The 70968-nt window shown below is 46.9% G+C and overlaps 3 protein-coding genes across 3 annotated transcripts; 1 reads left to right on the forward strand and 2 right to left on the reverse strand.

Annotated features, from left to right (window-relative positions):
- The first annotated feature begins 24240 nt into the window (after positions 1-24240).
- On the forward strand, positions 24241-29709 carry ADIPOQ (adiponectin, C1Q and collagen domain containing). Its single transcript, XM_075716976.1, has 3 exons — positions 24241-24356; positions 27543-27762; positions 29183-29709. The coding sequence occupies exons 2-3, from the start codon at positions 27552-27554 to the stop codon at positions 29707-29709; spliced, it is 738 nt and encodes a 245-aa protein (XP_075573091.1). The 5' UTR covers positions 24241-24356; positions 27543-27551.
- Positions 29710-39713: 10004 nt separating this feature from the next.
- On the reverse strand, positions 39714-42093 carry COPS9 (COP9 signalosome subunit 9). Its single transcript, XM_075716563.1, has 3 exons — positions 42001-42093; positions 41803-41875; positions 39714-40117 (listed from the first exon to the last, which is right to left on the reverse strand). Exons 1-3 carry the CDS (start codon positions 42061-42063, stop codon positions 40080-40082), a joined length of 174 nt encoding a protein of 57 aa, XP_075572678.1. The 5' UTR covers positions 42064-42093; the 3' UTR covers positions 39714-40079.
- Positions 42094-42659: 566 nt separating this feature from the next.
- On the reverse strand, positions 42660-45498 carry OTOS (otospiralin). Its single transcript, XM_009487468.1, has 3 exons — positions 45447-45498; positions 45081-45107; positions 42660-42844 (listed from the first exon to the last, which is right to left on the reverse strand). The coding sequence occupies exons 1-3, from the start codon at positions 45496-45498 to the stop codon at positions 42660-42662; spliced, it is 264 nt and encodes an 87-aa protein (XP_009485743.1).
- Positions 45499-70968: the final 25470 nt, after the last annotated feature.

The raw sequence follows: 70968 nt of genomic DNA on the forward strand, positions 1-70968 counted from the left end.
GGAATATTCTTCCTCCTGGGGAACATTCAGCATCACTCATGTCTATACAAACTCCTCAGTTAGTCAAAGCTTCACTTAAACCTTCCCTGACACTGTGACCCAGGCAAAACGGCACGGTTATGAAGTGTGAGGGATGTGTGCTCATTACCTTACCTTGTCCTGGACCCTAGCCGATGAGGACGACTTTCCAAGACACACGCAACCAAGGCCAATAACCAGGTTTTGCAGCAAAAGCTGAGGCCAGAAAGCCACCCCCTTCCCCCTTGGCAACACATTTTAGGTAAGCCTGCCCCACACTGCTGGCATCTCCTTCCACGGACTCCCCTCTGAGAGCGGGAGGATGGCACAGGCGTGCATCCCAGTGCTCCCACGTATTTAAGGTTATTCCAGCTCAGGAGAACTATTCCACAATCCCTCATGTAAGGAGGGTTATAAAATCCCGTTCGATTAGCTACCAACCTTTTAGGCAAGCACAGTCCGGTGAGCGTGCCGCTAAGGAAGGAGTCACACATTACAAGTTATCTTCATTCCTCGCACACTAATAGGCAGCTCTGACTTCTCACTCCCTCACAGCCAAAAAAAAATCTCATGCTACATCCAGCTGCCCTGCGATGGCACCTTTTCCCTCTCAGGTATTTTTGTTTTGACACTGTTAGTGATTAGATACAGTCGCAGCAAGCAGTTACGGAAACAGCATTGAGCAGCAGCAATTTCTATTCCTTTACCTCCCCAGGTCCCCTTCCACCTCCCCGATTCGCAGCGGGGCTTGTAAATACAGCAAATGAGATTTGCCCCAAAAGAAAACACTGATGTGTGGCAACACAGAAAACACGTTAAATATTATTTTTCCTCTCCGCAATCTGACCTGCTGTGAACTGTTAAAACCGACTCTAGCTACTTCTAAGATTACTTACAGCGTATATCCCTTGCTACAACCCGCAGGTCTGCGCGGACTGACTCACGCCCGCACGGATCAGTCAAGTGCAGATGAGAATAAGCGCAAATCTGAGGAGAGGAAGGGGCCGGAGGCACAGGGTACGTTTTTCGTCGGTGTTACCTGCCTCAGCCCCCGCCCGACCTCCCTCGGCGCCGGCACTGGCACAGGCCCCGCGGCCAGGATCGACCGGGCTTGGCTGCCGGCAAAGCCCCGCCGAGCGGGGCCGGGGCCGGGGCCGGGGCCGGGCCCCGCCGCTTCCCTCCCCTGCCCGGGGCCAGGAGCCCGGGCAGCGGCCGGGGTGTCCGGCCGAGGCAGGGGGGGACGAGCAGCCTGGGCAGCTACGGCCACGAACAACGACCGCTTCAAAGTTTGTATTTATGGGGTTATAATAATAATAAAAAAATAACAGTTGTAAGGGGAATTAATGAAGTTACGCCGCGGCGGAGCCGTCACTTGTCAAGGGCGGGAGCGCGCCGCTCGCTCCAGACCGCCCGCGGGTCGCCCCCTGCGCCGGAGCCGCCCCCGGCCCGGCCACGCCGGGACCCCCGAGGCCGCGGGGCTGGGCCGGGGGCGGCGCGGCCCCTCCCGCCCCCCCGCGGCACCTGCGCCCCCGCGCCGCCCGTCCGCTCACTCACGCGCCGCCGCCCGCCCGCTCACTCACGCGCCGCCGCCCGCCTTTGTTGCCGCCGCGGCCGAGGCATTTAAGTTAACGGCGCTGCCGCGCGCGGCGCCGCGCCGAGGCGGGGAGGCGGGGGCCGGGGCCGCCGCGCTGGGGGAGGCGCCGCCGCCAGCCCGGCTGCCTCCGGCGGGGACCGGGCCGGCGGCCCCCGCCCCGCCGCCCACCGGCGGGCACTGCCCGCAGCCGCCCCGGGCGAGGGCGAGCCTCAGCTCGCGTGTTAGGAGGTGGACGGTACCGGGGGGTGCTGGCACCGGCAAAGCCTGGTCAAACGCTCAAGGCGGCTGCTTTCCGGGCCGTGCGGAGCAGGGCAGCGGCGCCACAGCATCCTCATCCTCCTCCTCCCGCCATGGCCGAGCTGCGGAGGAGAGAAGCGGCCGCCCGCGACCCGCAGACCCCGAGCCTTCCCCCGGGGTGCCCCCCCCCCCCCCCCGCACCCACCTGCCCATACCCCGCGGTGACGGAGGTGTCCGCGCCCCGGGACGCCGTTCGCCAGGCCGAAGCGAGCCCGGTGACACAGAGGAGTGCGCCCGGGGCGAGGGTCTTGCTCGGTCTTGGACTCGCCTGGGAGAAAGTTTCCCCATCCCCCTGCAGAAACCCTCCAGTGGTAGCGCACAGCGCCCTTCCCTGCCCGCCTGCCTGCGGGGAGCTTTCTCTGGAAATAAAAAGTGATCTTACCCCTATTACAGCTGCACACAGAGACCAGCCACGGGTAAAGCTGCCTGCAGGGAGCTTTCTCTGGAAATAAAAAGTGATCTTACCCCTATTACAGCTGCAGACAGAGACCAGCCCCGGGTAAAGCTGCCTGCAGGGAGCTTTCTCTGGAAATAAAAAGTGATCTTACCCCTATTACAGCTGCACACAGAGACCAGCCACGGGTAAAGCTGCCTGCAGGGAGCTTTCTCTGGAAATAAAAAGTGATCTTACCCCTATTACAGCTGCAGACAGAGACCAGCCCCGGGTAAAGCTGCCTGCAGGGAGCTTTCTCTGGAAATAAAAAGTGATCTTACCCCTATTACAGCTACAGAGAGCAGCCCCGGGTAAAGCTGCCCTTCTGTCTTACTGCAGCTGTATTCTGAACATACAACGCAGACGTACCGGTATTTCATTAGCAAGATGCAGGCAGCTTCTTCCCCCGGCACCTTATTTCGCTGCCAGCCCCGGAGAGCAGCTGCCCCAGCGGCACGGGGTGCGTGCCCAAGGGCTGCCTGCAGCCCAGAGCACAGAAAACAGGGCTGATGGCTTCTTTCTGGCTTAAGCTAAGTTCAGGCTTTAACTGCTTTCAGCCTCTTCTATTTCTACATCAAACATACAAGCACGAGCAAGGACCACTGTGAGCAAATACATTTTGCCAAGTTATGAACTAATTAGGCTCCGGGCAAGTAACATGATTAGTGTTATGCTAAAAGCTTGAATTCTGGAACAGGAGAGACCCTGGCCATGTGAGCCAAAACAGGGTCCTGCTGAAATCAGCACCATTCCCCTTTGGGGGGGCAACTGGAGCTGCAGGACATGGTATGCTGTACCTACCCTGGCAGCTGCGCATCCACTGCTCAACTGGGAGGAGCAAGCAAACTGTTTCTGGGGTGTATCCATGTTTTTCCACCTTGAAAGGAGTCAGCTTCTGGTCTGGGGCCACATCCTACAAGTCTGTGCCCAAGCTTGGCATCTCGCTGTGCCTCACACCACCTTGGCCGCCAGTGACGTTCCCCTGCACGTGGGACTCCACTGCCACCAGAGCGAGAGTTCCACAAGGGCTCTCCGATGTCAGAGGGGATGAAACATCTGCAAGGACATACAAAGTATTATGAAACAAATCCCCAGAAAAGAAATAACCCACAACACTATTCCAGAATGCAGGTTCACATCGCAACACTGTGCTCTCCCCAGGTGCTTCTGTTATGGCTGGTACCGGTCTGAGCCAGGCATCTGAGGGAGACATCGCTTTCGTGCACAGGGCAGCCGACTCCTGGTGCCTCTCCCCAGCTGCAGATAGGTTGAGCAGGGTGCTCCCGGCAAGCAGTTTGATGCGTTGCCTGGGAGAAGCGGGGAGGCAAACCCTGCTTGTCTGGGCAATGCTGGGATTGTGGGGCTGGGGTCCTGGCCGGGTTTTTGTACAGCACCCCATGTCCTTCAGGACCCTTGGCCAAGAGTGCTGTTCTTGGAGCACCAGCACCAGAGCTGGGGTTTCACAGCAGACAGATGCTTTCCTGCATAGGCAAAATGGTTTAGGGCACTTAGCAGCATTTAAAAGCTGGTTAAACCTTACACTGAACCTGAAGGTAGGATGAGTTTGCACAGCTCTTGAGTAGGGACATAAGTGAGACAGGCAGCTGGCCAGCCCACATTTACCACTAATTGTGGTACGTTTATGTGGTTGGTTGCTCAGAAAGGTCTTAGCCTGGGCTGAGATCCTTCACTGACCATCTTCCCAGTCCTTTTGCACTTAGACTGCAGAGAGGTAGGTACCTGCTGTCAGTGCAAGGAGCTGGCAAAAGCCTCCTGCCCTTCCCCTCAGGGGCTCTAGGTCGGTAATGCACAGGCTCGCTTCCTGCCTCTCCCTCCACCCGTCCCCTTCTCCCAGAAGTCCCCTTCTTGCTGGTTCTCGGCTCCATCTCAGATTCCCCTTGTGCTGCGCTGCTTGCAGGAAGGAGCATAACTTAAAAAGTTCACCTGCCTGGCCTGTACAGCAACCACCAAACCACTGTGAGCGCTCCCCGCTCACCTCCTAATGCCATTCATCCCTCCCCTCTTGGCGTACTGAGGTTTCAGACCATGACAGTGCCTAAAGAGGGACCACCCATGGTGGAGAGAAACCTTCCCTTACCTTTGGAAACTCTTACAAAATCTGCAGATTACCAAAAGCGATCTTTGCTGGAGCCCAGGAGCCTCTGTGGGGTGAACCTCACCCACTTGCCTTGCCATGCCCCCAGGCAGACAGCAGAGGAGACCACAGGGGAAGTGAGGGAGAGCATCCAAATTCCAGAGGGATGTGCTGAGCTGTGCTGGCTTTTTCAGGCACATGACTCCTACCTTCCGGCAGTGCTTCTTTCTGGGGAACAAAGCCAGCAGCAGCGTCTTTGTCCAAGTCATTTTTTCCTGCGCTGCAGAAGAACAAGCAGTTACAGGGTAAGGGCTGGGAGTCAGTCACTCCTCTCCATTTGTCACCCTAAAGAGATGGGCAGCCTTGAAAGAGGAACAGCATAAAAAGGCAGCTTTTGTCCTATCACACTTTTGTCCAGCCACATCCCAGGCCAGTTCAAGGATTCTTGCACCACCCCCAGCAGCATCAGCTGCTGCTGCATGTCCCAGCGTTACTGATTCTCCGCCAGGTTTGGTTTCCAGTGTCCTCGGTGGTTTAGTGGAGAGAAGCAGGCAGGTCTGTAGTTGCTGGCTGGCAGCTTTGCCCCCGTGGCTATATTCACACAACTTCTAGTTATGACTGTCTTGGCAGGGCGGGGGCACATTTACCTGTGCATTGCTGGAGACGTTACAGACACGCTCAGGTGCTCACTGAAGTGATTAATGTTCATGCTCTGTGCCTGCTAATATTAGAAGTTCAGGAGTAATAGATTCTTTTTAATAGCCCCATAAAAGCATCATCTTTCTCAGGCTCCTGTACCGAGAGGCCTATAAGGGTGGGTTTGAGTGGCTTTTACATGAAAAAAATATTTTGTCACATCTTCATTTCCTTAACTCTCTGATTAAAGCTTTAATAGCTTTACAACAATAAGTTGCCGCCTCCTCAGTTGCCTAACCTGACTCTCCTTGAGTCACAGCGAAACCACACGTGCTGGGGAGACCAGTTGCACGGAAGTCCCAGCACACTTGGGATGCGCATGAATGCCTTCACCCTATGCAATGGCAGACATTTTCTCCTGAAGAAATTTTCTCTTGTGAAGAGCTTTCACAGGCTCTGGTCTACCACTGAGTGGTGTTTCTTAGTGTTTGGTTTTGTGGGTTGGTTTTTTTTGGGGGGGGGCGGGGGGGAGACGACACACAGACAACAGTCTTCCCAGTGAAGGTGAATTTTACAGCCCTGAAGTAGTAACGCACCAAACCCCTTGCCTCTCCTCTCTGGACTGTAAACCATCACAGGTCAAAGATAAAAACACATCAGGGCACCATGACCATGTCAGAAGTTTTGCAGGGTCTTTTTTTCTTTTCCACAGGAATATTGCAAGCCAGAAACTGCTTTTACAGGTGAGTTTTAATTTTGTTCTCTTGTCCCCTGTGAAATGCAAATGACATGACTCAAAAATCAAATGAACTTGGTCTGGGGCTGGCTGAGTCATCCTGTTTCATTGTCAGTCTATAATGATTAGAGCGTGTGCACTAAACCGTTTCATTACAAGGCACTCCAGCATCAGACCCCTGAAAAAAATATAAGACACTTCAGCCAATCCTCTCAGCACCTGCCATTAGTGATAACGTTTTAATGAAAACCAAGAACTCCAACATGGAAACTGTTCAAGTTGAAATGTTTTTCTTGGTGGAATTTAATAAAAATATTTTTCATCAGTTTGTTGGGGGAAAAAAACCACAAAACATCCAGCAAAAAACTTAGTTAACTGAAAAATAAATTCAACAAAACATTTTCAAGTAGTTCTCATCAGGACATACAGCTCCCACCACTCCTCAGTCCCGGATAAATGCAAGGGGGCTCTACAAGCCTCTTCCTATAGAGGAGATGTTCCAGTTCAGAATTAAGAAACAGAGGATCCAGCATAGCTACTTTGTGCTCTACCTGGTGTATGTATGTGCAGAGTTGAAGAATTGGGAGCTCATCCTTGCTGAACTCAATGCAGTAAATGTAAGAAACCTTTAAAGATGCATCAAAATGCAGCACACACTAAACAGAGAAAGGCAGCCTCAGCAGAAACCACTGTTTCCAGGTTCATCTGGACTGTAGAGCATTTTCGTACCCAGCATGCAATCACAGTGTATAGGAGGAGTGCTTTGGGTTAGACCAGAGATTTTGGCTCTGCTTACCGGAAGGCACCAGCTTCTCCCAGTTCATCATCCATAGCAAAGAGAGGCAGCAATGAGGGGCATTGCACCAGCTTGCACACTTCTGCAGGGTGTTCTCATGCAGATTCAAGTTGTCTGACTCCCTACAGCAGGGCTGAAATGAAAGGGTATATTAGACAAGCTTTACGAAAGGAAATCATTGCTTACCTTCCTTTTTAGTGAACTCATGACAAGCCAACTGATCTTAAATGGTCCGTTCCTGCCTGTTTCTACAAACTCTGCTACTCTGTGACCCCTTCTTTCCTTTAAATCAAGAACGGTGCTTTGAATATACTTCAGAAAGAAAATTTACACTTTCATAATCAACTACACAATGTTGTGTAGTGCTGCTTTGGAAAGGGTACAGCTCTTCCACCATCCCTACCCGGGAGGCAGCAGGATGTTTTCGCCGTGTGTCGTTCGCATTAAAAGTCAACAATTTCCCCTTGGTATAGTTTAATTATCGTATGCATACCTGCATCCTTAATACACTTTACACCTTCAGATACTGAACTGATCTGAAAAGTAATTAACTGCATTTTCAAGTTGCAGATGTGGAAGTTCAGGGACAGATTTTACAGCCCTTACATGTGTTGATCCACGCTTACACGTGCGTGAGAAATTCGGCTGCAGTCACACCAAAGTATTGCTCAACACAGTGACATGCCACAGATTCTGTATTTTTAAGGTTTCCAGAGAACTGGTGGGGTAGTGAGAGGTCTTCGGTCTCTCATTTTGTGATGGTTCATTGGAAAGTTTACTCCATTCTGATTCTGGAGACTGCTATTCAGGGGGTTTTAAGATCTACAAATAGAATTATTTAATGTTCAGTCTTGAAGTTGGTTTCCTGAAGAAGTGCAAGAAGAGACTGTTGTAAGTGCTGGAAGTGCTGATTATAGCATGTCCTGTGCCAATGCTACGCGTAAAATGACAGGTATTTTGAATCCTCGGTTGAGAAAGTACAGTAGGGAAGGCAAGGTATCCAACAGAACTCAACGATCCAGCATGCAGACTTGTTAATCTACATCCAAAGCAGGATTAAGAGCTCACTACTTCAGCAGTGCCTGGAAAGGCACTTCCCAGGAGTGTGGGTGCTTGTGGCACTTGGCTGCACTTATAGCATCACAGCAGAATTTACTCCTGATGAGCCCCAATGTGACAAACTGGGGACTGGGATTGAGACGATGCTCACCCTGAGCCCTGCAACCTCGTGATTTAATAAAATATCTAGATTTTTTTCTACCAGAAGCACTGCATGGAGGTTGTCAGGACAGCTTGCCAGTCCATTACTGTAATTCAACATCAAGATGCACTTTTTCGGGGCTGATTTCCAAAATACTCCAAGGGGAGAAGTCTGTTGTTGCTCCAGTGACTGGCAGCCATGCAACTCCTGCATCTCTGATAAGAAATGCCACACAGCTACAGACACGCTTGCTGCACTAGCCCAGTCACAAGAAACAAACCTGAGCACACAAACACCTTCCCAGCTACCAGGACCCACCTCTCCTGCGGGATTCGTTGTCTGTATCATGTCAATTAAGAGCGCAAAACAAATGGCACTGGATTTACACAAGGCAGTAGCATCCCCCAAGCCAATGGCTGTTCCTTTTCAGCCTCTACCAGCAGCAGGAGGGAATACAGGGTTTTCCTCAATACCATTTCAGCACTGCAGCATCACCATCCAATTTGGGTCTGGCACCTCTCCGGGCGCTGCTGTGGGAGCAGCCAGCAACTCTTACACCAGCAACAAAAGGCTCCTCTCTGCTGCAAGGGGCTGCCCCTCCTGCCCACCACTCCCAGAAAATTCCCGGGCATTGCCCCTTATATGACAAGGATAATTAAAGTTTTCTCACTTTAAAAGTCACAGCATGCATGCTTTTTTAGAGAAATAGCAGTCCTTCACCATGCTTACGATGGACTCACCCAATAGCACTTGTTCGTACATGACTGCTGGGTTTCTCAGAAAATAATTGGGGAAGAGAAGGTGACAAAAACAGAGCGGCAGTGTGGGGGAGCAGACGGGAGAAGAGCAGCACGCCCAGACAGATTTTTAATGCCCCTGTCAGAAGCCTGGCTCCACTAATGCCATATGATTGGTGTGGCACAGACCCAGCAGATACCCAGTGCTTCCCTTTGAGACACCAGCAGGTTAGCTAATCAAAATAACTGAAATAAAATATTTGAAATCTAGGTTATACTGGTTACACCTGGGGGCCAGGATCCAGAGAAAACCTTCCCTTTTCCCATTGCCCTGCAAATCACAGGCTGATGGCGGGGCTGCCTGCGCCTCTATCCTCCCACATCCCTGCATGCTTCCCTTCTTCCAGAAGGAGGTGAGGGGATGCCACAGCGGGGGATGATGAGGGATCGGCTGCAGCCAGGTTGTCCTGGCACCGTGAGGGACCATTCCCCATGCCGGTACAGGAGGATTCGAGGTGCATTCAAGGTGCAGAGGACAGCTCTAGCAACGGGCTGCAGAGGAGCATTGCTGAATGCTGTTGATGGCAAACCCTGCTCTGCAGGATAAGCACTAGCACCAGAGCACTTACAGTAAAGCACAGTATCTCTGAAAGCACCAGAACCACTCCGGGCACCCTCAGCCCACTGAAAAGTGTGCAGCTGAGGAAAGAGGTAAGTGATGTTTATGCTGCTGAAGGAAAACAGCCCTCTGGCCTTGGGATCTCAGATAAATGACGAGTCTGGACAACCAAAGATGTCACTGGTTGATAATATATGCACAGGAATTTCCAGGCAATGATTTATACCAGCTCTGGTGTTTTTGCCAGTGTAAAAATACAGTCACAAGGAAAACATTTGGGATGCAGCCCTCCTTCCTCCTAAACGTGCCTGGCCTGAGCCATTTGCTCTAGCTTGTTTTAGAAGTGTTTAAGTGAGGGTCTGCAGATGCCTCCCAAGCATTCACACAGCATCTTCTTAGCTGGTGGCCCTTAACGCCTTGCTGTTTTGTGTGCAATGCACAAGAAACTCAAGTACAACTTTACAATTAGTATTGAGGTGCAGGAGAAACAAAGTCTCAGTTATTCTGCTAGCATGGTAGCAAAGGCAGGAGAGCAGAGCACTGGTGTGACCAGTTAGGGTGCAAAGCTGCCTTTGCTTACAGGGAGGCTTTTCTAAGCTATCTCATTTATGGCTGCTGGTGGTTATCTGTTCAAAATGCCTTGGTACAAAGAGGTCTCCAGCCCACAGCCTTGACTGTCCTTTGGCAATGGAGGGTTGCGTTCAAAGCACAACCTGGTTGCCACCCCGCTGACCTTAGCTATACAGCACGACTACCTCTTTGCAGACAGCCGTGCCTACAAAGCAGTTGCATGCCTTGGTTTGAAGCAACAACCCTTTGCTCTTCATCCCCTCACTTGCAGCTGCCAGCTCAGCCAGACCCGCAGCAAGGCAGGATGAGGATGTACCTTGCCTCCTCCTTGCCAGCTTTCATACAGAGAGGATGCACCTCTTCATACAGAGGAGGGACCACCTGATGCAGAAGGTTTAAACACATCATGTAAAAAAATCAAACAGAAGTACCAGCTCCTCTTGGCATTACTTAAAACTATCACCTCCTTTCCAACTTGCTGAGCACTGCAGGAGCCTCCCACCCTGCACATCTCTGGTTGTAATCACAGAATCATTTAGATTGGAAACCTTTAAGATCATCCAGTCCAATCATTAACCTAACACTAACAACTCCACCACTAAACCAATTAAGGGTAGAGTAATAATGAATTTCATATTTCCTGGTTTGGTGGCTGGATTATTTTTTAATGAAAGTAAAACTAGGAATCATTAAGGTTGGAAAGGACCTCTAAGATCATCAGTCTAACCATCAACCCAACACCACCATGCCTACTAAACCATGTCCCAAAGTGCCACGTCTACCTGTGTTTTGAACACTTCCAGGGATGGTGACTCCACCACCTCTCTGGGCAGCCTGTTCCAATGCTTGACTGCCCTTTCCATGAAGAAATTTTTCCTAATATCCAATCTAAACCTCCCCTGACACAACTTGAGCCCATTTCCTCTCGTCCTATCGCTAACTACTTGGGAGAAGAGACCAACCCCCACCTCACTACAACCTCCTTTCAGGTAGTTGTAGAGAGCGATAAAGTCTCCCCTCAGCCTCCTCTTCTCCAGGCTAAACAACCCCAGTTCCCTCAGCTGTTCCTCATAAGGCCTGTGCTCCAGACCCTTCACCAGCTTTGTTGCCCTTCTCTGAACATGCTCTAGCAACTTAATGTCTTTCTTGTACTGAAGTACTTCTTGTACTTGAAATAATTTCTTGTACTGAAATACTTCTAATTCTCACATTAGAAGCACCAGGTGATTGCTGCTGCTTTTACTGTAATATCCCTCTTTGGAAACCGAAAGAGGGATCTTCCTAAAATTGAGGAGAATGGCAAACATCTTCAATTCCCTGCTTGCTTCCTACCCTGCTTCACTCTTCAGCTGCTGCAGCATCAGAGGAACTTCAGCCTTAAGAGAAAAGCTCAGACCAAGCCTGGCTACTCCAGTCCACAAGGGTATCCTTAACCTGCTCCCTTGATGCCAGCACGCTGAGATGTGCTGGCCCCAGCCCAGGCTCTGCTGCTCAACATGTTAGTTGATGCAGAGGAGACTATTCATGGCAACTGTCCTCTCCACCTGTTCTGGAGCTTTATCCTTCCATCTGTTGCTGTACAGACACCAACAGCAAATTCACAAACACCACAGCTCTAAATGGGAGTTATCCCTGATCCCCCTCAGCCCACATCTCCTGCATCTTTTCTTTTGCAAGGCACGACTTCAAAATAGGATGTGACCCAAGAGCTGCTTCCATAAGGGTGTGAGAAGAGGAAGCTGTGAACTGAGAAAAGATCTCAAGGAAATGAAGCTCACAGGATGATTTTTGCATTACCTACAATAACACAGGAAGCAAAAGACTCACTATTAGATAAGAACAGCAGATAATGGTTCATTTTCTCAACAGTCAACTGAGCTGTAAAAAAAAGATGTAGCCTTCTATTGCTTCCTGTTTTCATGGTGGCAGGGTGCTTCCCCCACTGTCCTCCAGACAGAGACTGAGCCCCTGGTTTACTGGAGGGGGTAGCGAAGCCAAACATCACCAAGGGGAAGGTGTCCGGTCAGCAGCCTTTGCCATGCAGCAGCAGGACGAACACCAGAGGCCCTCCACGTGTCCATTTGGAAAGATGGAGCTGGCCTTCACAGCACCTGCCTTGAAAGAAGAGTCAAGGTTTTCTCAAGTCTTCTTTGAATGTATTGGCAAAAGGCCACCTGCAGTCATTGGTCTTATTCGTGCATGTGTATTTACTCACAGGAGCCCAGCGAAAGGGCTGGGGTTAGCAGAGATCGACATGTATGGATTTATAGAAGGGGGCTGCTGTTTGCAGCCCCATCTGTGAGGGGTTTGGATTGCAAATGCTGGAAGGCTCCAGCTGAAAGCTGGTTCAGGTTTAGAGCAGCTGTTGTTATTTTAGTGGCAGCAGCCCGAGAGAAACATGCAAATCTTTCCCTATATTATATTAACAACTCATCCTAATCCCATTGCAAAGTCCTTCCTGGTGACCATGATGCTGCATCGTACCGAATGTCCGGGTCTAAACCCAGAAGATGGAAACAGGTGGGAAAAGCAGGGGTGTCAGGTGCGGAATGTGGAAGAGAATAGCTATAAAATCTAATCTACCTCAGCCTCCCCAAAATAATTCTGACAGCTGGAAAAGATTCAAGCAAAAACTTCAGTTTTTCAAGGAGGCAGATGGAGTCTGAAAGGGAAGATGAATAAAAGCCACATTTTTTATTTAATACCTCTACATCAAAGGCAGTAGGTCTGTTCAGAAGTTAAACGGAGAACAGTAAGCAGGTTATTGTACTGTGCTACATGGATTTTAAAGATATTGCATTCCTAGATTAAAGTTTGAAAAATGTTGGACTTAAGAGAAACAAAAGGGACAGGAAACTTGTGCAGAAGCTTTTATACACAGCACAGAGAGGGCCAAATTAAACATGCTCTTCTGGAGGACAGCGGAATCCTTCACTCAAGTTGTAACAGGCTCAGAAATTTAAAAGGGAGGAAGAGATTACCAGAATATTCCTCCTTGAATACAGAAAACCACAGCTGGAACAGGGCAGCATCCGCAGCACGCGAATGAGAGGGGCTGCAAGGCTGGGTAGGAAAGCAGGGTGATATCACAGCAGCCCGGTACAGAAACCACAAGAACATGCTGAAAGAGGGCAGAAATAGGAGCTCTGAGGAAATGCTTCTTGCAAAATCCACACCAAACAAAAAGACAGGAAACAGTCAGGAGGAGCGTGCAGATGGTGGGAATAAAGACAGGCCGGGGCAGAGCCTACCTGTGGGCAGAGCTTCCGCATTTGCAAGAGGCAAGGCTGATTTGCAGAAATGTGAAACAAAATAAAGAATTTTGCTGTGGCGAAATAAATCACACGTACACAGTGCACAGAGAAGAGTCTGGTAGCACTCTGTACGGGGAGGGATGAATGGGTAGAGGGCTATCACCAACAGCAGAAGATATTTCATTATAAGATTTGCTCAAGGGATGGTTGCCTCTTTTGACTAGGTCTCCGCCCTGAGCAACGCACAAAACAAATATGTCAAGGGGAAGGGAGACAGTGCCAAGGTACGACAGACACCACTCAGCCATCCTTAGACTATGTGGAGGGGAGATAGCTCCTGCTGGTACCTACTGAGCTGGAGTCAAAGGGAACTTCTAACAGGGAGTCTGATGCTGAGGAGATGTCATAGCCCCGCTGACATCCCCCCAGCTCGGTGCGGGCTGTTCAAGGCAGTTAGTGCAGGTGCCGCTTCTCAGGTCTCCTTAGTGACAGGAGGAGGTTGTGAAACCCTAACCAGCCTGCCCGAAACACACCCCCCTGAGAAATGTCTCTCTGGTACCTAGACATAACCTGAGGTAATGGTTAAAGTACACATCTCGAAGAAAAGTCAGAGAGACAACAGAGTAGGTTCCTTTTCTATGGAAAATAAAAGAATGGCATCCTTTGCCTATGTTCAGAGCTGAACAAGTATGCAAAACAGACACATTTCCCCATGCTTAGAATAAGAGGTATCTCTGGTCATGGGGTAAGTGCCAAACCATTTTCCACACTGGAGGCTTCAGCTGACTTCCTCCAGGGGTGAAAACAACCAACCTCACCCCAGTTGAGCGCTCTGTGCTCTTAGGAAGGCAGTACTTTAGGAAACAGCCATTTGGACCATATCCTGTGCCCAAGCCAATTCACAGGTGTCTACAATGACACCAAAAGCCTTAAGGTTCCTATAAGTGATATACTGAAGTGGCAATAAGCAATAAAAGGACATAACCAAAACTTCATCAGGTTTATGAAACACTGCTTCTAGTTGATAACCCATCAGCAGCATTTTAACAACCTTCTTAGAGAATAGAGTAACTGAGCAGTGACTGTGGGTAAATTCCCATCTATTGCAAGGAGTTAGCAATAGGCCTCCACCTTCAAAACCAGATTCAGAAAGTTTTGCCATGAAATGAGACATCCCCAGTCTCTCTGCTGCTGTTGTCAACTCACTGGCTTCCCCATATAAAGAGGAGAGGATATTACAGGGGACAGTCTTGGGAAAGCAGGTTCCCAAAGTTCAGGAGCAAGAAAGGCTGCAGAGGAGCCAATGGGTCAAACAGCCCAAACGGAGAGGATGGAGCTGAGCAATACCAAAACCAAAATACTCCAAAGGCTTCCAAGTTCTGTAACTAACTCACCAGCTGACTGGGAAGGTCACTGAACCCCTGGGTTTCACAGCCTGCCTCTGTAAGGGGAAAAAGCAGGAGGTTTCCTGTACCCAAGGCTGGGCCACCATGCAGCAGCCTCAGGATGCACCAATGTAGAGGAGCTACAACTGAGACAGGTTCCTACCCACCCTCCTTTACCACCTCTTATCACCAGTGCTTCCTAACCCACCTACTATTAAAATCTCATCATACATAAAGTCTTGACCAGAGCCCTGTCATTAGCTATAAGGGTTAATTTGTGCTGCCCTCCAACACCAGCAGTGGAAAATATGATTCAGATGTTGCTGGGTTCATGTTCTGCTCAGGAACAACTGCAAATAACAAACTGAATATGCAGAAAGTGGGTGGGGAAATAAATACCAGGTGAACAGTGTAGGAGACAGCAAGAAGAGTAATGAACAAATTCAGAGAAGCTGTGTAAAATAAACAGGACAGACAAAGAACATTTCTTTAGGATAATGGAACATAGTAAGTGCTTCTCTTTGATAAGCATGTACAAAACCTCCCTGCAGGTGACAGAACTGCTTTGGGAAGCAGGAGAGCCAGGGCCCATGGACCTGCACAGCCAAAGGGACCCCTGTGTCCTGCATGAGGTGGTAGGGGTCTGCTGAGGGAGAAGGGGAGAGCCCCTATGGTTAATTTAGTTGTATTCATTCCAATTCAAAAAGCAGGTAATGTCAGTCTTAGAGAAATACTTGGCCAGAGCAATGGCTTTGGGGCTACTCTTTCTCTCCATTTCAGAGTGTCAGAAACACTTGGCATTTTGGAGTCATTGCAATGCAGCCTGAGCATGCTATCCCAAAGGGAAAAGCTGTTATAGTACTTTGCACTCGCCAACTGGAAAATGCTATCAAGGTAGTAAATGTTTTGCCAGGGTGGTGGCAGGGTCTGCTGGGGAAATATCATCGTATTTTTAATTGAATCATAAACACACACTCTGCATGAGCAGCAGTCACCGAGGAATACATACAGAGATGCTGCTTTCCTACGTTTCAGAAACAAATATAAAAAATGACCAAGACACAAAGTCAATTATTTTCAGAGGTATCGGAAAAGGTGCTGCACACCAAGGGGAAGGTGGGAGACAAACAAAGCATAGAAACAAAACTGAGAGAGTGAGAGATGACAAAGCTGCTGAGCACAAAAGTGCCCTGATTATCTCCGGCAAACACATGCTGGCATTTGCAGGCTCATCACAGCCTAAATGGCAAAGCTGTAAGCAATTATTTGTGGTTCAGCTGGATGAAAATATTTGCAGAGAGCAAGCCAAGAGACAACAAACAAACAAGCTGTGGGGCTCAGGGGCCGGATTCTGCCCCTTGCCACTCCACACACCAGCAGAAACCCAGCGGGGACAGTGATGGCACCAGCATCACTTGCCCATGCTGGTGCCTGCTTGGGCGAGTGAAACCTTCGTTTTTGGAAGGTGGGGTAACGCTGTGCAGCCACGCGGTGTGGGTGATATCTCAGTGCCCACGTGCTGCCAGCGGTCCCCTCTGAAGCCACTGACGGGAAGTCTGCTCAAGGGTTTCCCTGCTGAGAGAGTCGGCGGGCTGGGAAAGAGCCCGGGTTTGGCAGGCGCTGGTGCTCTGCCCTGCCTTGGGAAAATGAGGCAATGCCACAAGTACTCATTCCTACCTCAAGTCATCAGTCTTGATCAGGCACAGGAATAGGAATTAAATTACACTTTTTAGCTGGACCATTTGTAAGGTCAGTATAGGCCCACTGCAGTCCCAGATGGCAGGTACTGAGGTGTTTCCCATGATGAATACCTACATCATACCTCATTTTGATTCTTTGAATTTCCTTAATCTTCCCTCTTTGGCTGTTGGGAGGAAAAAGCCCCTTTCTTGCTCCTCTCCTCCTGTCAAAGAGACTCTCTCTGATGTCTCCATCTCCATCAGTGAGCCAGCAGTGTGCTTCACAGGCATATCCTCAAGGATGCAAGCAAACGAAAAGTAAAAAAATAAAGTATAGGGGGGAATTTCCTGTGTGGTGGATACGTGTAGCTGCCTGGGAAAAAAAAAAAAAAAAAGAAACAGCTTAGATCCTTTCTGTTTTCTCTCTTTGCTATTCAGAGAAACTCTGTCATCTGAGAAGAGACACAGCAGGGAGCTGGTTCTTGCTTTGCCAAAGCAATGAGAAGGAAAAATCTCTGTTAAAGACACCACCCTCATAGGGATTATAAATACAAAATGAGGTGAATTTATCCAGTTGAACCTAATCCACAGACAACACTGCAGCAAGGAGCAGGAGGAAGGGGAGCGCCTGGCTGTGGGCGATGGGCCAGGCAGGGACACACGAATCATGTTTAAAACCTATAAAGGAACACCAGAAAGTGTGGTTTAATATAGAATCACTTTCACTCCTGCCTGCCTGTCTAGCTCCTCGGCGTTTGCTGGAGGAGGCTCTCATGATGCCGAGGCAGCAGGATCTCAGCCCAGCACGCTGGGGCACCCCAAGGCTCACGGACAGGGCACCCATCCTGCCAGGGGAGGTAGCCGTGGGGGCACGGCAGGAGCAGGAGGTTGTGTGCGATAGCAGGAGGGTTCAGGACATCTGGTTTGCCTGTGGGTTTGGCGTCCAGCGGTCCAGTCCTGCAGGATTTCCAGGTGGGCCCAGGTGCTTGGCTGTCTCAAGCCCAGATGAGCAGCACTCAGGGTCTCATGGCTGTGTGCCCAGAGTGGAGGATCCCTGGAATGCAGCCGTGACCGAACACCAGCTCAGGGTTACTTACACAAACCACTGCACGTTTTGCACGTACATTTGTACAGGTTTTTTAAAACATCAGGTCCACAGCAGAAGGAAGCGTTTCCTCTGCTCAGGCTGATTAGCAAGCATGTGGGAGGAAGCTCTAAGCAGGGCTGCTGACCACAGCCCACCGCAGTGAATGCAATGCTTCGAATATGTCCTCCAAAGTTCCTCGGCATGTCTGCAGCGACAGTGTGTTGAAGCCCCCAGTCTGCTCTTGGCTGCCAGATCTGCTTCTCCAGCTTGCACATAAACCTCCTGGCAGACACGAGGCAAGGTGCTGCAGCCCAAACGCGAATGAAGGCTGCTGGGTCAGCTGGCCGCCTCCCAGGCTGCCAGACAGAAAGGTGCTTTCCAAAACAAGAAACATAGAAAATGTTGTGATAGCTGAGAGTGAACTGGCATTGTCTTTCCTATGGAAGAGAGGCAAAGTCTGTAGCAGAGGTGTGTGATTCCAGAAAAAAAAAAAAAAAAACCCCAATTTACAGCTAAAACCAGTCACAGTGTGGTTTTGGCTGTTCAGGTCAGGAGAACAAGCACTTATAAAAATGAATAATTGAAGCTATCATAAGTCTTTTATTAGCCCCACCGCAACCATAAACCCCTTCTGCTAAGCACAAAGAAATGCCCTATTGAAAGTGTCATGGATGTATCATTCTCTCAGCTTCCCAAAGAGTGCTTTGTGATGATTTGTACCATGAAATGCCCAAAGTAAAAACATAGAGTAATCATGTTTAATCAGATTTACAGTTTCTTGATGAAATACGCATCTCTCAGAATCCACAATAATATTTCATTTTATAGATAATGTAAGATTCATGATGCCTTTAATTAATCATGTCTTCCCTTCTAAGTGATTAGATTTTGTAAATGATGGGAGAAACAAGAAAACTGTTATCCCTTAGCACCTCACTGGTGTTTTGAAGCAAAGATTATCAAGTTTGAGCACAGACCCTCCGCAAGGCACGCAGGGACCAGTCGCTTGGCCCAAGAATACAGTGACTCAGTCTCATTCATTGGCAGTTGAATGACAATCCAGGAGGGTCCTGCACAGGGAAAACAGCTCCAAAATGCAGTGGGCCAGTGCCCAGCCTGCCTGCCCGACCGCCCTGCCATCACATCCATCACGCTGCAAAAAGCAGGGAGCCAGCTAATGCGTGGCAAAGGTTACTGAAGCCGATGGCTCTGGATCAATACCACAGTGAATGGAAAAACCATTATGGCCAAAAATGATTCTTGCACATTTACGTAACGCAAAGAAAAGTGTGATGGGAGGGCATTACCTCACTCACGGGCTCATGACTTTCACCCCGGTGGCAGGGTGGACGTGCATGTGGATGGGCAGTGCTTTCAAATGCAGCAGACGAGGGCTGTGGTTTACGGAGCCAAGAGGAGCCCTGCCTGCACCCTGCCTGCACGCTGCCTGCCAGGGGCCATGTTCAGAGGAGCCGGGTGCACGAGCACCCACACACCTGCCTGCAGTGAGAGCACCTGTCCTGTTTGCAATGGGGGACAAGAGGAGGGAAGGGACAGAGAGAGGGAAAGAAAACCCCCTTGCAAGGAGTCCTAAATCCCAGCCGGCTGCTGTGGGGAGAGCTGGGGGTCACCCTGACACCCAGCAGCAGAAGCCTTAGCATCCTGTGGCCCCTTGCTGCCCGCACCATGCCCCAGCACGGAGCCATTTGCCCCCACGCAGCTTTTGCCAAAGCGCTTGGGGTTACGGTGCTCTGCACACCCCTTCCCTTTCCCATCAGACACAGCACAAATACGCTCTTTGGGTCTGTGCGGCTTCTCCAGGCACCCCAGCAACACTGTTACCCCGAACTGAGAGCAGCGAGTACAGGGTCTGAAAGAAGAGACATATCCAGTGATGGGGAGTGGTGACGAGGGGGGATTATGCCATTTCTGCACCTCAGCAACCAAAACTGATAAAAAAATAGGGGACTGTGGAGGCAAACACCCCTTTAAAAAGGCTGGTACAGTGATGTGGACCAGGGAGCCCATGGTAGTTGTGCTGGCATTACCTCCACCTCATTGCACCAACACCACAAAGCCCCAAACACACCCCAAAGTTTTTCTCTTCCGTTCTGTTTTCAGCTGGCTGGGGCTCTGGTTCCCTTCCACCCCACAGCCCACACGCCGGCAGGGGAAGGGGCCTGGCTGGGCCCAGCAGATGGGAACTGCAGGAGCATCTCTGCTGGCAGTGCCACCAAGGGCAGGCGCTGCACTGCGCTGGCTGTCCAAGATGCCCAGAGGAAACCCCAGCGTGGCCTCCTGCTGCTCTCCATGGGGGCGGTGGCTCTTGGGGGGCATCACCGCAAACCAGCCCCCAGTCCCCCTGGCCTCTGCCGTGCTCAGCCAGGCTTGCAGTGCCAGGGCGGTTAGCACCATCTATTGTCCAAACCTCACAGCCGAGGGGCCTGGCTGACTTGGGTAACGAGGAAATTCATGTGTGCAAAGAAAACTGCTCTCCTCCATGCCTGAATTATTCAGAAATGCTCTCCTAATAAATAATTTATCTACTTTGTAAAAATGCGTTTTCAATGAATGCAAGTAGGCTTCAGGGGGCTGCGTGATTATCAGCTACAAGCTCTCCTTCCTTGCCTGCATTGAAGTGTTCATTTTCATGGGCAAGTAGAAATCTCATTAAACACCTCATTAATAGCTCAGCCTGTGGAGCAAAGCTGAAGAGAGCTGGGCAGAGGTACGCTCTCAGGTGCCTCGTCGGAAAGATGCGATCGCTGCTGGGAGTGAAATCTGGGGAGGACGTTTTGGCAGGGGATGTTGCAGGGAGGTGCTCTGCATACCAGATCAATAAGGTTGTTGTTCTGTTCCCTGCCCAGCCTCTTCCCGGCCCAGAACGAGCCCCAAAACAAGACCAGCCTGTGCTAAAAGAAGCCAGTACATGGCTCAGCTGCAAGCTAGCGTGAGAGCAGAGGGGAGCTGGATGGAGTCGTGCATAACCCCCTACACAGCCCCTTGGCTGCCTTTCCCTGGCACAGCCCGGCGAGGCCGAAGCAGCACCCCAAACTGCCAGTGCAGAAACGAGCGCCCTGGGAACAGCTATAATGTCAATAAAAGGAGCTTTTAGCAGTATTTACAGGGCCATGTTTCCTTAACAAATACGTCTCAATGTCCTTTTTGGCATGGGAAACCCTGCTGTGCCAAGATCCCTTGCCGGGAGCCAAGCGGGGATCCCCTGAGGCCAGGGAAGTTTATTTGCGATCACCAAGAAGAGAAACACGCCATTGCTCAAGCCTGGCAAGGAGCTGTTCTGCCCAAGCTGCCCATTGCAGGGAAGAAAAGAGCCTGTTTGTCTGTGTGAAACAGGCTGAAAAATTGGTAACCCTGCTGCCGAGAAGCAGTCGGGATTCATCCAGCAAAGGCGAAGGCGTCAGGCGGGTCCCATGGTCCTGCAGCCAGGGGAGGGCCAGGGCTCCCCCCGCCCAGCCGAGCAGGGCGCATCTCCTCCTTGCTGCTGGCTTCTGGTGGCCCCTAAATGCTGGCTCAGCATCCCCACCACGGCATGCACCCACGGGGCTCCCGTCCCCTCCACCTCCCGACCTGCGCTACCATTGCCTTGAGTGAGCAACCCACCATGCACAGTCCAGCTCGGCTTCCACATGGCCCCGTACAGCCCTTGTCCCCTCCTGCGGGCTGGCCTGACCTGCACCGCACCTGCACAGCCCTCCTTGGCCACCACGGCCGGCTCTGCCTGTCCCGGGACCGAAGCTGCCTCCCTACGCTCACGTAGGAAAATCCAGTGGCAATATCGGGGTCTGTGAGCTTGTAACAGGCATGGCTGCACCCTGTGCTGTGCCGATGGCCCTCGTGCCTCCCCAGTGGCACCGTGGGTGATAGGAATGGTTGCAGCAGCCCAATGCCACGCTGCACAAGGTGCACCCACCGGCCCGGCAGACCCCACAGGAGCCAGGCTGCCGGAGATGGGGCTCAGCGGCCCCCCAAGGGCACGCAGGACCAGGCTGACACCCTCCAGCCTGCCAGCAGGGAGAGAGTTCTTCCCCGTAATAATTAGCCACTAGAGGGAAGTACAATGCCATAGAGGGAAGGGTTTGGGCACACAATGATGCATAGGATCACAGAAAATTGCAATTTGTGGCAAGGGTCCTTGCTGACAGCGGCACCGGTGCTAAAGGCCATTTTACTGCTTTTTCTTTGGAGTTGGCTCCTCAGCACTCACCGCCATCTTGCACCAGATGCAGGTGCCCGTGGGGCAGTGGCGGGGATGGGCACGGAGTCTGTTTGGCCACGTGAGCGGACTCGGCCGAGCCGCCATGGAGGGGTGAGCTCGGCCGGGGGTGCCGGTGGTGCCCGGGGACAGAGCCAGCAGCACCCCTGGCATGGAGGCCGCGGTCCCTCTGCTGCGCACAGCCTTGGGCAGCACCAAAATAGCATGTAACAGCCTGTCAGCCGGCCTGCTAAATGGCGTAAACAGTTTTTGCCATTTTTAGCAAAGTGGGGAATGTGTGTTTTTTCTGGGACGTGTGGTATCCAGGGCCAGCGGAAAGACGAGGGAAGGGCCAGGAGTCCCGGAGGGACAGCGAGCCAAGGCAGGGCAGGGAACAGCTCCCGGCGGAGGGGCCCCAGCCCTGGGGCTGGGGGTGCACAGCAGCCTCGGGAAGGGGCGACCAGAAGGACAAGGGATCCCATGGGCTGGGCTGCACAGTGGGGCTGGCTCGACCCCGCTGGGGGAGGACAACGGTGGGCAGTTGGGGTCTCCTTCCCCAGCCCCCATGGCACGGATCCTGCCCACGGGGCCAGGCTGGCCTGGGCAGCCACCGACCTCCTCCTGAGGCGGCCATCCCAACCTCCCCGCGGACAAAGCGGCTTTTCACCCCTCAAATCACACCAGTGGGGATAGTGACTGTGCTGATGGAGCACAGCTGATAACAAGCCTCCTGCTCTATTTTATTCCTGTTTATAGATGGCTAAATATAACTTGCTGCTTATTTTTAATTCTTAGAGAACGCTGCGATCCACAATCCGTCAAGTAGGTTTTGTATTTTTCATATTTGCAGGCTTGCATCAGATCCGAGAGAGAAAACAATGTCAGGCTCAGCACAAGGTTTGTAGCTGAGTTAGGCACAGGCAGCGTGTCTCGCACCAGAGATACCAGAGATCTGGTGGCCGTGGTGCAAAGAAGAGAAGGTACCGCAGGACTTGCAGACAGCGGCTTTCCCTGTGCCAGAAAAGACCTCCCAGCCCCAACCAGAGCTGTTGCCTCTGAGCGCCGCAGCTGTGGGCACTGCCGGTCCAGTCCACATTTGGTGGCAGGTTTTGCTTGTCACCAGGCAGAGCAAAGGGCATTTTAAATATTTTCCTATCACACTGCCAGAAGTAGCTCATTGGATTGTACAATATCTCCCTCTGCAGTGGGAACAGGAGCCAACACCAACCTGCAAAGCAAGTGTGTAAGACAACACAACTGGAGTGCGTTGGGGGTCGTATCGGCTGGTTGTACCCCCAGAGATAAACTTCCACCCCTCTTCTGGGAGGCAGGGATAATGTTTGGGAGGCTGTTTGAGGGACCACTAAAAGATTTATCACCATGGTATTTTTCTAACGACTGAATTGAAAGGCCATGAGGTAATTACAACACTACCTATTAAGCACACCAGGTCCAATTTTCAAATCCTGGCAGCCTAATAAATACCCCAGTCATGCATTTCAGGGTTCAAGCCGAGAGCTGGCAGGGAAACCAGCCTTGTCTTGCTCACACCCCGGGCAGAGGCAGCTGAAACCCCCTCGTCTCCACTGTAAATAAAGTTCCTGTTTCAGTTCCAAGATCCTGCTCTTCCGTTCATTGCTCAGGAGACGAGACTTCAACAGAAACATTGGCATCACACGCACGCAAACACACACATGGCTCTAGCAAATCACATTTATAAGAAAACAACAGATCCTTCTAGATCTCTGTCACCTTTTACTGGGGTTGCATGAGGGATTGTTTTAAGACTCAACATTGCATGGAAAAACCATCACCCAAAAAAAAAAAAATCAAATTCTTCAAACGCTGGACTAAGGGCTTGACCAAAATAAGGCAGGCAGGGAGCAGCCGTCATGTGCCTCCTCCCTTCTGCACCCTTCTTCTCAGGACTTCAAAATTCACCCTTGCTGACTCCCAGCTCTACATGTAAGAAATTATTTATGTGTTCACTTATACATCCTTTTAGTCCTTCCAGATAGCCAGGTCTTTACAACAACTCAGTAATTCGGGATACTGTCCTGCTGACATTCACTTGGATGAGTTTCCCCTCTCCCAAGGACACCAGCTCCTGGACACCAGCTCCCCACGCCCAGTTGCAACAACACACATCACACTATTTTTTCCTGGTCCAATTTTGCAAGCCTAGGTTTGCCAAGGTCCCGCCTAGCTGGCCTTGAACTGCCCTGGAGCAGATGGAGAGTAAAGCCTCTGTTCTCTGAGGTTCAACCTCCCTTTTGGAAGGAGAGAGACACAGGGAATAAAAGACTTTTTTTTTTGACCTAACGCCAAAATGTGTGATAGGTTGAAAGCCATCCGCAGGACTGAAATTACTCTGATGATTTACAGTAGTGCTGGCACATGCTTGGCTGGCTTAAGATGAAACTCTTCCCCCAGCGCTGCCCTTCCCCTCAGGCAGCTTTGCCCTTCTTTGGTGAGGCAGCAGCCTCCAGGCAGGAACCATTGCCTCTTGCCATTAAAAGGAGAAGCCAAAACTTCTCACATAATGATTAATTTAGTAACACGTTGAAAACAACCTATTTGAGTGCGTTATTGCGAGGCTGTAGACACACTTTCTCCATCAGCTGCTAACAACATTTCCCAATTTACATGGAGCAGCAGCTTGTGCTGTACAAGCCCAGCCCTGGACGAGCAGGTTTTCACATGGGCTTCTCCAGAGAACCATTGCTCCTTCAGTTCGTATGAAATTCCTAAGCCCATCTTTTCCCCATTAAGGCTATCTTTGCAAGCAATCCCAGTGTGACCAGATTATATAAGTGGTCCAAAACTTAAGTGATGGCCAGGAAAAATTGATGGGAAAACCCAACTTTTAGGTCAGCATGCGCAATAGCAAATGGAAAATGCAGTGTCTGAGCTGACAGCTCCCCGTGCTCTTAGGGATAGCGATGTGGTAGCTGGACTTCATTTCTAAAGAGACTGCAGCAAGCCAACTAGGACTCAAAGCAGCTGGTAAGCATGATTTTTTTTTTTCCCTCCCTCTTACTAAGTCCAGGATTTTCCCTTCTTTTGGGCTGAATCAGACAGACAGACAGACTTTTCTGTTTGCAAGACGTTTCCTTTATTACAGTTATTCTCAGAATAGCCAGCGAGTATTTTAAACCAAGAACAGCCGATCTCCCTTACATTCATACTTCTGTTTTTGGAAACACTATTTAGAGATCAAAACTCCTAAATCAAAAGTAGTCAGGAACAACAGTGAAAACCCACATGCCCGTAACAGCGAGAACTGCACTGGCACCTTTCGATTCACCTCTTTCCTCAAAGACTCCTGGGAGGATTGAGTTTGCCCCAAATCTCCCTGAGTCGTATCAGCTCCTTGCCAGGAACCTGCACTACCCAGATTTAAGGTGTGAGCCCCTTGGAGCAAGTCACCGCTGTAATATCAGCAAAAACTATGCTACAAGTAATTACAAAAAGAAAGAAAGATCAACGTAAGCCAAACCCTGGTTAATAGACTTTGAAGAAAATACTGGAGTTGGAAAAGAGATGGATTTTTCGTTCTGTGTTTTGCACAGTGAGGTGTGGGTTGTTTTTTCTTTAAATAGATATATAATATTTATATCTCTATATAAAAATGTATATAAATATATATAAAAATATATAATTTTTATACAGTGTTATATGAAATTTAAATTCTGAATAATGGTCTGAATCACTATGTAGCACTTACGAATGGCATTGTTCTTATGGATGATATGCTGATTTCTGCTGATAAATGAATAAGTTTCATATAATGCATATGAGCTTTTAATATAGTAGCTGCAAAGGGAATAACTGAAAGCCACCGAGAGTACTTAGTTCATCTATTACTTGTCCGAAAGGTACAACTGACGTTCAAATCATTATTTCATGTTACACTGCTGAGCATCAGATGGAAAGACAAGAAGAAATGGGAAAGATATAGTAAAGGGATGTCATACCTAAACCAGAGTTTAAACTCAGGGCTATCAGACACGAAACTTTCCCTTTGTAAGACATACTTATGCCAGAGAACTGCTTCATTTCTCAAACAAGCGAACCACTTGTGGTTGAGTCAAACTGTAGCAATAGAAGTAGTTTTCGATTTGCATATCACAACACTTTTTTTACCAGAAAGGAGAAAACTAGGCTGTGTAACGTAACCGCTGTGAAGAGCTGCCCAGCAATGCTGTGGGATGGGCATTGCTTCAAGCCCTTCAGAGCAAGCTGGACTGGTGTCTGCCAGGAAAGCTCCCTGAAGCCCTGCTTTGGGCTGCCCCAAATTTGCACTGCTTTTGACCTTAAAGGAGGGTTTTATTTTGCACCAGGTCTCCAGCAGAAGACCTGGCTCCAGGGCTGTCTATTGAGCACACGTCACTAAAATTTTAATGGTATTTCAGCTCTAGCCAGCACATGAGAACGCGGAACTAGCCTCCAAAAAATCACCAAAATGCAGCTCAAGAAATGCAGTTTTGAGGCAGATTTTTGTTGAACACTAGTGTGTTTTCATGCAGTTAGATGTCCCCAGGCAGTCTGTGCTGATTTTGGAGGCATGCATGCATGTAGCCAAGACGAAGGGGACCCAGGCGGGGGGACAGGGGTCCCTCTGCTTAGTGCCATCCACTGAGGCATGGCAAAGCGGCTGTCTCACAATGTGCCCAAATGTGCACACCCTTGCTTGCCAAACCAAGCCACTTTTAAGATTTATTGACATGTTTCACTTGTCTACCCTGGTTCATGGATGATCTCTACATCCTTTGTTGCAAAGGAACATTTCACTTCCCAAAGTCCAGAGATGCAGGAACACTGCCTAAGGTTCAGGTTGTGGTTGCTGGACCCCATGCCACCCGCTGCCCCGAAACTGCCTTGGAGCCAGGGCCATGGCTCCATCACAGACTGCCATGTGGCTGCTGGACTGCTGCAGCCCGGCAGTGCAGGTACGGTTCTAGCATGTTCCCTGATTTTGTACATTAAAGTCATTAAGCAGAGCTTTGAAGTTTTCTTCAAAGCCCCCCCAATATCCTGCAAAAACTGAAATCATGGTAGCCTCTTTATTATTTAGCTTCCTTTGAAGCAATTATGTGAGAGCTAATGACCCATTATTTAAAATATGACATTTAAATAGCTTGCCTAGGAAAATCAACCCTGCAAAGGAATTGCTCTGAAATATTATTTTTCTTGGAAATTACAGAGCTAAGGGACTCTAATGGCCATGCTGTTATTCACTTTTTATTGCCTATTATGCCACTTACCACCCTCATACAGGATACCTTTATTGTTCCAGGGTATAATCTCCACCCAGGGAGCAGCATCACACAACAACAGTCATTTTAAAATATCTGTTTCCTAAAAGCCTGACCCAAAGCCCACCAAGGTCCCACTGATTTCTGGGACCATTGGAACAAAGTCCCAGGCTGGCCATACGGTGTCACCACCAACCTGGTTCTAGTGAGCCGCACTAATTGTTCTGACCAGCAAAGCAACCAGATTAAAGAACATGACCCTACAGTGCCTAAATGCTGTGCAACTTGTCTTCCCATAATCCAAAAACATAATTTGGATGGAAAAAACCCAGAATCATAATTTCATATGGTCACTCAGAGGAGATAGAAAAAACAACTGTAGTTTTTGTTCACACTAGATAGACTCAGGTTAGCAGGCTGTACGCACAGCGATAAGCTGAGCAGGTGCTTTAAAGGCTTCTGAGGTTTTGAGACAGGTTCTGCCAGCCCTGTTCTTCCAATCAGCTGCTGACTCAGCCGGGCAGAAGTTAGAGCATATCGTGGCTAATTGAGCAGAGCTTTGCGAAGAAATCAGCCACAAACACCCTGGCATCTGCCACGCTCAGTCCGGAGCTACATCTGTGTCCATGCAAAGAGCCTGTGAGCACTGGGGGAGTAACTCTGGCATTCGCTCCTCTGTGCTGGATGTGCTCCCGGGCTGAGGTCCACGCTGCTCCCGGGAGCCCCATTCCGGCTTAGCTCATGGAGCTCACGCCAGCACCATGCTGGGTGCGGAGGGGCCCTTGGGGGGAGCAATTGCTTTCCTTCGGACATGTTGATTCAAGCTTTAGTCTTCGGGGCCTCTCCATTATTCAAAGGTGGGGTTTTTCTTCACTTTTTTTTTTTTCCCCCCTCTATTAACCTTTAAAGCTAACAAAGCCATTGTCCACATCAGGAACCAACAATGAGGGGCCCAGCAGGCTTCTTCCTTTGCTCGCTGCTGCTGGTGGCCCCCCATTGCACAGAGGTGGCCGCCCTGGACGACCAGCCCGACCCCAAAACACCATGTGCCAACTGGATGGGAGGAGCACCCGGCTACCCAGGCCACAACGGGCTCCCTGGCCGGGATGGGAAAGATGGAAAAGATGGACAAAAGGGAGAGAAAGGAGAGGAAGGTTAGTGAGGAGCAGGGGTTATGTTGGTGCTGTAGCCTGTGGGCAGCCCCGGTCCTCAGGGCCAACTCTGGCAGGTCTCACGTCTGGTAGGTCCATGCCCAACCTTTGTCTAGATGGCTTTTGAATATCTCCAGGGATGGAGGTTCCACAACCCAAGTCAAAGAGTTTGGTCTGGTGGTTGTTTTTCCAATTAATGATGTTTTTTCAGACGTGCTGTTCTCAGCAGCTCTGCACACAGCCAAGGGGGGTGAGCAGGTTTTCAACTTGCTGGCTCAGCTTATAGAATCATAGAATCATAGAATCGTTTAGGTTGGAAAAGACCTTTAAGATCATCCAGTCCAACCATTAACCTACACTACCAAGTCCACTCTAAACCAATCAAGGGTAGACTAGACTAAACCATGTCCCAAAGTGCCACGTCTACATGTTTTTTGAACACTTCCAGGGATGGTGACTCCACCACCTCTCTGGGCAGCCTGTTTCAATTCTTGACCACCCTTTCTGTAAAGAAATTTTTCCTAATTTCCAACCTAAATCTCCCCTGGCACAGCTTAAGCCCATTTCCTCTTGTCCTATCGCTAACTACATGGGAGAAGAGACCAACACCCACCTCACTACAGCCTCCTTTCAGGTAGTTGTAGAGAGCGATGAGGTCTCCCCTCAGTCTCCTCTTCTCCAGGCTAAACAACCCCAGTTCCCTCAGCCGCTCCTCATAAGGCCTGTGCTCCAGACCCTTCACCAGCTTTGTTGCCCTTCTCTCAACACGCTCCAGGACCTCAATGTCTTTCTTGTACTGAGGGGCCCAAAACTGGACACAGTATTCCAGGTGCGGCCTCACCAGCACCAAGTGCAGGGGGACAATCACCTCCCTGCTCCTGCTGGCCACACTAGTCCTGATACAAGCCAGGATGCTGTTGGCCTTCTTGGCCACCTGGGCACACTGTTGGCTCATGTTCAGCCGGCTGTCAACCAACACCCCCAGGTCCTTTTTGGCCAGGCAGCTTTCCAGCCACTCCTCCCCAAGCCTGTAGCGTTGCATGGGGTTGTTGTGACCCAAGTGCAGGACCCGGCACTTGGCCTTTTTAAACCTCATACAGTTGGCCTCGGCCCATCGGTCCAGCCTGTCTAGGTCCCTCTGCAGGGCCATCCTACCCTCCAGCAGATCGACACTCCCACCCAGTTTGGTGTCGTCTGCAAACTTACTGAGGGTGCACTCAATCCCCTCATCCAGATCGTTGATAAAGATATTAAACAAGGCTTATGGGGGGTGTTGAGGTCATCCTGCCTTTCCTCAGGGGACACCTCTTGCTCCATGCTGCCAAGCAGATCATCAAGCCACAGCCCCCTCTGCATTTCGGGCCGGTGTGTAGCAGCTGCCAGCACAGCGCAAACAACTCCCCATCCCCACTCTGTCCCCCAGGTGTGCAAGGCCCCAAAGGTGACAAAGGCGAAATAGGAGTCCGAGGGCAGGAAGGGCCGAGAGGATTTCCCGGACACCCAGGGCAGAAGGGGGAGAAGGGCGAAGGCACCTTTGTCTACCGCTCTGCCTTCAGCGTGGGGCTGACAGAGCGAGCCCCCCACCCCAACGTCCCCATCCGCTTCAGCAAGATCTTCTACAACGAGCAGAGCCACTATGACGCCAGCACCGGCAAGTTCCTCTGCAGCGTCCCTGGCACGTACTACTTCGCCTACCACCTGACAGTCTACCTGGTGGATGTCAAGGTCAGCCTCTACAAGAAGGATAAGGCAGTGATCTTCACCTACGACCAGTTCCAGAACAACAACGTTGACCAAGCGAGCGGCTCTGTCTTGCTGCACCTCAGCACTGGGGATGAGGTCTGGCTTCAGGTGTACGGGGAGGGGGACAACAACGGCATCTATGCTGACAACATCAACGATTCCACTTTCATGGGCTTCCTCCTGTACCCAGACCTGGATGTCCATTAAAGCAAGGGGTGCTGCATGGGAGAGGATGAGGTGGCTTAACCCTGGATGGCATTCTGGGGCACTGGCGCTATAGCTATACTGTATTTACCAGAAAATTGCCTTTTGCAGAGGCAATGATTGCCAAGGGTGGACCCTATTACCTGAAAAATCAGTGAGGTTATACATGAGTGACTTCCATGGGACCAAGAGTTCATTCCTACCTCTGCTCTTGCTGTCCTTGTGGAAACCTGGGCTCAGAGTCAAACACCACTCCTGCCACATCATGAAACAGTAACTCTCAAGATGGGCTAAACATTTTTTACATTTAAAACCGATAAGAGAAAAATTGGTTACATTTAAATATCACATTCTAATTTTTCCCTTTTTAACTACCTAAATTAATTTAAATCAACGGTAAATGTTTTAGCCAGCATTTTAAAATTTGAGTAGAAGAGAGAGAAGACTATTCACAAAAGCCATCTCTGCTCTTGTTTTCAGCTGGCATAGATGGCTCTGTATTTTCCATCGTAACTCCCTGTCTCATTAGGGCCTTTGACTTCCACCCATGGTTTGTTGTCTCCCTTCTTTAGCCCAGATCTTTGAATATATTCAGATTATTAACTTTCATTGATTTTAATCCTTTGACTTTCTTTTTATGTTTATCCCTTATTGTTTTCTCTAATGTAGACAGCATGCTCCTTTAGGGCAGGGATCTTCTCTTTTGATTTATCTGAAAAGCCTTATGAATGCAGGTGAGGCTACACAACAAAGCAGCCTGTCGACTGCATGGCTCTGGGGGTCCTGAGGTGGTCACAGATGTGTTGACCACACAGTTGTGATGCTCGGAAATGCCAGCAGCTACCCTGCAAACACTGTGACTGACTGGGGAGCAGAACATCCCTCAAGGCTCCTGGGCAGAGGGGACCTCACGGTGGAGGTGTCCCTTTCCAAATCACTCACCTGGCGCTGGAGCTGATGGCACGAGTACTTGTTCAGCCCCGAGGCCACCAGCATGGGGCACATGAGCAGCACCTTATGGTTTCCATCTGCAAGCTGGCAGGATCCCGTCCCATCTCCCCTGGGAGTAGCTCCCAAATGCAATCAGAAGTTGAGATCTTGCAACCGTGTTTCTACTTTTCCACACCATAAGTGTGCCATAAGCAATGGTTTGCTCACCAGCGGGGCAGAGCTTCGGGTGGTGGTGCAACCTCCCACGTTGAGTGGGCTCCTGGGATGAACACCCTCAGGACCTGCCCCAGCTCACGGCAAGGTTACCTTAATGGGGGAAGAGTATTAAGACTGAGATTAGTAGCAATCCCATCAAACTGCTCTCCAAGGAGCTTGCTTGACTTCTAGCTGAAAAAGGATCTGATGGCTTTGCAGATATGTTCAAAGACGACTCCCGTTAAGCTTCAGAACAAGCTAACACAGATCAGAGCTAATGCATTATTACAAGCACAAAACCGCGTTAAGAGCTTCAACTGAAATTACCTCCAACAGCAGCAGCATTTTCTACACTCCAGTGCATTACCACAGTACCAATAATAACAACAATAAAAAACTATCTGAATGAGAATTCACCTGCATTTTTATATGTGTCATTGGGAAGGGTTTGAAGAAAGGGACGTTCTTCCAGCTTCACGAGGCATCCCATGAAAAAAATGCACCTTTTTTGCCAGCAAGCTGGGGGCACCCTGGGCGGGCACACACAGAGCCACCCTCCTTTTGCTTTCCCAAGAAACTCCCCACTCTCTAGCTTTCATCCAGGCTTCAGCATCTCACCACCTCACGCTGTATCGCCCCTTTTTTGGCCACGATGAGCTTTGGTTTCCAGGCCATTTCCCCAAAAGCACTGTGCCTGGATCCACACTGACTGGTCAGCCAGAGAGGGGCTCCGCTGTTTCAGGAGGCTTCAAGCATACTAGGTTTAGCAAGGGCCAAACTGATGCTCAATCTGATCATGCTGAATTCAGAGAGCTGGGAAAAACCCTGCTCCTATTGTGTGAATTAATGGGAAGGGAACAGGGAAAAGGAAAAAAACAAAAATCACAAACACAAAAAACTAATCCATAAACAAAAGAAGATTTAAAAATGCAGCAGTTGCTGGATCAAATGGCATAAGAGGCTTAAATTGAAAGGAGCAAGTCAGAGCTTTTGCAGTATTTTTTTCAAATATTTTCAGATGGATTTTCTGAAGGCAGGGAAAATTGAAACAACCAAAGTGCTAAGAGGCATTTGGGATAAACACTAGGAGGAAATACTAATTTAAAGACTAGTTCCCAAGAGACAGCCAAAACAAAGCAAGCCCTGCAGCAGAGACCCAGCCTGGAGGTCCCCGTTTCAAAGCCTGGCTCTGGTTTTGGTCCTGGGTCTTCCCCTGTGCCAGCTGTCAGTGTTGTCCCAAAAAGGGCTTGTTTACCCGGTGTGCCAGTCTTCGCACACTGAGATGAGATATTGTTTTATTCTCAAAGTTGCACAAGTTTAGCTGCTAGGTGGTAATTCCACAAAGCTAGCACACCTACCAAAGCTTTCTCTAACTTTTATACATTACAATTAACACACCACACTACCTACTACATAATCATTAAATTAGCTAAGCATACTTGTCTGTTACTGGTTCTTTTCTTCTTCGCTTAAATTTGAAGGTACAGTATGATTTTAACTTACTACACATGCTCAAGGAGAGTGTGGGGGGGTAGTCTCTGTAGTTTTTAATTGAGTCCGCAGTCGCAGTCTCCCCCTGCCGAAATTACCTTTCCCCTACTTTCCTTCTTGGCAGATCCTTAGTAACTCTTCATGGTTTAGTAGTCAAGACAATAATACATCACCTGTTCCTGGACAATTTGTCATTAGCAATCTATTAACCAAACAAAAGCATAGTTAGTGTAGGGCTTTACAATGGACATTCTATAGCAGCATCAGCTTTGTATAACATCAGGGTGGGGTTCTCGGGGCTGTGTATGCAGAAGTGTCACCTAATATTGTAGTCACTGCTATATTCATATATGAGAAGAATATATGTCTTAGAAGTACACACATGCATATTATCACAGACCACAAGATAACAAAGCTCCACAAGAATGATGTATATTAGTACATAAAGTCTTTTATCTTATTTAATCATTAAACAATACAGAAACGCAGCTTCACCAGGATACTCACCCTCTGGGATGTGAGCACAGAGACTGTCTTCCTCCCAGCTCCCCGCTCAGGACAGTGATGCTCCATGCAGGGTATCTGCATCGCTCATGCATGTCCCAGCCAGGCACCTCAAAAAATAGCAAACAACAGACCAGCCCCCACACTTAGTGCAGCCCAGGCAGCAGGCTGTGAACAAGGCGAGCCCCTGCTGCATGGCAAGAGGGGTCAAAGCCCTCCCTTTAGGATTTTGGACTATTTTATGAAGTCTTGCACCTCAAATCTTTGTAAGACTCTTGCTCTACAGAACTCAGCTGAAGAGACACACGCACACACCTCCCTAAGCAGGCACCAAATCTCACTTTAAGCCGCCAACCAGAAAGCCACTTTGCACCCCCAGGAGCAGCAACCAGCCAGCCCCCTCCCAGCTCTCCTCTAGGGCAAATGCTCCCAACGGAGGCTCACCCCATCAGCAAAGCGAGCACAGCCATAGGGCAGGGCAGGCAAAGATCCCCACCCCAACGCAGCAAACACACCTCTGCCCCACTGCAGCCAGGGTCGACCCCTGAAGCTGTCCTTAGCACCTCTGTTACTGCCTCCTGAGGCTGCCCAACCCCTGCAGCTGTCTGCATGTGGGGTCTCAACAGCCAAAAATGTGCTGACAAGCTTCAGGAGCAGCAGCTGAGCATGGCCAGCAATTACCCCACCAGGCTGCAAGCTCCCAGAGAGTCCTTATAGCCCAGGAATCCCAAATCCCTGCACGTGGTATGGGTATCACACCTCCACCTCCCTGGCTCTGCCGTGCCAGGGGCACATGGCCAGGCTGACCACGGCAGCCCAAGGGCAGGGAGCTGCAGGGCACCATACTGGCCCCGTGCTGCTTTTAGGGGAGAGCCGCAAATAGGGCTCAGGAGGGTAAATGAGGTCCGGGAGGACGAGCTCAGGGGAGCTCCTATTGAATCCAGCCTTTTCCCATTACTGAGTTGCTGTGGTTTTACTCTCCCTCCATGCTTCATAAACCTGTGGGATAGGAAAACCTGGCCAAAATAGGCACATACCCAAGGCCCGGGCTGGTTCCCGAGAATTGCACCATGCTTTGAATGTATGACTGTTTTGTAAAGAAGGAGCCAAGAATGACACTGGCATGCTGAAAGGGCACAGAATCACCTCCTCTCCAACAAATTTAAATGTTTTAAGGTTGGCTTTTTTTTTTTTTTTTTAAATCAGTTCTGGCAATAGATGGCTAGCACAAAGTTAGGTCTCGCTACTTACTGCCTCTCTAGCTGTAGCAGGTTTAAATGGCTGGTTTTCCCTTTAGAAACTAATATACTGCTGCAGGCACACAAGCGGGATGCCTCTGGGCATAAACATTGCCAGCAGCTCCTATTAGGTAGCAACCAATATGATGAAGACACCAAGAATGAGGTCTTATTTGCCACTTTGTAATTAGGGCAGGTTATAAAGAGAGCACCTGGCTTCTTTGATCTTGACAGCTGTGTTTGACTCTTCCCTCCCTGTATTGCTGCTCAGAGAAAGACAGCAGGAAGGCAGCACTCTGTCTTACAGGCAGAAAGCAAGAACGCCCCCCAATGAAAGATTTAAGTCACTGCACGAACAATTAAAGAGCAATAACACGGCTACAGCTGGAGAGACTGGCTAGTCTCATTCAGCGGGCAAACCAGCTGTGAAAGCAGCCGAGGCCCTTCTAAACACAATTACAGGCTGAGCCTAATTGTGCCTCAACCCCATGTAATCACTTGTGCCGGTAATTAATTGGAATACACATAGCAGCTGCACTAAACCATGAAGAGCTACAAGAAAGAGATAAATTGCTTGCAAGACTTGTATTTATTTGTGAAGTATAAACCCATGAGAAGCTTTTTGGCATGGGAAAAGGCAGAGGGATTAGGATAAAGCCCTACACTTAGCTAATCAACCATTGTACTTCCATGCAGGAAATGCCATCAGATTTAAAGTTTACCCTTTGAAATACTCCGGAGGAAACCAATCCTGAGCTTACCCAAGCTGGGAGCAAGGCTGTCACATGTTTTCATGATGTTTGTACTGGATGTTGGTACACGATGAAAAGACTCAGTCTGACATGGGATTGTAAATCAGCTAACCCACCCGCAGCTCATCCTTACACTTATCCCAGGAGACCAGCCCAGCATAACACCATTGCTCTTTGAGGACATTTGTGTGACCTCCTTACCTGTAGGTGCAGTTTGTTAGTCTCCAGCCACTCCAAGGGGAAGGAAAGGTTTATTCCCAATGAAATAGAAGCATTAAACTTCAACATCGATTTCTTCCTGTGTGACATACCAGAGGATTCCCACCCACAAGGCAATCTGTGGGATCTCTCCCAGAAAGCAGGACAGCTTTATGAAAAGGCATCAGGAAGAGAGGCAGAGCAGGCGATGGTACTTGAAGCCCCTCTCTAAATCCCTTACGGAGTCAGACAGGGAAGGACAGGGGGTATGAACCAACACACCCAGCTCCCTTCAATCCTCTGGGCATCTGTGCAAAAACACAAAGGAGTCAGGACAGGACAGCACAGCTTCTCTGCTGCCTTGACAGGCATTTCTGGAGAAGCCATTCTACTTCTGTAACATGTTTTGGCTAGTGTTTTAAGGCCAAGGTGGATGTGTCATCCTAGATGAGGTAAAACACAGAGAAGGGGGATTCCTACACCACAGTACCTGTATCCCAGTGATGCAGAGGCAACTTCAAAGCAGTAGGAGACCAAAAAGACCAAAGCAGCACATTGGTCAGCAGGCTTTATTGGGAGCCATGAATGGGGGCACACTTTGCCTAGGAAGCTCTCCGACAGGACAGAGTCACTGTCCGATGACAGGAGGCCTCTCTGCAAGCGTCCTTGCCGAAGCATCCTTAGCTGGGCCAGGGAGACTCCGAGACTCCCCTGGTAGGGGCAGCTCCTGTCTGTACCAGGAATGCTTTGTCACATTCCCTTGTTGATATGTATTCCCTTGCTCAGTCACCCAACTCACATGACATGTGAGACACACCCAACTTACATGACATTCTCAGCTGTACATCTGTTTATTCACAACAATATACAGAATAGGATCTTCTTCTTCAAGAGGCTGTAAGTTTATATAATCCTATGTGAACTGATGTAAAGTCTGTACATACATGTCACATCTGCAGATCAGGTGCTGCGAAGTTAGAGCCGAATGGAAACTTGCTACATGTAAACTGACCTTTACACAAATAAGAAAAAAGTATTCACCAAAAAGGCCCTATTTGCCAATGTTAAAAGCTTCAGAAGGCTCTGCTCCTCCCTCCCTCTGCTCTGAACTCCTTGTAGTAGCTTGAGAAAAAGGTTATAATTTGGACTAGCATTCTGATCCTGCTGCTTGGCAAAGACCAACTGGAGCAAACAAAAGGCAAACTGAAAAAAAAAAAAAACCCATCTGGAAGTAAAAACATGGAAGGAAAATCTTTGTCCTCAAAAGCCATCCCTGCTGCCAAGGACTGACTTGCACTGTTCTAGCACTTTTCCAAGAGCCCTGATGTGACACTTGCATTCCAGCCCCATGACTGACAGGGGGACTCGCAGAGAACAGGGCTGCACTGTCATCTGCCCAGCATGTTTTCATGCACAGAACAACTGCACATTGAGAGCAGGAAGAGGCCTGCCAGCTTCCAAACGCCCTGGGGAAGCAGGAAGAATTGATTTATTCATTTAAATCAATTCCTTCTTTATTGAGAAAAATACCTTCAATTATTGAACTAAAATATTGAAAGGAAAACCTTTTATTTTCATTCCCTGGAAGTTAACTAAGGAAAAAAAAACAACCCAACCCCAAAACATCAAAGGAAACCCCACTACTACCACACTAGGTCTGAGCTTGCCTGTTCTTGCTCACATGAAGAGCAGCAGAGTCCTGGATTCTCCTGATAACCTGGTAGCCAGCTCAGAAAAGGCACTGCAGAAATATTATGCACAGATGACAGCCAGCTTCCTTTAGCATGGTAACCTTCTCTCCCTCACAATGACTTGATTATTTTCAGCTCAAAAGAGATCGCACATTCTTAATTCCCAAGAATATACTGTGACAGCTAGCAGTTTCCTGCAAACGGAGAATTGGTCTTGTGAGAGTATCAAAGAGAAAGGACTGACATTTAAGTGTTTTGGAGTCATTCCTTTTCATCTGCACCGCACAACTGGCTGCATACCTTCTAAAGCATTTTAGCGCTTAGGACCTCATCCTGCCAAGACTGAGGCAGAAGGTCAGCTTTATACATTGCCAACTGTCCCACTGAGGTCAGGGGGACAATTCATGATACTAACCTCAGTACCTCCATAAACCTATTCAGACTAGAGCCTTTATTTGAATATTGAAATACTGAGCAGTACCCAACAGCTTATAAATTAATATATATCAGTCTAAATGTGTACAAAATGCTGCTAGAACAGGCTCATTCTTTCACTCAGAAACACCTATTATGTGCGGTGTCAATCTTCACAAAAGGTACAGGAATCAAAGCTCAGTAAATGAAATGGCCAAGGCAGGCAAATGCCCTTTAAATCACTTTTTATTACAGATTCTGACATCTTGTGATTACTTCCTGACAACAGGCTGATAGCCTGCAGACTAATTTGACTGAAAGTCTTGACAAATGGTAACACAGAAACCATTAGAAGCTGAAGGGAATTTTGTTCTTCAGATTAGCCTTTCCACATTAACATTGTCCCAAAAGGAACCCAAACAAATTAGTTTGTGATGAAAGTTCTTACACATTGACAGTCCTCTTTAGAAAGATGAAGCTATATACACGCTCCTCACCCAATCTCATTGTGAAGGAGAGAACTTCATACTCCAGACAGCTACAACATACGTAATTTTGGTATCATCCCATTCCAACTCTGAAGAACTTTCATTTCACTTCATCCTGAGAGAACAAACCCACACCAGGTTATCAGATTTAAGTGCAACCTTAGCCGCTGGGAAGTAATACCAAAGAACGACCTAGTACTCACAGTAGCTACAGCCAGAGTGGCATCAGCTGCACACCAAGGCATTCATGAAATTCAGCAGCTGTCTTCATAAGGAATTTTACTAACCCAAACATTTTTATACACTGCATAGAGTAAGTTCCTTCCATACAGACAGGCACATCACACTTTCCAGGTGCCAGCAGTACTATTTATGCTGCTTTTTAACATGAAACATTGAGCTTCTGGAAAGCTTCACAAAAAGGAGTTAGCTATACCTACCTTCAATGGGTAGCTATATCCTATCCAGGGTTAAAACTCTTGACTTTTAGGCTGTGCTGGACCCATGAGCATTATGTACCCTCTACCCAGTTTCACAAAGATAGGTTCCATGATTTGATCAAGCAAGATGACATTACAAAACTAGAACTAATCACCACTAGCACCTTCAAACCGATGCTTCACTGAGGTTTGGACGGTCTCTGAAAAGAAGGTGGAAGGGACGGGAACACCATTCATACTGAAGAGCAACTGTTCAAGATGGATTTGTGTCACAGAATATACTCCTGCTGCTGTGATCAAACTTCAGACTCAAGTTTCTTACAGCTTAGGGCAGGCAAACGAAAAACAAAGGAGAAATCTGTACAAAACAAGGACAAGGAAGTATTCCAAAACCAAGGTGCCCATCTTGAGAAATCTGGGCATCAGTAAAAGGAAGTAGCTAAAAAAGCAGAGGAAGCAAGGGTTGCTTCTGAAATCTATTTCATCTTTTGCACCTGCCCAGAATGCAGCCTCCATTTACTGGCAGCAGCTCATTTCTCAAAATCTAGTTTGGAGAAGGCACAGCACCGAAGCTAGAAACAGTCCAAACACAGTTGCTACCACCGAGTCAAAATGTTTACATTGGTTTCAATGAGGAAAGCTTGAAATCCATTCCTCTTTAAGCAAAGCAAGCACTAAAAATTAAAAGGAGACTGCCTCAGCAAGACTGTTCCTTCAGGGACACATCATAATGTCAGACACTAAGCAGAGTAAATGTCAGAATGCTGATTTAACATACACTGCATGATAAAACAGAGGATATCAAGAAATCCACAGGAACACAATAAAAAGACACCTAGTCCTACTGTTTTCATTGTGCTTACATTTTTAAGTTCAGGGGCCCAGCATACCTACCGTTACATTTAAGATCCCTTTTTTAAGACAAAACCAAACAAAAACATGGGAAGCAAGGATGGAGGAAATGGTTTCACTCCAGGCAAAATTTAAGTAGCATGAAGTCTTTAAAAAAAGGTCACAGTATTATTTTTGTGATCAATGTATGAAATACAGACTTAAGATTAGAAATACACTTAAGATTAGACAGGATTAAATTCTTGACTCCAAAATAATATTCTAAAAACTCACCTGTTCCTTTCATTCAGAGATTCACTTTGGTCACTGAAGGGTGCAAAACTAAACATTTTTAGAAATGTTCTGAAATCTTGTGTCAAAATCTGAATTCATATCTAAACGGCCTGATTCATATGCACTGTATGTGTAAGTATGAATAATTACATTACCTGCTGTAGGAGAAAAGAATCCTAAAGTTATTTTCTTTCTGCACAGTCCAATTTCAAGAATTAAACTAGATTTTTAAATCCAAGCATTCCCATGACCCAGGGCCAGAACGTTTCCCTGCTTAAAATATCAAGATAAAATTACTACTTTTTATTCCTGTGCTTCCTAGATTAAAAGCTAAGTATTGATGGTAGCTGAACATCTCTCTTGAAACAGGGGAAGATGCACACTCTTCTTAGTGCAACTGGCAAAAGAGAGTCAAACTATTCAGAAAAACCAACCGCCTTAGCCCTAGACTATCCTACATTGTGGGATGAACAAACTTTTCTAGGCAGCAATATGCCCTGCCATGTATCTTTGTATAATATCCAAAAGTAACAGTGAATGATTTAATAAAAAAAAAAAAAAAAATCATTCTCTAAGGAAGCTCAGAGCACAGCAATATCTACTTTCAAAGAATATCCCAGAGAGAGTTTTCGTTAGTATTTTATTGAACGAGCTCATCAACAAGTAAAATTTTAAGAAAAATCTACACACAGCTTCCTAGAAATAACAGTCCACAATTCCCTCCTTAGTTATCTTTAACCATCTGTTTTTCATATTCCCCAAGCAGCTTATACAGGTTTCCCCCGCCGCGATTTTCCTGTTTTGATTATTTTAATAAATAATGGACACCACAGGTGATCCTAGAGAAAAATCCGCATCTCAGCACTGCATAGCTGGACAACTAAGTTCACTGGATGTCATCATCATCAAAGAGATCTTCAAAATCTAGTCAGAAAAATAAGATAAGGTAAAATTAACCTTAAAAGTTTCAACTGTTATATATGCACATACTCCACAAGCACAGTTTTTAATTATTTGGATTAAATACAGAAATAAAGATTAATTAAGTGAATAAGAGTTAGTGCACCACCAGTTACTAGAAGTGTAATATCAGGGTGGGAAGAGACAGAGAGGAAAGAAAAGCAGACCAAGGATATGTGCTTTACCACACACAAACTGCTTCACTTGTACAATGCAAGCTTTGCAATTAAATTCATGAAAGCAAAGTAAAGCTTCAAAGGAGGGGTTTTTATAAACACAGTAAGTAGCCGTCACATTTGGAGTGGATCAACCATGATTCCCAGACTCTAGAACTAAACAAGTACTAGCTTTACGCATGCAGCAAGTCTCAGATGTAGACACTCCTGCAGAATTGTAGCCTTAGGTTATAATATCCAAGCACACACTTATAAATTTTGCAGATTGACACTCACATTTGTGATTTGCTGCTAAAAATGCCTTTCTTAAAAAAGGTTTCATTGCTGTGAAGGTGGTAATAACATTTCTCAGAAAACTCAGACTAGTGAAATGTGGCCAGCTAATCACAGCTGTTCTAGTCATCTTTGGGAAGTACTCTTAACTACTTGGCTTTGTATCTTCTTTGTATGTTGAGCATAAATTAACACCACAACTGAAGTCTTTATTCTTACAGCAGAAATGTACAAGTACCATACAATAAACTGAGGATTAATCCTCATTTAGAAGAGTCCTAAACTACCAATAGAATATACTACGACAACCTGATGGTAGAACTTTATGGAAATACTTACTCCTGAATAAGCTGGCTTCAACAAAGAGCTAGGTCCCTCACAACTGTTGAGAGGATATCAAAGCTGAAGTTCCTTTTTCTCCTGTATTCTAAGTCTTGAGCAACATGGAAAACCTACTTTATTTCAGAATTAATACCAGTTTGTGACATCAACACCAGCACAGTAACCATATTTAATAACGTATCTGAAATTCACTGTTGACATGTCTAAGTATACTTCTTAAGAAGCATTAAAACAACCATCTTAGTAACCAAGTGTAAGGTGGTGTATATTCTACCCCTAAGTGGCCAGATACATAGCTGTTCTCCAGCTATATATACTTGTATGCATACAGTTGACTTTCAAATGCAGAAAGCATATAAAACCCAAAGTTTTATTTTTCTTTGGGTACATATGCATACATACTTTAAGAGATTAAAGAATTATCTATAAAGTAGTAACACCCAGAGACAATGTAAAAGTTCTGTCCGTATTTTTATATGTATTTGCACTGTTTAATGTGAGCTATTTGTTATGCAAACAGATCAACGCATTTTTTCTTGCAGTGATTAAGATGCTAAATCGCCTAAAACCTCCAGGAGAGGAGAAACACAGGCACTGCACCACCCCCACCCGCATCACTGAACACTGAAGCGCTCTTACGATAGGGCTCACTAGAAGCGTGGTTAGTGAGAACTTTAGCGACTAGCAGGCACCAAAGACATGAGATTTGAGAGAAACAAAGCGAGGTTTGTTTTGATAACCTTCAGTTCCTGAAGCTGTTACCCGGCAGGCCCAAGGCGTTACCATCCCCGCCGGGCGGGCGGGCAGGCGTGGAGGTGACCCCCTAGCCCCCCACCCCCAGAACACGACGGCCCTTACCGTTAAAGAAGTCGGCGTGCACCGCTTTCTCGTTGGCGGCCAGGTCCATCAGCAGCCCCGTGCTTCCCCCTGCCTGGGAAAGCAGGCGCTCAGCGCCTCCGGGCCTCGGCCGGCCAGCACGGCCCCACCACCACTCGTCACGTCTAGGAGCCCCGCGGCCCCCATCCCCGCAGGCAGCTCCCCCAACACCCGCTTCACCTCATCGAGATCCACGTAAGGACCGGCTCCCTCAGGAAACATCTCGTCCACCGCCGGCTTCATGGCGGCGCCTCCGCTCTTCCCCTCCGCGCCGCCGCTTCCGGCTCCGCGGCCGCCTACTTCCGCTACCAGGCCGGGGCGCTTGGCGGCGTCGCCGCTCGTTGCCCTGGGGGCGGGCCCCGCCGTTGCCATGGCGAGGAGGCTCCGCCATTTTGTTCACCCCGCCCTCCTCACCATGGCAACGGCGGGGCCGCGCCCAGGCCTGAAGCGAGGAAAATGGCGCCTGGGGCCTGCTAAGAAGGCGCCGTTACCCTGCAAGGGATGCGGCCATGGATTATACCGGCGGCCCCTCCAGCCACCCAGCTGGGTGGACTGGTATTTAACTGCTATACACACAGAATTCGGTTTCCCGAGTCAAGGCTGCGGAGCATCACGTCTAATAACACTCCCCAAATCCTCACAACAGAATCAAGGAGTTTATTGATTTCGCGCAACAGCGTAAACTGGAAAAAAGAAAAGACTAATTAAGCATGAAATGCTATGTGTGACTGCTGTAAGTATTAATAAGCGGCTGAGGCGCAGTTCGGGTGTGTTCGCTGGCAGCTGTGCATTTGCTTAAACATCTTGGCACCAGCTTTAGCAAAAATGAGCAAAGCGGTTTAGTGCTCGTGGTTGGGCACATGATAGCCAAGGTGACTCCCAAAAGGGAATTGGGCAAAGAAGGCTCTGGCCATTTCTTCGATCCTGTTGTAGGCTCCCAGGGTCCGGAAATACTCCACATAGGACCAGAAGTCGTTGGATGAGAAGGGCCAGTACGGCAAGGCTACAGATCCCTGGTAGAGATCTAAAATTTAAAAAAAAAAAAGCCAGGTTACTATAATATGAAGAATTTTTGTTGAAAGCTTGGGCCTGGGAGCTGACATGGTTTGGGGTTCTGCGTCCCCTTGGGGGGCTTGTGGGCTTCTCTGGCAGGAGAGGGGCAGGCGGAGCCATTGAGCCCTCTGTGCCCCACTCTGCAGAAGATGGCTGTTCGCCTGATGGAGCCAGTGCCCTCTGCTCCAGCTGCACCAGGAATGATGGAACAGGACAAGACGGAGAGCAGAAATGAAGGGACACCATCGGTCTTTGGGACAATTCAAGAATTCCCTGGGCTGCTTTAATTTCTAGAAGGCAGACGGGTATTTAAAAGCAAGGAGCAATTGCTGTTTAAAGCCATATTTCCCCATTCCTCCTCCATGCCATTTCCTCTGCCCAATATAAAAATGTAAGGTGCCGTCATCTACGTTGTGCCCCTGCAGCTGCCTGCTGTGCCAGGGAAAAGAGCCAGGCCGTTGTTCCCCCACCATCTCAGCACAAAGGCAGCCCAGCTGAGTAGAGCAGACGCCGGGGGTGCAGCATCTGCCCCAGGCTCCCAGGGACTGGGTCTGTGCTGCCCCGGCATTGCCTGGGACCACAGAGTTGTGCCTCTTCTCAGCAGGCCATAGGAAACAGGCTGAGAAAACAGAGAGGAAAGGCATTGCCACTTGGAAGACAGCTGCATTTCTGCCTGCTCTAGGAATATCTAAGAAAATGTGAGATACGCATTGAAACAAGATTTCTAATTCAGCAGGAAAACAAAAGCAATTCTGAAAATATGGGACCTGACCACCCTTGGGCCCAAATCTGGGCGAACACAGAAGGATATATAAAATGTAAACACTTGCTGAGACCACATATGCTGAGACCACATAGTTACAAATGTCTTTTTGTGCGGCAAAGCTAAACCCAGTATTTTGATTTCATTTAAAGCCCATTTAAATAAATGGAAGCCATTCCACTCACCAGGCTCAAGTTGGGACCAGGGTCTTTAGTGGAAATTAAGAGCCTTCAACAATCCTACCTTAATTTTACAGAGTAAAGTTTGCACCGTGCAGGCACAGATGGCATATAACAAATCAAATGAACCAGCCAAATGCTGTCTGCAGAGGAGAATTCACTGTTTATACCAGCTGACCTTAGATTCACTTTGCAGTCTGCTGCTTGGCCCAGTGTGAAAGAAAACTGTAATTGTTGGTAATTAGAGCAACAGGATACTGCCAGAACAAGGTTTTATTTTTAGATTGACACACGCTCTCCTGACTGTCTAAGAGCTTGCCGCAAAAATATTTGCTGTGCACAAATACAATAACACCCTTAAACTTGTGAAAACACAGACGATGCATTCAAAAGATTCTAGAGCCATAAGGAAATATAATGGCACATAGGGAAAAATGTTTTGAATTAAAGTAATCATTTTAGCCCTTATACTGTATATACATTTCTACTTTCCATATCTGTTATAATACTCTCCCTGCATATTTGTATCTGTGCACTTGGGATGCTGCTGGCTATCCTGCTGGTTATACTAAGATGTACACCAGCAATAGCAATACCTTGTTATTGCAGATACTTCTATGCAACTTTGTTTTCAGAAAGAATTCTGTCTGACAACACCAGAGAGGTTAACTAACATAACCATCAGTAAGCCAGTGTAAACAGCATTAGGATGTTGAGGGATTTTTTTAGTCAAAGGCAAACGCTAATCCAATAGCCTAATCATGCAAAGTGACACAAACCACAGGGTAGCTGTGCTAAGGGGTTTATTCCAACATTTCTTTAATAGGATTTGTGGCACTTTGTAAATTTTAAGCTTTTTGTTATGGAAGTCAGTATTTCTTGCCAATAACTAGACACACATATAGTATTACTGTTCAGGACAGACAAAATTCTCAGATGCCTAAGATGTTTATAAGTCTGGTGCTTTCCAGTTATGATTTTGTACAACAGAATTAGTGACTTGACCATAACCCCTTTTTGTTTTAAGACTGCAAGTGTATTAGCTCTATTATTAGACATTAATATGTCAACTTTTAATAAATTTTAAAGAAATTTCTAAAAATTCACTCTTCTTTCTCCACCAGAACTAGATTAAAGCACTTCCACAGCCCACTGAGGTTAGTAAGTGTTCCTGCCAAAATTGCTGCTGGGGATCAGGTCTGGGAGTTACAAATTACTCTTCTAATTGTTAGTGATACAAAGGAAAGAAAAAGATTAAGAATTACCATCTCCATCCTGGATTGATCGGGCATCTGTAGATAAAGAGGAAACTAATCAGTACCAGCTCCTGCACAGAAGGACTTTCTGTTAATAAAAGGTTTGCTTTGTAGCCAGAAGCTGACAAGTCCTTTAATGCGCACATAGGACCCTCTGTACAGCCAAATGTTTTTAATTTCTTGAATAGCTGAATAAGTAATTCCCCGTTTGCAGTCACTCAGTGCTACAAACCAAATACTCTTAACTAACAGACAGAGCAGTTGTGATTAATATATGAGCGATATCTGATACAAAGAGGAAGATACTGTGTTAGTAACAAAATATTTCTGTCTGCTTGAAAAAATAAACAAGAATAAATTCAGCAGTAATCTTACCTGTTAGGATGTTCATCAGAATACAGAAGAAAAGTAAGCCAATAAATGTCATCTTTTCTGCAAGATACTGCTCGTGCTTCTGAAAAACAGTCTGTACAGCTGGAGATTATTACAAGAGATTAGTAATTATGAAAAGTCTATTATTTCTTCTTTTATTAGACGAGTATGTTCCAAAACAGATTCTAATTATTAATTTAGGCATAACAAGATCCAATTAAGTTTCCTTACAATTAAGTTTCCTGAACTGCAACACAGAGTATTAAAAGAACCACAGTCCTGAAGTGTGTAATATTTTATTTTTAGGTGGCATAAAACCAAAAGGCTCCTCTGAACTGACATGAAATTAAGTGTCTTTGGAAATGTTTTATTTTGTGGTTAATTTAATTTCACTTTAGAAATTACCTCTCTCTCTCTCTCCTTTTCTTCAAAGGTCTGTAGCTCCAAGTCAGCTACAAAATTCCAAAAGGATTTCTTTTGCCGTAAAATAGCAGCGCTGTTTAAGGAAGGGTGGGGGGAAATGGAGATAAACGTCACTGAGTTATTACACCAATCTGATTTTGTTGCCTTCACATAGAAGTTTTTTAACTGCTCACATTTGCATTATATTTCAGCACTGTCCATGGACAGTTTCAGAGAGGGAATCAGGAACTTTGGCAATAACACTTCTGTACTTTGAAGGCAGAGGGAGAAAGTCCAGAAGCAGATTCAGCGATTATTACCTTTGCTGCCTTCCTGATTTTTTTTTTTCCACACCTTCAGAAAAATAGATTTTAAGAAATGTTCTTTGAGCAAATTGCTAAGAGGATATTGAGTTCCCTCTCCAGCTGAGTCACAAAAACCACAAACACTTGGCATTGATTTACCTTGTTACTTGGGATCCTTAAAATCTATATCTTAAAGTGTATATAGGCACCAAGTGCCCACTGAAATCAATTGGCTTACATTAAGCAGAGAAGTAGGTCCCCAATGACCTCAGCCGTGGTGATGGTGCAGGTACTGCAGCCTTCAAAGAGGGTCGATAAGGTGCATTTCAATGCTTTTTCCCATTATGCTGATTTCCTGGAAACATTCCTCTCCCAATGCCAAGCAGGCGCTTTGGGCTCCAATCTGTGCAGGTTGCTGAATGGATCCAGCACTTCAAGAAGCCTGGAGAGGAGACACAGTTTGGAGTATATTCAGTCAACGTGTACATCTTGATTGATTTTCTTTTAGCACAAAACTCCTGATGGCAGCAGGTGCGTTCAGGGACTAAGGTGTAGCAGAAAGAGTTCTGTGACTCATGGGGCGACTTGGGGATTTCTGTGCTCCTAGAAGCTGTGGCCTCTCAGGTCATGTTTCCAAACCTGGTAGCTGTTTCCAGATGGCTCCACTCTGGAAAGGAGCTACTGAAATGCCAGTGCAGAGCTTGCTGCTCACGTTCATGCTGTGATGATCTGATTGTACGGTTGCTGATCTGATCCACTCCCTCTTGGCTGGGAGTTTTCAGTTGCCTGTATGGTCTACAGAATCATTTATCTATCTTGATTCTAGGCACCTGCATTTCCCAACTGTGTGTGTGGGTCCTGACATTGGTGCCTTTGCTCCGCCACATCCACTTGTCTGCTACAGGAGCATCACGCAGGGAAAAGTCTGTGCATTCATGCAAGAGCAGAGCGGAGAGACCTGAGTGAGTGGCCTTGCAGGAGGCCCCAGCTTTGCTGGAGTTTATTTCTGTCTACACACAGAATTATAGTCCCGCCAAGAATTAATTAAAGATGTTCTGAGCAAGGGAAAAAGTGCTTTGTAGCACACCAAACTGTGCCAACTCTTGTGGAGGCTGAAAAGAAAAATATTATGAAAGCAAAACCTATTCCATCTTTGAAAGTCTTTGATCCTGCTGTTTAATATTTCCTAGGCCTGCAGGAGGGGTCCTACATCAGCCACATACCGCCAGCACCTCTGCCCCACTCGCCTGGGTTACAGCACTTCCCTTGCCTGGTGGAGTCATGCATGGTGCAGCCATGCATTGGGTCCTCCCACCAGCACTGCCTGCAAAGCCAAACAGCACTTTCCCTTTCACTGCCTAATCTGTATATTCTACTCAAATTAACTATAAGAAGCACTGACATATGCTAATACACACACAAAATAGTCATTAGCTGTAGTTAAATAATTAGCATAAAGCTACTTCTGTGCACATCCATCAGTAGCTTTTTGTTTTGGCAGTCAATAAGGAAAGTGTAGTTCCAGGTGGGAGGTGAGATAACACGTTTTGGATGATGACAAAGAAGAATAATGATGTTCCTGACACAGCCACATCCTGCAGCTCCCTCCTCGAGGAATTAATGGTGTTGTAGGAGGATGGCAAAATCATGGAGGTTATCAGGTTCAGGGTCACTCAGGTCACAATGTGGTCTGCTACAACACTGGATGATCTTAGGAGGATTCACGTAGCTATGGAGGCTCATGCTGACATACACCTTTACACCTACCTCCTTTACAGTTTCTTATTCTGTCTTTTGAAGCTTGGAGTTACCTGCTTCCAGAGCTAGGCGGATCACAGGTCTGACATTGTGTGACAGTCTTCTAACAATTACAGGCTTTCAATTTAACTCATATCAAAACTTTCCATTTGCTAGTGCACAGACTGGAGATGGAAATAAATTCTCAGGGTTTCCATGCTAAAGGAGGTCTAGGAAATTATAAAAAGAGGATAAGAATTAGCATTTAAAACAGTTGTATCAGGGGATACAGCCAAGAGAGATGCTTTAAATATTGATGTTTAATCCCTTTTATAGCAAGGCTTCTGTTGCTGTAAACATCTACTTCCCCCACTGTCTCTGTTTTAAACACAACATTGGACTAGAGAAGAACTGATGAGTTACATCAGTTGCTTGAAGGACTGTGCATGGTGGGTTCAGTGTGCCAAACAGACCACCACATCTTCTGGGGCCAACCCGAAAACACACTGTGCACTGACTTGCAGCATTCGTAATATGCTGCAAGTACGTTCACTCTATCTCCTCCTTTCTTTTTGCTCTAGGACCCCTTTCCTTTTTTAAGGCTCCACACAGAAGGCAATTGAAATAACAGCACTCGATGCCCAGCCCAAGTGCTGATATGGATCAGTTAGCAGAGCCCTCTGCTAATAGTTGGTGCCCTGCAGGCTTCTTCACTGCTAAGCAGTAATTGGAGATGCCATGGTGCCCACAAATGCAAATCTGGCTCAGCAGCAACCACGTTTCAGTAGATACTATAGCACTTAACAGGGTAGCTGCTGAAAGAATCCAATGTTGCAATTTATACTCATTTTGGAAAGAAATTAACTGGTTTACTCTTTTTCAGAAAGGCTCATTAGTTTAAAACACTGCCACTTTTGCTGGCAGCAAGTTCTTCAGCTACCTTATTCCAAAGTTTGCGTGAAGTTTTCTACATAAGGCCACTGACTCATAAAAGCTTTGCTACCTTATAGAAGGGGTTAGTGGTAATGAGCTTATCCCACCCACCTGTCCCAGGAGGATCCACTCAGTATGTACTTTTTGTGGATGGCTCTCAAAGCCAGAAAATCCCATATACATCAGTCAGCTCTGTCAGAGACAGAAATCAATCAGAGCATGAGGATGTTCCCTTGGGAACAGGGGAATGCAGTTTGGGCAGCACAGTTGTTTGTGTGGCTTGCTCCCTGATGGGGAACAGTCCTGGAGCTGCCAGCCTTGCAAGACTGCCTTCAGGTGGACCCATTGCTAATGGGCTGTTCTACACAGAGCCAGCCCCTGTGGAGCAATTCAGCTCTGCTTGTTGATTAACTAGAAACAAAGATAAAGGAATACAAAAAAAGCAAGTTTATAGATGCCTTTGTTTTCTCAATAGCTATATTAGACTGGTATTACACACACAAAATTTCAGTAATCCTCTAGGCACTGAAAAAACCTGTACATTGTTTTAAAGAACAGAATATTTCTTATTTAATTAATAGGGAAAAGCACATGCATGCAGAGCTCTGTAAGAACTTATTTAAAAACTAAATGGCGCTTACAGCTGCATCTGAAGTGCTTTGCCCTTGGGTTGAGCAGACAAAATGTCCTCTGTGGGGCTGCTACACTTTTGCACATCAGAAACAACCAACGGCAGTGATATATAGACCATCCCCAGGAAACACAAATGTTTGATTATTTCCTCTGGCAATTTGATCCAAATAGTATGGGTCAAAAGGAGATTATTGTGACTAGAATATGCTTTGCTCAGACAGCTGTGAATTGCCCTAGATCTTTCAGGCATTCACAGCTTCATTTTCTTTCCTTTGAGCTCTGCTTCACTTTTCTTGAATACAGCAGCTCTAAAATTTTCTGATGATGCTGGGCTGCCCAGGATTGTAAAGCCCAGGGCAGACAAGGAAGAATTGGGTGAGGACCTCACAGTACCAAGCAGCTGACTAACAAAATGGCCAATAAAAGTAAAATGTGAAATGAGGTACCTGGGTAAATATCTCCAACTTTAAAGGCTCATGGTATCTGACTGCTCCCACTCAGAAACTAGATTTGGGGCTACAATAGATAGTTCTAGTAAAATGTTGTTTAATGGTCAGTCACAGGCAAAAAGGCAAATCAAATAGGAAGAGAGGAAAAAAAACCACAAGGCATCGCTATACCATTGTACCACAGTTGCTCCCATTTTGGCTATTGCATGCATTTGTGGTTTCACCATCACAGAAGGACATGATCGAACAAGAAAAGACACAAAGAAGGGAGTGAGTGGAGTTCACAGTCAAGGACCAGCTAAAGCAGACTGTGACTCTTTAGGCCAAAGGGATGAAGAGACCTTGATTTCTACCAAGAAACATCAAACTAGTCTGGCAATGATTTGTTCAAAACAAAAGGTAGTGGGTTTTGATACAGTTAAGCTGTGGCATGTCTTGTCATAATGTGTTATCATCAACTACATAGTATCCTGGCTGAGGGTATCTGAGCCTGGCCTGGGAGCAGAGCATGACCAAGCACTTCTGCACTGTGTCTTATTCTCCTCATGCATCCTCTGCTGCTGGGCCAGGCTGTTTTACTGAAATATTGCATATTTCCAGTTCTTGTGAACAGATATTTTTTCCTGCCAGAAACTAGGTTGATCATCCTGGTTATAGTAGTCTCTGGAGGCAACTGAAGATAGACACAGCAGATGGATTTGGATGGTTACAAAACAATTAACAGAATAACCGTAGTGCAATTTGAGATAGCGAAGTTAAAATAACCACTTTCACATGTACTAGACCTAACTGTCAAGGCGAAGATCAGGTTTACAAACCGTAGAGTTAAGGAGTAGCTCTACACTTAAATAAATCAGACTTGAGAGCAAACAAGAAAATGTATCTGTCCACATTTATTTCAACATCTATCTGAAGAAAGGTTATATTTGTAGATGCAAATGAGTTTCCAGGTGTTCACAGATAGCAGGCAGTGCTGTATGCAGCAGCAGGCAGTGAAACCAAAGCAAGGGTAAAGTTCCACTGGCAGCAGAACTAGTGTAGCTTGGCTCCTGATGAGATGCTTCTGCCAGGTATCCCAATGCCTCTCCCCAGGATCACCCTGGTATCCTCAGCTCCTGCAAGGGGCTCTAGCTCTCCCCCACTGCCCCTTTCCCTCCTGGAGCAGCACTGCCAGCTCCAAGCACCAGGCTTGGCTTTCTCAAGGGTCCACACAAGGCTGCTTGCACACCACTGGAGGCTGCCCCACCTGCTCACTAGTCAAGCAGCTGCTCCTGGGCAAAGAACAACTAGAGGCAGACTTCTCCCCTCCTATTACCACTGACACCAATAGATTTTTCTCCACTGTCCATCTGCCAATTTTCATATGAATTACAGGAACATCGCACCTAGGCTGCCACCAAAGTGGATTAGAATTTGCTAATGGTTTCAAACTATTTTTGCTATAGGCAAAATGGAATATCAGATCCAACAAGTGCACTTGGTTGCCTACATCTTGTTTCCTCAGGCAACAAGGCTGGTAATGCCTGTTGGCACCACAGAAGGCACATTGCAGTGAGGAGTGTTTGCTTCCAAGCAGTTCTGCTGCAGGGAGAATGAGAGGCAGCAGCACCTGGATTCTGGTAGCAGAGCATCCAGGACTTGTCCTCTCCCTTCCTGCACCCACATTAGGCCTAAGTTTGTTTCCCAGGCACCTTTTCTGATAAATAGGTCAGCTTTTTGCTTTAGCCATGCTCAGCTATTCAACGCAGGCACAGATGACTGAACTCAGCAGGGAATCTAACAAACTGTTCACTGAACCCTTCCACTGCTCAAGACAGGATATATTTTTCCCATTGCCATTATGGTTACATGTATCATAGCAATAACCTCCACCATTTTGAGACATACTCATAATAAATTGCTTTTCAGATTGACTGAATGCCCCAGCTACACTTAAGCTATTAAGCCATCAGCAGCTGTTCATTGTTTTCATTTCAGAGATGTTTCTTTAACTAAAAATGCATTAAATATTTTGTTACCAAACAATGTTAAGATTTTAGTAGGATGAACAGAAGCTTCTTTACACCCAGGGTCTCTTCTTCCCTTTGATTCATGCTACAAGGCTACTTCAATATCACCAGTTATACCTGCCCACAAGCAGCTCTGCCTATGGACAATAAAATCGATTAAACCAGACTGATGAAGAGATGGGCTTGATTAAAAAATCCATCAAGGAAATCTGAGCAGGTTGCTAGTATATTTGATATCAGTGATCAATGAGACCACAATTAGGGGCTGTATTATAGTAGCAGTTGCCAGACCAAAAGCCACGTCTTAAAGAGGCAAATGCTGCACAGTGCCCTGCAATGCTGGCAGTGACTTGGCTACCCAGGAGCAGGGCATGAGCCCAGGGAGACCATCCAGCTATCAACAGATTGTTTCAGCTGCACACAGAGACATCTACATTTGAAAGAAACTTATACCAAGGAGGCAGCTTCTGTCAAGTTCAATATATTGACCTGGACAATATGACTGAAGAGTGCAGTGACACTGTGTGCTCACTGCTGGAGATGCTGCTCAGCACTACAAGCAGCACCCACATCTTACCTCCCCTCAGCCTTCCAGCATTTGGTGAAACAAGCTCAATTTGTAATGGTTTAACAAGTGCATTAATGCACCGGGGAGGAACTGCCTGCCAGCACGGGGAGCAGTTGCACCACAGAGAACAGTGCCCTGCATGCTGCTCCAGGACAAGGCTCAGACATTTGTTTTCTCTGTATTCTTCTTGGTCCTGCAAGAGAGGGGAAAAAAAGCCTTTAGTGAAGCTGCGGTAGGGTCAGGATGTTACCACAGCTTTGAGCAGTCACCCTGCCTGGTCCGTGGGAGGAAAAACCCCAAGAACTGCAAGAGTCCCAGTTTGGCTCAGTAAGTAGCCTCATCTCATGGGCCAGCCAGCACCATGGGTACAACAGACACCATTCTGCCCTTACTGTAGCTTTGTACCCACTCTGCCATGGGGAGAACTGGGCTGTAACTCACCTGCAAGTGCCATTATAGCTGGAAACTTGTACACTGCTGGGCATTGAGGAGTAAACCTGAAGGGCACAGAGGAAGAGTCACATCTACAGCCAGGGATGTGACCATGGAGCTGTGGCTGTCATTTCTCTTCGCACACCCATGACTCACCACGGCCCATCTATGCCAGTCCCACGGAAAGGATGGCACATGGCTCAGTATCCCCAGCTGAGGAGCAGGGAGGATTTGGGAACGCTCATCTCCTGGATCTTATGATACCTCAAGGTTAGCAAAGCAGCCAAGGAGGGTCATGTGCCTGTCAGGAAGGAACCATTTTGTTTCTCCATCTTGCAAAGGTTTACTGTTCTAAAGACTGAAAGGGTGAGGACTATATGTCACCATCCCAAAATGAAACAGCAGTTATCTTCTGACCCAGTTTTATCTGGGTAACAGTGATCAGTGCTAATACTGCAGTTGGAGGGGAAGAACAAACCCTGCACAGCTCTAGGACTTTATAAGTTGTAGTGACCCAGGTATCTACTGCCTTATACATTGGAGGCAGAGCGTAGCCTTATAGCTAGCCTATTTTAAGGCATTATATATTCTGATCAGGCATTTAGCTTTCTAAGTTAGTAAACTTACCAAGTTCTACATGCTGCTTTGCAGAGGAGTTATTAGAGGTTTAAAGTTCTAGTTTGGACTGATGTGCTAAACTGTAGTGAGGTTGAATGAAACTGAACCTCATACAAAAAGTGACCAAACGGGAAAAATGGATCTTTAAAATGACTTTGTTGGCCTTGACACTTTGAAATTCCTTGATGCTTAAACACAGGAAAAGCAGTTCTTGCCTGCAGCACTTATTACTATGTAGTTCACCATTAGACTATCATGCCCTTGTAGCCCATGTTTGACACATTGCTTTTCAGTCAGTTTGCATCTGAACTTGTCTGACAACCCAGACTATTACATGACTCAATATTCAGTTTAATGCTGCTTTTAGTCAGTATTGACTGAAGTTAAGCCATATGCATCTGCAGGGCAGCTTTATCAGAGCCCTGGTATGGAAGCTCATTTCATTCATGTGGAGCAAGACAGTCCGCGTGAAGTAGTGGGAGTTGCCTTGCTGGCGATGCGTTTTCTGCCGGATACCTTCCCGGTTCCACGGGAGACTCCCGGACAGGACCCAGTCCCGCTCGGGGCTGCTGCCGCGGGGCTCCGGCTCCCTCTGCTGTCCACGGCCCGGGGATCCCCGCTCTGCAGCACGGCCAACTTCGAAGCACACAGGATTTGCTCACGCTTCCAGGTATTCAGACTTTTCTTTGATTTGGCATTTTGTTGGTCGCACACTTAATTTGAGTAGAGTCAGGGCAAAGCTTAAGCTACATCAGGAGATCAACAAAAAGCAGGACCAAAATCACAATGGTGATAACACCATCTCAGAATGGGAGGAAGATGTTACCTCAAGAGACCTTGTTTGATAGCATTGACATTGTTTGGTCAGCAGAAGGGGAGTCCTCAAATAGTTTTTTGGGGGTGTGCAAGTATTAGCTCAATGCTCTATTTAAAGCTCTAATTAAGCACTAAAAGCAGTCCCAATTTCTAGTCTGTCCAGTACAGCTCAGTGTCACCATCACCATTAAGATGCTCAGTCGTACTGTCAAGGATGGCATGCACTACAGATTCAAAAGGTGGATTTAGGCAGTTCCTTTCTACAGGTTTGAGTGTCTCATCTCTAAGTCACTGCAAATTAATTTTTATTACTTCAAAAACCCAAAAGCTCCTATTTCCATCAAACAAGGTAAAAATACTACAGGAGGACTCACACCCTGGGTGGGCTATGTCAGACAGATAAGCACCAAGTGCAGGACCAGTCAGCACAAATAATAAGGCTGGCAGAATCCAGCCCAGTATTAACTGAAAGGAACATTTAGCTCCCTGCTCCCCACTGCCTGCAGAAGCTCCACAGGGTATTCTGAATGCTAAACCAGACCAGATACATTAAAATAATCTGGAACACCATGAAGGATACCCTCCACTGCAAGTTTCATCCCATGGAAAGAACACTATGACCCCTTTGTCCTCTCCCACTCCAGAAGCCAAGTTCTGCAGTCAGGAGTGAGCACCCCCTTCCTAGGGGATGTTCCGCTGCACATTCACACCTCTTTTTTGGCCCAGGGAACAGAAATGCCACCAGAAGAGCATCACAACTTTGACACTATTTGCAGGCACAAGAACCCAGTCCATAGCACATCATGATCCAGGGCACACACCTAGGGAGGCAGCACTGGGATGTCATGTGCACAGGAGGGGGGGGTGCACACAGACACCAGGAATATTATTCACAGCACATCACTTCCACATTCACTTCCACAGTTGTGGAAGAGCTTCTTGTCACCCCTGGAAGCCCCTTGCCAGTTTGCAAACCAGATGAGCTTTGGCTTTCCCAATACCATCCCTACACACCCAGGAAGGGTTTCCCTAGTCTATAGTCATCTGGTTTTCCCTGCAGCCTCATCCTGCACACCACCTTTTTGCCATCAAACTCAGCCATGAGCTCTCTGCTCTGCCTAACCAAGCCAGTTTCCTGAGATGTATTTTACCAAGTATTTTAGCAGACTGCTTCTGTGATTGAAGGAGATATCACAGTTTCTTCCTACCCAAAAAGAAGCCAGGAGCACCTTACATCTTCTGTGCAGACACCACTCACCTTTATGGCAACAAGCAGGCAGAAAACCCACTACCACTTTCCCAGGCTCCCTGCTCCCCTGAGTTGTGCTCTATCAGCCATTACAGGAAAGCAGTGCTGAGCAGTGCCTCACCCAAGCCCACTGTGGATCAGGGTCCCAAACATAGAGGCAGAATCCATGGAGTAGGCAGAGACATGACTGGCTGAACTAGAGAGCAGCAACCCAAGAGTTCAGACTATGACTTACAGCCCTGGGCTGAGCTTAAATGGGCTCCTGGGCCCATGAGCAGGGGTGTGGGTGGAGCCTCCAGGTGAAGCTGCTCAGGGTCTTTAGAGTCTATTAGTGCCCTCAGGGCCCTGACAACATGTCTGTCTGTCAAACGGAAAAGAAACAAACTACTGACATTTTTCTAAAGGAGGCAATGGGCAAGTTGGGAGATGAAGGGTGAGGGTGCTGGCAAAGCCCCAAAGCATCCCTTGGCCAAATGCAGGTTCAGCTCCTGGCATTGCTAATGTCTTCCCATGTGATCTTGGAAAATCATAAAGCTTCTTACACATCTATTGATATGTTCAATCTAAAATCATGCTCATATCTATCTTTAACCCCTTTAAAACATGATGAACTTTAGCCCCCCGCTTGACTTGTGTTTCCTCTAGCGTTTGTGGGTTCTCAGGACAGGAACAAAGACTAAACACACTGCCTGGAGGCTGAATCAAGGCAATTTCTCTCTGTGGCCCAAGCTTTCTGTGCCTGTGTTCCCTGCTGTAAGCTTTCCAAGGCAAATGCCTGTGAACTGCACTAGAAGGCAAACGGTACAAAATACTGACAGGCAGTGCTGTCTGCCTGGCCTGTGCCCTTCGCATTCAGCATCAGCCTTTGCGCAGCCATCAGTAGCACTGGACCAGGTCCCACGGCTGCAGGCACGTGGCAGCTTGTCTCACCCAGCACTAGAGATGTGCAGCATTTTGGGACAGCTACCAGGAGCCAGGCAGGCACTGTAAGATGTTGTTGGGAGAAAAGGGCAGGAGTTTTCCCTCTCTTGGCGAATTCTTGCCAGTGCTTTGATTTCCCTGGTCTGGGAAGCACATGGCACAGCAGTGCATCCAGAACCTCCCTTCCCAAGGGCACTGTCTCCTCCTACTGTGTGCAAGGCTGCTGGTGCCCGAGTGCTCTGATCTCCTTTTCCTTCCATAAATGATGAGCCCTGATAAAGGCGACTCCTGTACAAGCACATGCAAAGCACAGCTCTTTGAGTATTTACAGCTTAGGCAATTTATTGCTTCAGACATAAGTATGTGTCAAGGCACTGAAACACGTGGTCCAGATACAACTTCCCTTCTGAGCAGGGCTTCACTTGCACCATGCTGTCACTGTGCCCTCCCAGCAGCTCCTTGGTGGCCTGTCCTGTGCTGTGGTCCCCATCCGCAACCCACCTGAGCCCAGCCCTGGCCCTAACATGGGGGAGCGGGCATGTACTGACACTCCTGTGCTCCCCTGTCCTGGTTTTGGCTGGGATGGAGTTAAATTTTCTTTCTAGTAGCTGGCATAGTGCTGTGTTTTGGATTTAGGATGAGAAGAATGTTGATAACACACTGATGTTTTAGTTGTTGCTAGTACTGCTTATGCTAGTCAAGGACTTTTCAGCTTCCCATGCTCTGCCAGGCGCACAAGAAACTGGGAGGGGGCACAGCCAGCATAGTTGACCCAAACTGGCCAAAGGGCTATTCCATACCATATGATGTCATGCTCAGTATATAAAGTGGGGGGGGTTGGCTGGGAGGCAGTGATCGCTGCTCGGGAACTGTCTGGGTATCGGTCGGTGGGTGGTGAGCAATTGCATTGTGCATCACTTGCTTTGTATATTATTATTACTATTATTATTATATTGTTATTATTACTACTACTATTTTACTTTATTTTATTTCAATTACTAAACTGTTCTTATCTCAACCCAGGAGTGTTTCTCACTCTTGGTCTTCTGATTCTATCCCCATCCCACCGGGGCAGGGGGAATGAGGGAGCGGCTGCGTGGTGCTTGGTTGCTGGCTGGGGTTAAACCATGACATACCCCCAGTAGCACCCCAAAATGGGGACCAGTAACAAGTGGTGCCTACTTGTTTGCAGGCTGGCCATGCTCAAGATCAAGCAGAGAAAGGGTCTTTTGGGAAAAAAAAAGGGATAAGGGGAACCCATTCCTCACTGTACTTGTTAATAACCCAGGGCAGCTGTCAAGATCTCTATCGGTTAGGCTTGTTTCCTAATTTCTAGCCCAAGACATGGGCTCCTCTGTAAACTGCATGCTTCCCAGTGTTTGTACAACCTGGTCGGTGTCTCCACTCCTTTCACCACTTGCAGCCTGGAGGAAGGCTGACCACCAGTAGGTATTGCAAGGTTTACCCTAAACCACAAACCTCTCTTTTTCAGCTTAGCTGACCTGCTATGTTGGTTTCTGACTCCCACTGAACAAACTGCCAGAATATCCCTCATCTTTCATATAAAATGTCCCTCTCACTATGCAGTTTTCCTTTTGCTTAGCCTAGAGGCAAAGATCCTGTGTTTTCCTCTCCAGTCCCCAATGTCCTTCTTCCTCTCATTATGCAAAACACAAGTTCCAGAGATAATAGAGCCCCATCACTTCCCCAGTGCCCAAGCCAGCATGGTTCCTAATCCTTCTGAAGCTGCTGGAGAAGCTGGAGCCTGACACACATAATCCGCTCCTGGCCTTGCTGAAGCACTGCAAACATGATTGACTATCCCCACCACACACACCTCTCTTTCCCACCCCTCTGCTCAGTTAGAACCAGCAATACTGCTCCGCAAATGACTCCCACTCCTGTACCTTTGCCATCATCTCATTAACGTGAGCCCACCCTCCTGTCAGTGCTTTTTCCCTTTGCTTTGAGTTAGGCCCATGTGTCTCCCCTTTTCTTGTTCTCACATGCTGCTTAATACTTTTATCATCATGCTGATAATAAAATGCTCATTTGCATCTGCATGAAACAGGAGGACCATGAAATACAGACTATAAATCCTTCAACATAAAGTATTTTTCACTGTGTGTGGGGGTGTGAGCTTGTTTGCATGTTTTTTTCTTCCCATCTGGGAGGGACACAGCTGTTATTTTTATATCAACTCTGAAGCGGCTAATATTTTAAATATTGCTTACTTAAAAAAAAAAAAAAAGCAAGTGTGGGTACATCAAATCTGTGGAGGCTCACACAGTTACATTTTAAGGTTTACGTACAGCTCTGCGTAAACATATGCCTCTGATACAGCACTGCCTTTTTTCTGAAGACCTCAGGATGCCCTAGAGATATAAAGGGCTCAGCCTCTGAGTTGCTGCCTCCTTTGACCCTGCTCCAGCACAGCACTTACACACATGCTTAACTTTAAATGTAGGCAGAGCAACCCAGCAAAACGGGGGCTGGCTCGCACACCTGGTGAGAAACATGCACTTTAAGTGCTCTGCTGGATTGGGGCCAGAGAGCCCAGTGCATATGAGGATGGAGCCATATTAATTCAGGCTCACAAAGTCCCTTTGAGGTATATATTGCTGTGCGAGTGGCTCAAAATGTGGAAATGCCATTCTATGGGAAATTCTGGGTTGTTTTTTTTTTTGCTAAGGGCAAAGTGAATGTGGGCTTTAAATAAAATAAAAGCCTCACTTAAAGTTTAAAATAGAAATTATTTAAATGCACTCCCCCTCCTTCCAGTTCCCTGCTGCCTTCTCTTTGTCCTTAACAAAAGATTAAAAAGAAATAATGGTGGTTGTTACAATGGAAATAAACTGGGTGCAATGTAAAATCTTTGACCATCCTTAACCTTTCTGAAGCTGTAAGAGAAAACTAAGATTTTGTCAACTTATCATCCCTTTCAGGCCAAAACACGTTATAAACAGAAGTCTTGTGTTTACAACACAGGGAACTTAGAGGATGATTTATGGAAAATAAGGAGAAAAAAAGATGGGAGTTTGTGTTTTTTACATTCATGTATTTTATATCCCTGGACACTGGCCTTGCTAAGAGCAGGTGAGACCTTTCTGAAAGCACATGAGTGTGTAGGGAGGGTGGCAGCAAGGGGACAATGCCCAGGTTTACAGACCCAGGGGTTGAGGGGGACACAGCTGCCAGAACTGGAAGAGGATGCAGCCAGCATGGTTGGGACTCAGAGTCTTCCCATTGCTGTGTGGCTGTAAATCTTAATTTCTTCTGGAAACAATACCACAGTGGTCTGAAGCCAGGCAGAAAGCGTGCGGAGTACTTAGCTTTAGGTAACGGGGCAACGAACAGCTATTTCTGACAACACGGCAAAGTAAGTAAGTTGAACACACTTTCACATGCCTTATTGACCAGGAATGGAATAAGTTGGATGTTTTAATTAAGTACATGCTTTAATGTCTACTGAATCATGGCTTCTGCCAGGATTTAAGCCAGAAACAACTGAAGTCTTTAGATTTCCACTGTCTTCATCCTGCGTGACATCAGGTAACTTATCCAGACGATGGGTTTTAAGCCTTCCAACAACTCCATTCACTTCAGTTGGATTGCTCCTGCATGCCAGCTGCTTGCAGTCAGCTGTGCCAAGTTTCAGCTAGGGAGGCTGGTAAAGATGGCACTAAGAAGAAAAAAAATTCAAATGAGACCCAGGAGAGCCAAGCTGTATTTAGAGCTCTGTGATGGCATTGCTGGGTAACTACAGGCAATTCATGCTATTGCTCTAGGCATTAGATTTGCATTGGTGTGAGTGCTGCAGGATGATTAGCACAGCAGAAGAGCTGGGAATTATTATTAATAATGCAAGGCAAGGACAGAGCCAGCAGGAACCAAGGATGTGTGGATGACTCTAGTCCTCATTCTGATGTGGAGGTATGGTAGGCTCAGCAGCCTAGTGTGCTAGTCTGCAGCAACCATGCAAGATTATTTTTAAGGTATTTTTGTGTTGCTTTAGGTCAGGGGTTGATGACGTACTGAGAGGAGTTTCTGTCAAGTTTGGCAAGGGCAAGGGAAAGCAAGCATGAACATGATAAAGAGCCAGAGAAGGACTAGGCCCCTTGCTGGCTTCAAACATAAACATGTCCTTATAAAAATAAGGCCATTTCCTTGTAACTGGAGTGTGCAGGAAGTTTGTTTTTATAAGTAGAAATTAAAACCTGTTCTTAATGAGGAACACTTGTCCATGGTCAAACATCTTGTCAACATGATAATTCTTTTGAGCTCCTCCACACCTGTGACATCCCAAAAGAATTATCTTCTAAGAAATACGATCAAAAAGTCCATAAAACTCAAATAAGGAATTTACTGGACAAGATCCTAAGAGCAGGAAATTGGAAAAATGAAAGCACAGTTAAAAAGGAAACCTACCACAAATGCTGCTGAGCCATAGCAGCAAAAAGTGGTATATTGATGCTGACATCAGTTACTTAGGGAAGGCTGGGAAAACCTTGACAACAGGAATACATATGCCTTTCATTATTTGGTTCAGCCATTGGAGAAGATTGAACACCCCTGTGATTGCTTGTGTCCTCCTGATACTGATGTGACCAGATTTGGGAAATGTGGAAGATCAGTCAGAATGGGCATCTAGCGTCAAAGACAGAGAGGAACAGTCAGAGCTTCTGGATAGCTTTAGGACCTGTAGCTTTGCATCCTAAGAAGTTGCACACTGGAAGTTCGAAGAAGTACAAATAGGAACCTAAGGCAAACAAGAGGTGCAGGGCAGAGACCCAGGTCTATGCTGTCATCCCCACTTTCTTTCTCCCCTTGGGGCGTTATGCAGCCCTTTTGCCTTGCCACCCGAGTAACCCAAGACGCAGGGCAGGGGACATTTCTAGCTTGCTGCCTGCATTGTGTGCATTAGTGACATATATCACAGGGCATATTCTAAAGTCTGTGATTTCATGGGTGCTGTCTATAGACCAAAAAAAGAATGTTGTCATCACATGCGTGGGTGAAATTGGTAATGGTCAGCGTACTTTCAGAAATAATTGATATGATTTATTCTCAAGATTCAACGTATTGCTATGCTGTTCTCATAAAAATCCCTTTTCAGACTTTAACCCTGCATCAGACCTGAGGAAAAAGGGTAAACTTATGATGCAAAGCAAGTGGCTATGTGAAGGTCTCAAGTTTGCTGCCACCATGTGACCAATTACATTTGGGGACTGTGCACTCAGGACTTAGCACCTTATTATTTTTGTTACTACCTCCTATCTCATTCTCTGGAAGGACAGACAGAAAGCCTGATCATACTGCCGTCAAAAGGAGATTTGCCATTAACTTTGCTGAGGCCAGGATTTCATCTGTATGGGTCCAGTGCTTAATGCCATATGTGTGCAACCTAGCTAATGCTCCAAGGCACACTTTTATCAACAGAAGCACCACCAGTGCCATCACTGTTTCCTGAAGTAATTTAAATTAACCCCATAATGCAATTCAGAGTGGGAAAGGTAATACAGGTTTAAAGTTGCAGCAACTTGATTTTGTAGCTCAGCTACAAAAATGACAAACAGCCCCATCTGACTTGGAACTATATGAAAAGTGCAGTTCCTTGTGTATTACACTGAAACAGCCTCATTATTATTTCATGAGCTAGCTGGCCACAGTGTCAGTGTGGATAAACAAACATGGGAAAATCACTCTGACCACTTCTCAGAATCTTACACTGCGAAGCATTTGTGAATGTAAATATTAAGGGTGGGAAAACCTCAAAAGTCTCTGACCCTTATTTCCAAGATCTGGGATCTTGCGAGATTTGGTTACATAGTGAGAAATTTGAAACTTTGACAACTTGCCTTCAAAAATATTTTTTTAATATACATCATTTTCCTGTTACTAAGTAGAAGAGAGACAAGCCTCTTCTCCAAAGCACAGATCAGGATAAAAAAAGCACCTCTTTGTAACCATGGGAAATTGTAGACCAAAATGCTGCTTTGATTTAAATAGTAATAACTGCAATATTAAAAGACAGAATAGGCATTTCTATCTTTAGTCATCTCTCTAGATCTAGGATGGGGCTCATTCCTGCCAATGTATTTATGCAGAACTTAGACTGATTTCCCTGCTTTTGCCTGAATTGTTGCATTCTGCCACTCTTTATATCTTTATACTTTGTGTTCTTATTCAACTGCTTGGGGGTGTAAAAACTATATATCTCTGAACACAAATCAAATCTTTTGCAGCTTTGATTCTGTTTAAAGAAAAAAATTGAGAGCAACAGGAAGTTACAGTTTTCATCAGCAACTGGCAATGTGCCCCAGAACTCACCCAATTTGGAACGTGAGTCCATGTGGTAGGACCCTCCTGGGAAGGACCCTTGTCTGGGCTGTAGCAGTGACATGCTCTGTATGCTCCCCTTCTTGGGAAAAGCACTTTTGTAACCTGGCCTGTCATCATAGCAAGTAGCATTTGCCACAGCTGAGACGCATTTTGAAAGTTGCTAAAATGTGCTGCATTTCCTTGCTTTCCACCGTCAGTCCTAGCTGTGCCCTGCCTATGTGTGGCACTAGATCTGAAGGTCCTATCTGTAGGAAAGCATTTCCTATCATCAGTTATAATCTGATCTTCTGAAAGAAAGAAAGGAATAAGGAAAGAAAGAAAGAAAGATTTTTACACACTTCAAAAAGAAATTTGTAGAAGTATTCACAATGATTAAGTCTGCAGTATTGAGACCATTTGGGGAGACACACTTCTGAGCATTTCTTCTGATCTGCTGAGGATTTTGGCATGATACGGAGCAGTAATTTAGAGACTCTTCCAGATGGCTTAAGGCTGTTCATTGAAGAAGACGGCAGATAGCATGTAAATATATAGCTATTGGCCTCTCCAGCTTCCAGATCTACTGAACTCATATGGGATGAGCCAGGGAGAAAAGTGGAAGCTCTACGGCAGCATAATGCTGAACAGCTGTGACCAGAGCCTGTAACTATCTAAACATGTTGAGAAAATGATCAGGTACTGTCTATCACCTAGGCCATTCTCTTGCTCAGGAATATTTTGTAGATGACAATATTCAGGAGTAAATTGAGCCCATACGGGAGAATACCAGTGCACATGCTTTTGTTGTTTCAGTCTGTATGTGCTTTGGGTACAAATAAGCTTCCAATAACGCAGGAAAGGTCAGGTAGGGCAGGTGCTGTTTCATGTTGCTCCAGCACTATATGTTACCTTATGTCATACACAGCAATCCATGTAGGTAACATGTTTTAAATACAAGCTGGAGGCACGAGGCTTGAGTTTCCTCCCACATACGTTGGCTCCATGCTAGCATTGCTTCATCATTTTCAGGGCAAATTCACACTGGTTTAGTTCAGCAGGAATGAGATCGGAGAACGATTCTATTCACCAGAGGCGTATATTCCCCGTTCTCCTAGATGCATGTCAGGCAAACAGCTTTTCCCCTGAGCATCAGAAAATGCCTGTTTTTTAAAGCGGTGCATGGTGGCCAAGATGGGCACACAGCAGGGTGCCAGAGCAGGCACTTAGGATTTCCATCCCCCTTCGGGGAGGCAAACACAGGGATGGACAGGGGTTAAACTTGCTGCTCCACTGATGGCAAAGAAGTCATGCATAGCAAAGCCCCTTGCAAGCTGCTGCCCACTAGCATCGCCTCAGGAAGGAGCGGCATTTCCACCTTCTGCAGATTTCCCCTAGTGTCCTGCAGAGACATTTGTAGCCCTGGCACCTCCCAGGTATGCTCTGCACTGAGGACACTTTTAAAGGGTCACGGCTTTGCCTTTCTGTTCACCTGCCTTTCCAGAATGTGGTGGGTGTCCAGAACAGCCTTACTGGGCTCACCGTGCCCAACATTTGCTCCCGTTCAACTCAAGCTGGGGGTGGAATATTTTCCCCTTCCACTTTCAGGGAAAAGGCTTGCTGTGACCCAGTTCCCTGTCTGGGAAATTGGGATAACAAGTGCTCAGTTTGTCGGTATGGACAGCAAACAGGCTTTGAAGCAGGAGCTGCGTCTTACAGTCTGTCTGGCTGTAATTGACACAACTGGGTCCAGGCCTTGCTTGTAATAATTCTCCCCAATCAAATTCAGAGGCTGGATGAGTGCAGTTAAAGAACTGAACTATGATTTTGGCTCGATTGACACAGCAAGAATATCAAGATGCCCTACAGATCCTCTGAAACCTGTTAATTTCGCACAATCTGGAAGTGACACATTTTTATGTACAGGTATCTCAGGAATACACGTTTCTGTGAGAAAGTTGCTCAGCGTTTGTGTCCTCTGCTCTGTTAATCATGACCGACTGCTGGTATCCAAATAATACAGCAAATCTCCCACAGGATAAAGCTGACCTATGAGAATTTGATTTCAGCTGACCTGGAAATATCTCAGTCATGGTTTTCACAAGCTGCATTGTCAGAATAGGGCAGAGATAATTGCGGCTTGGGCTAAAGGGCAAGGGGGATGGGAAACCACAAGGTGCTGAGCATGAAAATAAATAGCCCTCTGTCACGAGAACAGCCCCATTGAGGGATGCTGATTTTGAGCAGGAGAAAGAAATCAGTCTGGGAGGAGCCTGGATATGTATCTGTTTTCTTCTTCTCATGACCTCTAGAGCTGCTTGCTGGGAAACCTCCTGCTCCCTGGCCCCCCAGTCATCCCCAGCTGGGGTTTGGGAAGCCCTGAGGGTAGCCCTTTGCTGCCCTGAGCAGAGTGAACCCCGTGGCACATCCCATCCAACCCCTGCCCATGGTTGGGCACCCTTGGAGAGGGTGGGAAGCATGGAGCTGTTTGAGCTGCAGTGGTCCATGCCCTGGGGCTGCCCCTGGCTGGCTGCAATGCCAGCAGGGTGCCAAGACACTGAAGCCCCCCTTGTCCCTCTGCAGCATGGCACAGCTGACAACATTGAGGTTATTTTTGTGATCCAGTCCTGCCTGCTTCCCCTGTAGCAGGCTGAGAACAGAGGCATGTGGTGACCACAGCTGTCAGGCCCCTGGATTGTGCTCAGCTATGGGCCAGCTCAAAGCAATAGACCCCCCCTGCCTGGTCCTTGTTTTGGGACCATTGATATCTATGTTTTTTCATTTACTAAGTCCTCCCTAGGACACTGGCTAAGGGGCAGGTGTTGCTTCATGTACAGCTACCTCTTGTGTCTTCATTTCCTCACTTATTAACACTGATTTCCTCCCCAGGGCTGCTGGGAACACAAGCCCTTAAAAGCAAGAGTAGGGCAAAAGGGTTTGTTTCTACTCCTGGGGCCTTCATCTATGTGGTGTGAGTATTGAAGAGGCTTTTTTCTGAAAGAAAAAGCATTTGAACCCTGAAGGGCCAAAAACTTTAATTTTTCCTGTCTTATGGCATTGATCCCTGGGTATATGGGGCGCAGGCAGGTATCTCCCACATGTTGGTATTACCAGGGTGAGCAGAAGGAAAGGAGGGATTTGTCTGTTATTTGGGAGTGTTTTAAGGAAGGAAGGTATCTGGATGTGATATTTTTCAGACTTCTCTGTTGAATACTTGTTTGGGGTTTTTTTTGGTTTTTTTTTTTTAAAAAAAGCTAGATGAGTATTGCTGCTACTTGGGGTAACTTCTGCCACTGCTTTGCAAGTCAATTATACAGAGAAACCAGTGAGACTATTCATATGACCCTGAAGAGCACTGTTCAGTATGATTATCCTGAAGAGGTAATTGCCTTCAGCACTTTCAGGGCAGCTGGCTTTATTTCCTGCTGGAGAAGGCTGGCTAAGAGGAGCTGGAGTCACGGAGGTCGGAAGGAAGTGGTCACTTAGCATAGGTGTACATGTAAGTTTGCAGTCCTGGGGAAGCACTGTATTTCAGGCAGGTAGTCATAACAGACTGTTCCCCGGAGTTAACTGACTGACACTTCCAAACTAAAATTCTGTGGTTAAATCAATTAAATCAAGCTTTTGTTTGTGGAAATTTACTTCCTTTAGGAGGTGGGCAAGGTTGTCCTTTTAACATCATTTGCTTTCAACCAGAGGCAAAATAGAAGTATGAAGGAATGCTTGTGGGTGAAGAAGGGAAGATGAGGGTGCAGAAACTTTAACTAGGCCACAGACCTTTTTGGAGACAAACACTTTTGAGGAGAAATCTTGTTCATTGTGAACTGTGTCCTAAAATGATTTCTGTGTATTTTAGAGGTCTGAGGGTAGAAAGTACAGGCATGTTTACTGTTCGTCACAGAACTAACTCCTGTTGATCCAATGGACAACTTGATTGTAAGGTCAGGCATCTGTGTCCATGTGAACAAAGTCAGGGTTGCTCTTTGGGAGGGTCAGTAACTCTGGGTCCTTTCACAAGGACTACATCTGTGTCTGTGCAAATGCACTATGGCTTTAAGTATCTCTAATGAAAGACAAGGGATGTGTTTGCAATTAAATTGTATTTGTAAGATTTTTTCAGTTGATGGCTTTCAATGCTTGACACCTTTTTGTTTAGACATATGAGAGTTAATACAAACCTCATGTACCACCTACTTGCATTCCAGCCTGACTTGATTTCCAGGGTGTGAGAGGGCTCCCTCAGATGTTGTTGAGGGACCTAAGTATACAGACAGAAATATTTTTTTGGTGGAGACTAATGGAGCGACTCTTATTGCAGAAGTCTGCAGTAAAAACATGGGAGGTCTGGGCACTTTGTACTCCTAGATTTTGGCAGTAGCTCTCATTCCAATATTTTAACCCTTCACCAAGCTGCAGCCTCCTGCAACTTCCCCATGTTTATTAAATATTCTTTAATAAATATCTCCAGCTGTACTCATCAAGGAGGGTGGTCCTAAAGCATGCAGTAATGGCTGATTTCGAAGACGAGAAAGAGCAAATGTTGTCCTCCATCAGGGTCTCTGAAATCGCAGACCCTCCTGGCAGGGCAGTGCCACAGCACAGCTGCCTGGTTTGCTGGAGTTGGTGGAGGCTGACACTTGCATCCCTTCAGCAGGGATGCTTCTTGCCTGTCTGTTTGCCATCTCATTCTGAGGTGTGGCTTTCATTTTTATTCTTATTTTTCTCTTAATTTCCCTTGGTGAGTGGTATGGTGAGCTGAAGGAAGGGAGGGCCAGACTAAAGGCTGGCAGACTTCAGCCATATGTCACTTGATAATGATTCAAATGTTTAAGCCTTCTCAAGGTCTGGCTTGTAAAAGCAATTCCTCCTTGAGGAGATGCCCTGCTGTTCTGCCTGTGGGCCTGGTGGGAGTGCAGGGGCCACCATGTTCCTGTCAGCAGGGCAGGCCCTCTGACTTTTTCAGGTTGAGGGCTTGGAGAGGGGTTCAAGGCCTGAGCTCTGTATTTGAATGTGCTGAGGCTTTCTCCATTTTTTGGTATTATTGCATATGTTCTGACTTAGAGGGGTAGGATTTAGAAAAAGATGCTTCCTTAAACTGGTTTTCAGTTTTGTGTTTGGGGATCTGCAGGCCCAAGCATGGCGGTTAGGCCTCTGCTCCCTGAACTGCAGGGGAGTTCAGCTGTGCAAAATATGAGGAGCCTGATCATGCTGCTGCTGCTTTGTAGCTTACTGTATCCCCAAACTGGCATTTCTTTCAGAGGAGCTGTGGGATATGAGGAAGGCCAGCTATTCTGGCCAAAGGGAAGGTGTAGGAGTGGCAGGTGTGACTGGGGAAGCAAGGGCTGGGGACTAGCTGTGTTAACCCCCATTTCACTACAGCCTGTTCAGCTGAAGAAGTGATAAGGTGCATCTGCCTTGGGAAGAAAAAAAAATGACCCAACAAGGCACTAGTTAGTGTGAAAAGCACCTAGGACTGAGCCTGGATTGTAAAAAAAAATAAAAACAAACAAACAAACAAAACCCCCAAAACAAATTACAAATGGAGAGCCCCCCTAAAGGCTTGTCCTGTGTGCAGTTCTCCATTGCATCACTCCTTCTCTTGTCTCTGGCACAGACTCCTTGGGAGCGGGTCTATTTTCCCTGAAGCATACTGGCAGGGCAAGGTGGTCTTTTGGGGAGCAAGGTTGTAATGGTTGGGCCTGAGAAGAAGGTGGGTCTGGAAAGAGAAATGCTGCTAAAGCAATTTAGTGAGGGTATGATGAGGTGGCCAGGCTGTAAAATGTTTTCACTGTCTACCATCTTCTCTTTGTCCAGCACTTGCCCAGAGGGATTCCAGGCCCAGGCTAAGACCCTGGAAATGATGGCAATGCATGGAGTTGCAGCTAAGCCTGAGGGAAACGGGAGCAGTGGCTCTGGCCTGCGTCTTGTGTGCTCAGACAGTGCTTCAGAGGAAGAGGTATAGATACATGCTGGGCATAAAGCATGCATAAGAGTATTTTTCTTTATAAGCTTGATGACTGGAGGCTCATTTAGGTGTGGAACAAGAATTTATCTTTCAAAACTTGCTTTGTGACTTTCAGATAGACCTGTGTAACCTAGCCTGTGGTGGCCTGTGTGGTTGTTAATCATACCAGTGCCTCAACTCGGTGAAGTTCTCAATCATGACAGCCAGTTTGGCCGGTTAATCATGGATTCCTTGAAATACAATTTTGCTAATTTTGAATTTGCCATATTTCACATCATGATTTTTTGTTCATTAACACCTTTGAAGAAAATTTTGCTAGTGATCTAGATTAATAGTCCTTTTCAACAAGTATGCAAGAGATCTGTTAAAATTCTGACTTGGAGTGAAGTCTTGCTTCCAGTTGCTTGTGTAGTTGTGGACATAAGATAGAGAATATTCAATAGGGGAGCTAATGTGTAATTAATGTCCATAAATTCATACTGAAGTAGGCCAATTCTAAAATTCTGTAAGCTTAAAAATAAATAATTGGAGATACATGTACCTGTTTTAAATTGGCTTTCCTTTATAGATAGGAGGCAACACACTTTGGTGTAAACACTAATATCATGTGTCTGTAAGCTCCTTCTGTGTCTTCCAGACCAGGATTTTACCAGTATTGATCAGCTGGTCATGCACAAATATACAGTGAAATAGTAATACTCTATATAATAATCTTCTGTACAGTTTTTCAACTGGAAAATGATTCTGTGTGGGGTAACATGTACATTTTCTGTGTTTTTTTAAATCTTATGACTCGCAGCTACCTGTCCTAAAAATACTTAGCTGGTTCAGAGGTTTAACTCCCACTTCTGGGAAAAATTATCCAGCTGAAACTTCTCTCTTTTTAAGGTAGGTTCAGAGAAAATTTTCTGGGTGTTGGGAACTTTATTTGCATGACTCTTTGGTTGAGGAGTTCTAAAATAATTGAAAGGCTCGTTTCTTATCAGAACTATTTCACAGAAGTATTTTTTCAGTTTCCATTTAATGACTCTAAAAAGTTTGTAACCAGAATTAAACTGTCTGTTCCTCAGGGGAGCAGGAAGCTTTTGTTTTCCCCAAAATGTTAATTTAAGGAAATCTTCACCGAGAAAAGAGGAAGAAACAGTTATTTTATCAGTACCTTATGCTCATCTGATGTAAAACTATATTTTCTAGTGTATGGTTTAACCAGTTTCCACCCAGTCGTGAAGATACACTCTAGGCTGAAAGATTGTCATTATCTCGCCAGGATTTACCAGGTCGTGTCGCTGTTAGTGCCAGGAGAGGGCACCAGACAGCAGTGACAACACCCGTGCTCGGTGCCATGCGCTGTCATTGCAGAGGCAACAACCTCTCTTAGGTACCTCTGCAGGTAAAGAATAAACTTCCCTATCACAGCAGCTTTTTGTGAAGAGTGACTGTACATGTAATCAGAAAATGTTTGTGCTTATGCATTATGTTTAAGTTACAGTCCCTGGAGACTAGGTAATAAGATTTATGTAGATTTCGGGAATCAGTACTTGTGTATGAAGGTGTTGTGGCTTAACCCCAGTGGGCAACTAAGCACCACACAGCCACTCGCTCACCCTCCCTCCCCTGGTGAGATGGGGGAGAGAATCGGGAGGAAACAAGGAAAAACCCGTGGGTTGAGGTAAAGGCAATTTAAGTTTAATAGGACAGTGGAGGAAGAGAAAATAATGATAAAAGAATATACAAAGCAAGTGATGCACAATGCAACTGCTCACCACCTGCTGACTGATGCCCAGCCTGTCCCCGAGCAGCAATGGCTGCCCCCCCAGCCCATTCCCCCCAGTTTATATACTGAGCATGACATCATATGGTATGAAATACCCCTTTGGTCATTTTGGGTCAGCTGTCCTGGCTGTGCCCCCTCCCAGCTTCTTGTGCGCCCGGCAGAGCATGGGAAGCTGAAAAGTCCTTGACTAGCATAAGCAGTACTTAGCAACAACTAAAACATCAGAGTGTTATCAACATTCTTCTCATCCTAAATCCAAAACACAGCACTATGCTAGCTATGAGGAAGAAAATTTAATTCTATTCCAGCTGAAACCAGGACAGAAGGGATGATACAAGTGCTGGAGAACTTAAGTCTGAAACTTTCAAAGAAATGTAAAGCACTTAGGAGCTGAAC

Source organism: Pelecanus crispus, chromosome 9, assembly GCF_030463565.1.
Source record: "Pelecanus crispus isolate bPelCri1 chromosome 9, bPelCri1.pri, whole genome shotgun sequence".
In the NCBI taxonomy this organism is placed as follows: domain Eukaryota; kingdom Metazoa; phylum Chordata; class Aves; order Pelecaniformes; family Pelecanidae; genus Pelecanus; species Pelecanus crispus.

Bases quoted from the DNA above. Each gene is read 5' to 3' on its own strand.
- ADIPOQ (XM_075716976.1), top strand. From the start codon at position 27,552: ATGAGGGGCCCAGCAGGCTTCTTCCTTTGCTCGCTGCTGCTGGTGGCC. The intron at 27,763-29,182 runs GTTAGTGAGGAG...TCTGTCCCCCAG, and splicing joins GGGAGAGAAAGGAGAGGAAG to GTGTGCAAGGCCCCAAAGGT.
- COPS9 (XM_075716563.1), bottom strand. From the start codon at position 42,063: ATGAAGCCGGCGGTGGACGAGATGTTTCCTGAGGGAGCCGGTCCTTAC. The intron at 41,876-42,000 runs GTGAAGCGGGTG...CTGCTTTCCCAG, and splicing joins CTTACGTGGATCTCGATGAG to GCAGGGGGAAGCACGGGGCT. The intron at 40,118-41,802 runs GTAAGGGCCGTC...TTTTCTGACTAG, and splicing joins GCACGCCGACTTCTTTAACG to ATTTTGAAGATCTCTTTGAT.
- OTOS (XM_009487468.1), bottom strand. From the start codon at position 45,498: ATGACATTTATTGGCTTACTTTTCTTCTGTATTCTGATGAACATCCTA. The intron at 45,108-45,446 runs GTAAGATTACTG...CTTTATCTACAG, and splicing joins TCTGATGAACATCCTAACAG to ATGCCCGATCAATCCAGGAT. The intron at 42,845-45,080 runs GTAATTCTTAAT...TTTAAATTTTAG, and splicing joins ATCAATCCAGGATGGAGATG to ATCTCTACCAGGGATCTGTA.